At 38.4% G+C, this 59,070-nt stretch overlaps 2 protein-coding genes across 2 annotated transcripts in view; both read left to right on the top strand.

Annotated features, from left to right (window-relative positions):
* Positions 1-275, top strand: part of Fut4 (fucosyltransferase 4) — an 11,664-nt gene extending 11,389 nt beyond the window's left edge. The window contains exon 3 of the mRNA XM_077108315.1: positions 1-275. This exon is cut by the window's left edge and continues 3,749 nt beyond it. The gene's annotated coding sequence lies outside the window, so the exon portion shown is untranslated.
* Positions 276-15,450: 15,175 nt separating this feature from the next.
* Positions 15,451-56,311, top strand: Piwil4 (piwi like RNA-mediated gene silencing 4). Its single transcript, XM_076841980.2, has 20 exons — positions 15,451-15,549; positions 16,663-16,741; positions 19,324-19,455; positions 21,495-21,709; positions 26,092-26,213; positions 27,809-27,889; positions 28,778-28,975; positions 30,358-30,469; positions 35,528-35,651; positions 36,639-36,756; positions 39,656-39,767; positions 42,206-42,390; positions 44,440-44,512; positions 45,854-46,054; positions 47,172-47,275; positions 51,954-52,021; positions 53,351-53,504; positions 55,132-55,257; positions 55,368-55,515; positions 56,195-56,311. Exons 1-20 carry the CDS (start codon positions 15,451-15,453, stop codon positions 56,309-56,311), a joined length of 2,568 nt encoding a protein of 855 aa, XP_076698095.2.
* Positions 56,312-59,070: the final 2,759 nt, after the last annotated feature.

Raw genomic sequence — 59,070 nt, 5'->3', positions numbered from 1 at the left:
GATATTGGCAAGTGATTTTTTTGAAGGTAGTTTGGTTTAGATTTGAATTCTATCTATGTGACATTGGGCAAATTAGTAATAATATTGAGTGTCAGCTTCCTCATCTGTAAAATGAGGGGGAAAAGTATTTCACAGCTCATTATGAGCATTTCAGAAAATAAATGAAGATGCCAACACTTAGTGATTTTAGGATACCCTCAAATACATTTTATGTCTGAAACTGTATCTCAAGGTGTATTGCAGAATAAATATGAAATAAAAAGGAAGATGCTTCATATTGTGTATTTCAAATCAGCCCCTACAGCTAAGCCATATTTCAGGAATCATCACTACCATTTAGATTAAGCCCGAATTTGCAAACTAGCACTAAGCACCTATGCTTTCTTTGAAAAGAAATTTGTGTTTTGGTTAAGTTATATAATTAAATTAGTAGAAATTATTTTATTGACATCCTTTTGGTATTAAGTTGGGTTTTTTTTTAAAAGAGAGAGAGAGAGAGAGAATTTTTTAATATTTATTTTTTAGTTATTGGCAGACACAACATCTTTCTTTGTATGTGGTGCTGAGGATTGAACCCGGGCTGCATGCATGCCAGGCGAGTGTGCTACCGCTTGAGCCACTAACCAGATATTTACTGAATATTTAGCATGAGGAAGAATACATATGAATGCATTATATATTTCAAAAAATACTTCTCTGATTGTCATGCCTTCCTTTAAAAGGCATACACTTTTCTTTTAAATTTATTATGAATTTAATTTTTTAATTTTTTTTATCACTGGGTGTCTCTGCATGAGTGAACCTTGAAAGATAATAATATCATAAAACAGTCTGATTTGCTTGTAATATTCACAGATCTTTTTCATCTTCCAAACCTTCCCCTAACAGCAAGGAGAAGACAGTAGGGAAGACAGGGTGTCTTCATGAAAAGAGCTTGCAGTTTGGAGTCTGAACCTAAATAAAGAACTTAGGAGAGTTTTAGCTTCCTTCTTAATAATGCGTGAATGCCCCTACAAAACCAGGGTTAAACGTGATGATATGTACCAAAGTGCTTTGAACAGTTTAAAGTATTATACCATTACAGGATATTCAAAATTTTCAAGGCTGTAGACCTGGCATCAGTAAACCTTTTCTGTACATGCCAGACAGCAAATATTTCACGCTTCACAGGCTGGTCATGTAGTCTGTTGCCACTACTTTGCTCTGCTGTGGGAACACAAAAGCAGCCACAGACAGTGTGTAAACAAATGGGGTGGCTGGATTTGGCCCACCAGCTATTGTTTGCCAATTCTGCTCTAGACTTCTAGAGATGTAAGGAATTTGGGGAATTAAGTATATAGTTTTAAAATCTATCCTGATGGGCTTTCTTAGAAGGGATTTAAGGAATTGTAATTTAGGAATTCTGGTGGCAGATATTCCTGGATTCCTAGACCAGTTTTTGCAACATTTCCTAGTTGATCTTGGAAAAATTATTTAAGCTTTTTGTGTTTTGGTAGCTTCAGCTCTAATAAAAGTAATCATATTTAATTTATAGTCTTGTTGAGAGTATTAGATAACACACTTAAAGTTCTGAATCTAGTGCCTGGCACATAGGAAGAACCTAGAAAATGCTAGCTGTGATTGCCATCAATCTCTTTTACAGAGGGAGGAGTCAAAGTCCAGACCCACTGAAGGACTTGTCTAAGGTTAGATAGTAGTGACAGAAGCATCCATGCCTGTGCAAATCACAACCCCTTTAAGCCTCTGTCACTTGAACTTCAAAATGAGGGGGTTGCACAAAATAAACTCTTGAGACCTTCCAGTTTCATTTGCTATCATTCTACTAATTAGCACCCTAGGGCTTAGCTACTTCACCTCACAGTGTCCCTTCCTTATAGTTTAGAAATGAGTTCATATATAGGAGCAATAAACTGGCAGAAAACCAGGCACAGGCACCAGAAAGGGAGAGTCTGCTTTAGCTTACACACACACACACACACACACACACACACACCCCTCAGATATGAAGGAGAGGATCAAGTCCATGTTAATTAGTTTGGTAAATAACTATTGCATACATTTCAAGTCACTCTTGGATGTGTCTCAGGGACTTTTATGCTACACATTCTTTTAACAAATCAAGTCTTAATGTTCAGATTATTTTGACAAAACGATTAAAGTAATAAAATGGAAAACGGCTTGTTGTTTTTGATGTGTACCTCCATGCACCTACGTGTTCACCTGTGACCAATGGGATACTTCTTGTTTGGGGCAGTTTTTGTGAATTATATTTTTTTCTAGATTAGTAACTGAATTGCAATGACTTTGCCTCTCCTGAGTTGCACTAGGTCCAATTTACCCAATCCTCTTGTTTCTTCTTGCCTGTTTTTTTTTTTTCCACTTTAATAACTTGGTGACTCATCTCCAAGGGCATAAGATACATCCTCTCTGTCAGTACAGTTTATTTTATTAAGTGCTCTGATGCCCTCTATGCACTGTCTTTATCTCCTAACCATCACATTAAGTAATGTCATCTTAAGAAGAGCTGAAATAAAGCCTGGGAATGTGATGGTGGGCAAAGAGGTGATAGGGCAAGCTGCCTTTTTTATAGCAGATACTGGAACTGTTCAAAGGGGAAAACATGAAGTTGGAATAAACACTGAAGATTCTCTATCTGCCCGCCCCCAACACTTTTGCACACACTTTCTGACATGCTCATTTAAGGACAGACTTTGAAAAATTACCATGGCCAGCTGAGGATAGAAACAATACTGGAAAGAAAAGAAGATGTGATTATGAATTGAGTAAAAAAGAAAAGTGCATTATAAAATGGAGCAGGTGGTACATATGGAAGGGGATTAGGAAAGAAGAAAAAGGAAAGACATTGAGGTCAAGGAATACAAAGTGTTTGAAGAGAAAAAAGATTAGATAAAAGAAGGAAAGATGCGTGAGAAAAGTAGAGCAAAGACTAGGAAGGGTTAAAGGACTACCAAAGAGGTAGGATAAAGGAGGGGCATATGCAAAGACATCAAGGGAAGACTTACAGGGTTTTTATTTCAGTGCTGGGAATGGAACCCAGGAGCCTCCTTTATATTAAGAAACACTCTGTCACTGAGCTACATCCCCATCCCAGAGAGAACAATTTCAAAAGCACCATTCAATGTCACTTTGCTGAGAAGAAACCTTTGTTCCAGTTTAAGACACAGAGTCTGTCAACAGATTGGAGTGAAGTCTAAGAGTATGAGAATTCACTGACAGGGAGAGTCAGGAACTTAGAGAATCAACTAACATTTCAACAGAAATATAAAACTATCTAGCCAGGCACAGTGACGCATGCCTGTAATCCCAGCAGCTCAGGAGATAGAGGCAGGAGGATCAGGAGTTCAAAGCCAGCCTCAAGAACAGCAAGGCACTAAGCAGTTCAGTGAGACCCTGTCTCTAAATAAAATTTACAAATAGGGCTGGAGATGTGGCTGAGTGGTTGAGTGCCCCTGAGTTCAATCCTTGGTATCCACTCCACCTGAAAAAAGAAATATAAAACTATTTCTTGATTCATTACAGCAGATGTTAAAAACTCTTATGAATGCTTTTTTCATCTTGGAAAAAAGTACATTAAGTGCCTTTTATCATTCCTAGTTAGTGTACTTCGTCTATACTCAATATCTGCTTTTAAATAAATCTGTTTTTATATAGTTATAATCACCAATTTATTCTTTTAAAGAGACTAAGAAAAATATGCAAAAGATTCAGTTCATTAATATGCTTATTAGTTTCTTGTAGAATGTTATTACAAAACTATTTCAGGTAAGATTTAAAGAACTGGATTTTTTGGATTCATTTTGAGATGTTTGATTTAATGTTTTTAAAAATTACCGAATCTCTGCTGGAGTTGTAGTTCAGTAGTACAGCATTTGCCTAGAACATGTTAGGCATTGGGTTTGATTCTTAACACCATATATAAATAAATAAATTATATAAAAGTCCATCAACAACTAAAAGAAATATTTTAAAAATTACTAATTCTTACCTAATATCCTAAAAATAATAATACCATATTAGGTCTTGAGTGCTAAACATTTTCTGAATTGTTTTTAAAAGCAGAGAGAAATGGACTATTCAGCATTTAACAAATGTCATTACCATCATCACCTTCATAATGACTAATCTCTGTAGGGATTTTGTTCTCCCAGCAACTAGGAACACCTGTCCTTGCCCTGTGATTTTTTTTTCTGGTTCTTCTAAGGTTAAGTAAACATGTTAGAAGGCTCTATTCCATTATCTGAAACATCCCCACCAACAATTATCTTGGTGTTCTAAAAGTAATGCCTTTCAATAATGTTATGGTTTATCAAACCTTTGTTGGGAGGTAGAAATCTATGATTTTATACAAAGATTTTTTTCCAGAAGTGATAGTTCATTAACATTTTTATGTAATGGAGCTCCTGCTATAAGTAGAATGCTTTATATCCATATTTTAAAAAATATTTTTTTGTAGTTGTAGATAGACAGCATGCCTTTTTTTTATTTGTTTGTTTTTATGTGGTGCTAAGGATCCGACCTTGTGTCTCACACATGCTAGGCAAGCACTCTGCCACTGAACTACAGCCCCAATCCTATCCATATTTTTTTTCTATTTATTACTCTTCTGTTAAAAGCATTATAATCAGTGCCCCCTAGGATGACTCTCATTGGTCCCTGCCTCCTAGTGTCCATGCCTTCATGTAATCGTCCTCCCTGGAGTTTGGTCTGGATTTATTGACTTACTTCTAATGACTAGAGTATTGGAAAAGTGAAGAAACTTCTGAGTTTCGGTTATAAGAAGATTCTTCCTATCCTCCTTCCCTTATTTTTCTTTCTTTTTGTTGCCTCTTGTCTGTCCTTCCTCTCTCCCTTCATTCTTCCCTCTCCCTTCCTTTCTTCTTTTCTCCTCCCCTACCCATGCCCCTTTTAAAGGGAACATAGGAAAAGAAACCACTTGTCAAGGATTTTTAAGCATTATGTTAACTAATTTTTCTGTAAATTCTCAGTTTAATGTTGAAGAGTTATATGAGAAATTAGTGAAACTTATTTGCTCAGCTTTTTTCCCCCCTTTTGTACTGAGGATTGAACCCAGAGGCACTTTACCACTGAGCCAAATGCTCAGCCCTTTAATTTTTTTTTTTTTTTTCTAATTGTGAACCGAGGTCTCACTAAGTTGCTTAGGGCCTTGCTAAGTTGCTGAGGCTGATCTTGAACTCGCAATCCTGCATCAGCCTCTGGAGTCTCTAGAATTGCAAGCTATGCCACCATGCCCACCTAGCTTCTCTTATCTTTTTAATGTCTTAAGGAAATAAGAGGAAATTATTATTTTATTGTTGCCTTTAGTTGCTAATACCCACATTTTTTTTTCTTTGTTGCTTAAAGCCCTGCCAGTTTTATCCTCTTACTGGATGTACTGGATATACTAGGATAATCTTAACCAGGAAGCTGAAATGGTCAACATGCCAACAACTTTTAAGATAGGAATTTTGGAATAAAGGAAAAGATACTAGGTTTCAAAGGAAGTGCCCATAAGCCATTGAAATTCAGGAAGCACCCATGTATCACTGGAATGCAGAAAGCACCAAGGAGGATTTGCAACTCCTGAGTAACATGCCCTTGGCCTGCACCCTTGACCCAAACCCATTTAACATGAGGGTAATGTTCAAGCACCAGGAAAACTGGAACAAAATTGGGGAGCTCCATCCTGCTTCCACCTCTAGTTCAGACCCTAGTGGTCATCCCTTTATAAATATTAACACCCCACACCAGTGAGTTTCTGTCTCTCCCTCTGGAGATAGCCCACATTCTCCCTTGAGGGCATATTTATTGGTCTATCCCAAACAGGTCTCTCTTTCTCTTTCTTTCTCTCCCTGCCCCCTCCCTCTTTGGTACAGGGATTGAGCCCAGGGGTGCTTAACCACTGAGCCACATCCCTAGCCCTTTTTATTTTTTTATTTGGAGACAGGGCCTCGCCGGATTGTTTAGGGCCTCGCTATTCTCCTGCCTCAGCCTCCCAAACCACTGGGATAACAGGCTTGCACCACTGGGCCCAGCTCAAAAGTCGTCTGTCTCTCTTGAGATTGTCCCTATTTTCCCTTGAATGTGTATCTACTTTCTTAACTACACCTCTATCCATGTGCTGAAATTCTTTTCCCTCATGTATGCCAAGAACCCCACTGGTCCTGAGTTCCCCCCTTCTCCTTGGGAACTCCTCAGACCCTTATTTAGAGACATCTCTTCTCTCGTGACACTTTGAAACTCTAGGTCAGTACTCCTCTTTGGGGTCAGCACACTTTGGAAGCCTAGAGTAGACTACCCCACACAAATAAGGAGGTAAATCTCTTTGCATGAAATAATGTCATTCACTTATTGAGGAGGGTTGGTGTGATATTGAAGTGACAACTTTGGAGTAGCACAGCCAGCTTTGCTCTCTGGTTTTCACTCTGAAAAGCAAACTACTGAGACTGAATCTAAATTCCTCTTTATATCCACGTGGCCATGTATGAGTTTGCAGGGCACTAGAAACACTATGCCCGAAGTATATTCTGAGTTACACTTGTAAATGAGCATATGCTATGTTCTGTACACAACTAAACAAAATCATTAGTAATTTGGATGTCAGTTAAAAAAAATTTCTCATAAAAATTCCATTTCCCTCTTCCCCATCTTTTCCTTCTTTCTAGTGCTAAGAATCAAACACAGCACAGCAAGCATGCTGGGTAAAGGCCATACCATCGAGACATAGCCCCAGTACGTTCCTTTCACTTTATACTTTTTTTATATTATATTTATTCTTTCCATGAGTCTCAATAGTTAAACTGCCCTTGAAACTAAAGTAAATGAAGGTCTTCATTCATTACGTATTTCTCACTTTATTTGAAAGCACTTTATTTTGCCATCATTCCTCTAGCATGACTAATGGAGTCCTAAATTTATTTTTTATTGTTTCAGGATAAAATAATCTAAAGTATTACATAGTGCTTTTGGAAATTAGTCATACTCAGTTCCTTCTTCAAAGTTTTATCAAGATCCTTTATTTTCCAGTAACTCTATAAACTTGTATACTATGTACTATAAAACACAGTTATTTAGATGCCAACTTTGGCAACCTTGTCATCCAGCTTGAAATTCTATTTATACTTTCTTGGGATTATGCTATATCATCTCACTTTATTTCCTGAATATAATGGTCTATGACATAGGCCTTAGGCAGTGAGTAGCTGAGCCAAGGATGCAAGATTCAAGCCTATTTCTTTCTCTTTTTTAAAACAATTTTTTTTGTACTTGTAAATGGACAGAATACCTTTGATTATTTTTATGTGGTGATGAGGATTGAACCCAGAGCCTCACACATGCTAGGCAAGCGCTCTGCCACTGAGCTACAGCCCCTACCCTCAAGCCTATTTCTTGCATCATCATTTGTGAGAGTAAACAATTTTGTCTTATTTTAACTGGTATTTTGCTTTCTGTCAAAAATTTTTAATCATTTGGGAAACATGATTAAAGGGTTGGAATAAAAATTTCTTACGAAAATGGGTGAAGACTTGAGAAAACATAAACCAGAAAAGAAAAAGCTGAAGGGGAGTTTTGTTACGGTCTTTAAGCACCTTCCATCATTCAACAAATATTTTATCAAGTGCTGAGCACTATTCTTGTCACCGGGGTAAAGCAGCAAACAGACAGACAAGGCTCAAGCCCTCATGCTGGAAACATGTAGAGGGAAGAGAAAATAAACAAGTTACTAAAGAAATGATTTTCTATAGCACATGAGGTCTTATTGTTCTAAATGATATCCTACATCCTTTATCTTTGCTGGGGCTCAAATAAGAGATGGGATAGAACAAAAATGAGGGAGATAGAATCTCTCTTTGGTAACTACTTTCCTTTATCTTGTCTGTGTAAGTAATCTTAAATCCTTTCTGGGACAAGGACACAGATTATGCCTTGTTACTGTGGTCAAGAAAGCACAGGATACACTTTGGAAAGAGTTCCATCCCAATGGTTAAACAGTTTAACATCTAATCATTTTTTTTTTGAATTTTTATTTTTTAGTTGTAATCAGACACAATCTTTATTTAATTTCTTATGTGGTACTGAGGATTGAACCCAGGGCCTCGCACATGCTAGGCAAGTGCTCCATGGCTGAGCCACAATCCCAATCCCTAACATCTAATCTTAATGGGACGTTTTCTTCCTTTCAACATTTTAATAATAAATTTTTCACAATTTGTTATAAAAAAGAATGTTCACGTTACAGGTTAAAGAAGACTAAAGAGCTATGGCAACTGAAGATGCATTATCCTAACCTAACTGCATTCTGGATCAGAAAATTAACTAATTAATTAATTAATTAATTAATTTTTGCTTTCTAGCATATTTGAAGACAATTGGCCAAAATTTAACTATGGACCATAGATAAGACAGTAGTACTTTATCCATGTTAAATATTCTGACTTGCATAATTGTACTATGGTTATATAAGGGAATGAAAAATCTTTGTTCAGAACAAATAGACACTAAAATATTTAGCAAAGGGAAAGATTTCTACAACTTCTTTATAAATGGATCAGAAAAAATACACATTTAAAAAGAAAATAATAAGGCAAACATGGCACAATGCTAATATCAATCTTGGCAAAGGGTTTATGGAAGTTCATTAAACTCTCCTTGTAACTCTTCAGGAAATGTGATGTATTTCAAATAAAAAGACAAAAAGAATAGGAATGTTTAGGTTAATCCAATAGTATTTTGGAAATAAGGCCCAGTGAAGATAATAGAACCATCTATACCTGGGCCAAGGAAATGAATTTTGTATTAACTAGAACCATGGATACTAAACAAGTAAATTAGCTGATGTAGACATGCATGCCCTTGCAGGTTGTTATTATTTACAGGATTTTCCTGATAAATAAATTAAAAATTAAGTTAGCACCACAGGACTGAATATGTGAAAAACTGAGTTTTACAATTGACTCTCAGGACAAATTTAGGCAAATCTTTGAACTGTGCTTTCCCTCACTGATAAAATTAAAATATGAATACTTAGGCATTATTCCATGCCAGGTATGAAATATGTTTTAGAGTGACTATTGCACTTTATTACCGAACTATGCTAGCTTAGATTCCCCCCAAAATGAACTTAAGATAAGAGCTTGCATGCAGATAGTTTATTTTGGGATGTGATTGCAAGGAGCAGGAGAGAGGAACTGGGAAGAATGAAGTATGGAAGTAGGAAGAATGAAATGTTAGGTCCATACTCCTGTGGCATCTGGTACTTGTTCCCACCAGGGACCTCTGTTGAAGACCTAGGATACACCACAGAATTGCCTGTTCAATGGATGGAAAGGGGAGCATTTAACACAATTGGCCAAGGGTTGACCCATGAAGTGTTAACACCCACATACTCCAAGGCTTGCTTCTACACTAGAATGGCTGAGTAGATTTCAAGGAGTGTCCAGTATCAGCAGAGAAGCCCAGGAACAGTGTGAGAGTTAGAGGCTCAGGTAAGGTGAGGCACCATGAGGTCATACTGTGTGCAGCTGATTGCCACAACAACAGTTGGAGTTAACAGGTAGAATGAGGAAAACATGAAAGCCAGCATGAAGCAATAGGTTCCTATGATCAGAAACATTGGCCAGTGATAAGGCACCTACCTTGGCAGTCTCCTTTTATGTCAGTTGTACTCATGAAGTATTTGACACAGATTCAAAAGGATTACATAGCTATTGTATTGAATTTATTTTTTATAAAATCTGTCCATGACAATTATTATAAAAATAATAATTAGCTATCCAATTTTTTATCGCATGTTCTAAGCATTGTAATTATTTCATTTAATCTTCAAAACAACCCTGAGAGATAAGCCACATCCCAATGGTTCTCACCCAGGTCCTGCAGGGAACATCTAATCATGTCTAGAGATACTTTCAGTTCTTAAAATTAGAATTGAGTGTTCCTGGCACTTAGTGAGTGAAGGCCAAGGATACTGTTAAACATTCTGTTAAATGTAGAGAAAACTGTACCCTGCAATAGTTGTTTGGCCTAAAATGTAAGCAGTGTTCTGGTTGAGAAATCACGGCATGCCTTTATAATTGAGAAAACTGAGGCCAAATGAGATTAAGTACTTTGGTGGTGGGGGGTGTTCAGAAATTAGTGAGTAATGGAGATGGCATATAAACTCTGGTTGACTGACTCAAGCTCATGCATACTTGTGACCATGCTGTAGTGCTTCCCTATGGAGAGCACAATATGACGAAATTGTACGTCGGTTATTATAGTGATTAAAGCAGAAATTGAAAGAAATGCAGACAATGATTGGAAATCATCAGTGTTTCTGATTTTATAACAAATCAGCATTTGGAAAATGGAAAGGATTTGACTATTAGAAGTTATGGTATTAGGGTTCTCCAGAGGTACAGAACCAATAGAATGAATGTATAATTATAACCAGGATTTATTATATTGGCTAACATAAGCAGATGATGGATAGACTGTCTGCTGACTGAGGTTTGGGAAAATCAGTAATGCATCAGTCCAAGAAGCTGGAGGCCTTAGAACAAGAGGGACAAATGATGCAGCCCCAGTTCTGGCCAAAGGAACTCCCTGCAGAGCCCCCAGAGCAACATCATGTTCAAAGGCTGAAGAATCTGTAGTTAGATCTATAGGTGATGACAGTTGTGCAGAAAATTGAGAATGAATGTGTAAGAGCTTCCCCTTCCTTCACTTTTGTTCCATCCAGACCTCTAGCCTATAGGATGGTGCTTCCCACCTGCAGGGTGAGTCTTCTCCCTCAGTTTCCTGACCAATTGCCTTTGAGGTACCCTTGCAGACACACCCAGACGTGTGCTTTACCATTTACTTTTCTTTTGGTGGCGCTGGGGATTGAACCCAGGTCCTTGTGTGTGCTACTCAAGCACTCTACCACTGAGCTATATCTTCAGCCCTTGCTTTACCAATTTTCTAGGTATCTTTCAATCCAGTCAAGCAGACAACAAGTTTCTTCAAGTGTATTCTCAGACAACAGTTTCTTCAGTGTATTCTCAGCTTTCCTTGTCACTCTTTAGACCTATCACATCTGTGTAAGTTACATGCAAAGTAGGGCAGTATTAGGAGGTGGTAAATTTGGAAAACATGGATAAAGATTAATTTCATATTCAGAAATAAAGTGCAGACTTTCTTTTTTTAAAGAGAGAGTGAGAATTTTTAATATATATATATTTTTAGTTATTGGTGGACATAACATCTTTGTTTTTATATGTTGTGCTGAGAATCGAACCCTGGCCGCACGCATGCCAGGTGAGTGCACTACCGCTTGAGCCACATCCCCAGCCCAAAAGTGCAGACTTTCAAAGGTAGATTCATTTTGAGTCTGTTTTCATCTGCCCCTCCTTTTTAATATAGCAGTTTATGATCACACACAACTTTCAGATTCATTTATTTTTTTTTTGTTTTTTGATTGATTTTTTAAAATTAGAGCTTAATGGGTATACATAGTAGTTGGATTCATCCTGACAAACTCATACATGCATAGAAATCTATTTCAGCTTTTCACTTTCAAATAAATATATTATTGTTCATTAGAGTGGCTTCACTGAACCAAACCTAAGACTAGCCATCTGTGCTCAAGGGCATAATAACTTCTTGCGCTTGCCAGCCATCAGGGTTAATGGTTTTCTAAGAGAATCTGACAAAAGGGTATTCTGATGGAAAAAGAAAGCAGAGCATGGTATATAACACAATATTTGGGCTTTTTACTCTACTAAGCAATGTATCTAAAGTAAGACAGATCATCCACTTAGAGGGAAGAGAGCAAGAAATGAGTGGATGTGGTGTGATGAGGGTCACAGATAGACCCTGAGTTGAAGTTTCAGCTCTAACACACGTTATATGGTCTTGCCTTGGGAAAATCATTTAGGTTTCCAAAGTTATCAACTATAAAATAGGGGCAGTAATGTCTTCAACAGAGCTTGGCCCACTGTAATTATTTAATAAACATTACTATTATATTTATTTAATTACATGACCTCAAGTATAGAAAGTTATATTAATTGTATTTTGCAATTCATTGTGCATGACTCTGAAGCATCTGTGCAAATGATGTTAAAAAAAGCTCCGGTGTTAATGCAGGAAAGTTCAGTGGTGAAATGATTGAATTATGAGAGCTATAGCCTAATCAGTCCATCTTAGTTTGAATGGACTGACTGGGTGGTAACTGTAGGCAGGTGGGATGTGGTTGAAGGAGATGGATCCCTGGGAGCATGCCCTGGAAGGGTTCCTCTTCTCTGTGACCATTTCCTCACTCACTCTCTCTGCTTCCCGACCCCACCATGAATGGAAGAGCTTTTTTCCATTGGGCCCTTCTTCAATGATGTGCTGCCTTGCCTCGGACCTAGAGAAATGAAGTTGGCCATGTATGAACAGAGACTCCTGAAACTGAGCTCCAAATAAACTTTTCCTCCTCCAAGCTGTTCTTGTTGAGATTTTTAGTCATATTGATGCAAAAACTGACTGAATCAGCTGTATTGTATTTTGCTTTTCCTTTCACCATCCCGTTCAAACTCCTGTTCTTTTCTCTTACATAGGTACTCAAAGTACTGTAGATATAGTATATTATTGTTATATATTCTTAGATATATGTGTTTACTTGAAAAAATTTATATATATATATCTGTATACATATGTGCCTAAGATTTAAAAAGTTACCGTATAATATTTTGCCATAATATGGATCTCAATTTTTAAAAACTTTTTATTCATTTATCATAATGTGTTAAATATTGCTAAATGTGTCCCATGGAATAATTCAGGTCATTATTTCTGAATTCCAGTGTTCCACTCTTATGTATCTACCCCATTTTACCTGCCCAGTACCACTTTTGATGAGCACACAGGCTGTCTCCAACTACCTGCCACCCCAAATAACTTTTTAATGAACAGCCTATACACATGCCATTATAATCTCAGCACAGTTTTTAAACTGACCCAGAGTAGTATTAAATAAAGTTCTATATGCATACAGGACTAAAATAATCTAAAAACTACAAACAGAGAGAAGCTTCCTTAAAATGATAAAAAGCTATAAACCAGATATTTACAACAAACTTCAAATAAAATGAAGACATTTCAGAGACAGTCCCATTAAAATCAGGGATTGATTTCCAGCTATTACAATAAGCTTCAAAATATCACAGTAACATTTAACATTGTGCAGAATAATTTGACCAATGTGATAAGACAAGAAAAAGACACAAGAAGAATAAAATTAAGGAGACAAAATTGTCATTATTTGTAGATCCGATTATCTACATACAAATTCAATGAAATCAAGACAAGCTATAAGAATCTAGGAGAACAGCAGACTTGATAAACAATTTCAGCTTCACAAAAACAAGAGCCATGTGTCTACACTAACACTTACTAATCACTATAAGTACCAATTACAAAATATTGTTAAAACAAGATACAGATCACAATAAGAAAAAGGATAAAATTTTAAAAAATTAATCTAAACAATACATGAGACTTTTATGACAAAAATTTAAATTTGTTAAGGGAAACAAAGAGAAACTTGAAAGAACCGAAACATTTGACATTGTACAAATGAAAGCTATTTCCAAATTAATTTATTATATTAAATACAATGCTACTGAAATTTAAGCAAGCTTTTTAAAGAAACCACAAACATTTTAAAGTCACTATGGAAGAACAAATTTTGTGAATAAACAAAGTGGGGGGAAAAATCAAAGAACAAAGGTTCATTCTACAAGATTTTATGAATAATACAAGTAAACAAGAAACACATGAGTAGAATAGAAATGAAAGGCATACTGCTTTCCATATTGGCTGCACCAATTTGCAGTCCCACCAGCAATGTATGAGTGTACCTTTTCCCCCTCATCCTCGCCAACACTTATTGTTGTTTGTCTGCATAATAGCTGCCATTCTGACTGGAATGAGAAGATATCTTAGAGTAGTTTTGATTTGCATTTCTCTGATCGCTGGAGATGATGAGCATTTTTTCATATATTTGCTGACTGATTGTATATCCTCATCTGAGATGTGTCTGTTCCGATCCTTGGCCCATTTGTTGATTGGGTTGTTTTTTCAGTGCTTAGCTTTTTAAGTTCTTTATATACCTTTTCTCTGATATAAGGAGGCTGACTCATAGTGGGGTAGGGAGGGGGAACGTGGGAGAAATAGATGAATTATAGATAGGGAAGAGGGATAGGAGGGCAAGGGAGGAGGCAGGGAATTAGCAAGGATGGTGGAATGTGATGGACATCATTATCCAAAGTACATGTATGAAGACACAAATTGTGTGTCAACCTACTTTATATACAGAGATATGAAAAATTGTGATACATATGTGTAATAAGAATTGTAATGTAAAACAAAGTACATGTATAAAGACATGAATTGGCATGAATACACTTTATATACAAAGATGAAAAATTGTGCTTTATATGTGTAATAAGAATTGTAATGCATTCCACTGTCGTGTATTTAAAAAAAAATAAAATCAACTAAATAAAAAAGAAAGAAAGAAAGAGATGAAAGGCATAAATTACTCCTATGAACCCATGCGTCATTTGCAGGAGGTAGCTACACAAACCATTAGAGAAAGCATTAATTGTTTAATTGATGAAGTTAAGGAAAAATGGCCTAGCATATGTAGATAAAGTTGGATCCCTACCTTGCACTATGTAGAATCATATGTGTGTTTGTGCATGTAAACTCTTGAAGGACAGAGGATGTTTAATATGTGTAGTAAATTTACAAGTTTAATATAATGAAATGTCATATAATGATTTTTTGAACCTAGGGCAGGGAAAATTTCTTAAAAAAATACAAAAACCCAAAGACACAAAGCATAACACTTTAAAAGCTGCTGCAAATGCATCAAAATTAAGAATTTTAGTTACATAAAACACTTCATAGTCAAAATTAATAGGTCATAAATACTAGAGTTGCTTGTAATATTGGGAGAAAAAAAGTTTCCTCTAAATCACAAAGAAAAAGATGAAAAACATGACTTTAGAAATGGGCAACTGATCTAAACAGGCAATTCTTACAGTGGAAAACTCCAAAACTATCACACACCTACAGAGGTGCTTACCCCCCTGGAGAGTAGAAAGTCAGACTGAAAAAAAAAAAAAAAAAAAAAAAAAAAGAAGTTTAACGCCATTACCTCACCCACGTTAATACTGGGAAATCCCAGAAAGTTGGACAACGCCTAACTTGCTGTGTGAGGGGCGGGTCAAAGCACAAGCCACGCCTGGGTCGCGCCCGCCAGGCCGCTCACGTGCCAGTGCCCCACCCAGCGACCCCAGCGCTCTCCGCCCACGCCAGCAATCTCGGTTTTTTCCCCAGGCCCTACGCACGTGGCCTGGCCCTCTGTAAACCCAAGTCGGAGCACTGTGGTTGAGACTGCAGTTCCAGAAGCCACTCGGGATGCTGGGGAACCTGAATGGACGGGCCCGCGTGAGGGCTAGAGGCATCACTCAGGGCCAGAGTGCCACCGAGGTGGGGCAGGCACCGGCCTCGCCACTGGTATGTAGGAACCAGGGCTGGCCTCGTTTCTCTCTCTCCTGGCTGACTCTAGCTGGACAGTGCTTTCCTCTGTGTTTATCTTCTCTGGGATACAGCTTTTCCTCTTCACTTTGAGCCTTTCTGTGGTTTCTCACAATTTTTCTTTCAAGGGGTCTTACCTAAGAATGATACTAATGTAGGTTCCTTAGCTATGAAGAGGAGGCAAGAGTGTCAGTGCCATCTACTTTCTAGATCTTAATTACTTGATTTGGTTTTAAATTGCCTGGAAAAAACTGATATACCCTCAGACCATTGCATGGCATATCATCTAATACAATTGCCAATTGGTATATAAAATAAGTAATCTCAAATGCAAGTGTGGTTTAGATTCAGCTACTGTTGCTTGGGTCTTCACTTCTAGTAGGAATCCTTGGCTGAACTTAGACAACTAGATGGAATTGACCTACAGATAAACAACTTTTGAGTGATGTTAATGACTGTGTATTAGTATTAGAAGCAACATTTTTGACTTAGGCCAAAAGTATTCAATTGAGTAATCTGTGGTTATTACACCTTTATTCTCATGAAGTGATCTCCTTGTTACTTTCCTCAGTTTTTAGTAGGCCAAGATCTAGTAACTTCTGGAACAAATAGAAGTAGTTTCTGTGAAAAAGGAAAATGTTAATGTTCTCTCCCTAATTGTTTTGTGAACTAATTTGGGGCCACTTACTTAGAGGGAGTCACCTTCTGGGCTGGTGCATCATGTCCTCTGAGCTCAATTTATTTTCATGCCCATGGACCATGGCAGCTTGCGGCCTGTGCATGTCTGTGCCATGTTCCCTCTGAATAGCTTCCTGAGTGGAAAGATCACATCTCTGCTTCTTTATACCTCCACTGTCTTATGCTCTCCCTTGTATTAAAATAAGTTTGAAGAGCAGGGAAAACTGACACTCATCCTATCCTTTGTCTACAATGGGCACTCTCTTCTCATCTCTCAAGGGATTTGCCTGTTAAGATTTTTTTTTTTCCCTAGATCATGCTAATCTAATGCCTTATGACATGATAACTGTTCTTATTTTGTGAAACCTTTGGTTTGTGACTTAAATCTGAAAAAAAATGTTTTTGCCCATATAGCCCACACTAGCCGATTTTAGAGACAATGAAGTGGCCTCTAGCAGCGGCATCCTGGGATCAAGCAGGATTCCACAGAAAGGTAAGTGCAACTCAGTTTGTTCCACTTAGTTCCAGGCAACTCACATGAAAGAAGACTGACTCCACCAGGCCTCATAGCAGCAGGCTGGCTTCTTTAGCATCCTGTTCTTCTTTTCTTGAGTGATTCCCTTGTGATATTCCTTTGGGACTCCCTAAGGCAGAGTCTGCTGCTAAATTTTCTGAAAGTGCTTGGTAGATGAGAATCCACAGACACAAAGAAGCCAGTTTTCTGATTCTTTCTGTTCATAGAAGAATTTTGAAAAAAATATTATAAAAATTCTTATGGTATATAGAGGCTGAGACTATGTCTCAGTGGTAGAGCACTTGCCTAGAATGTACAAGGCCCTGGGTTCAGTCCCCAGCATGCCCCCGCCCCCCCCTTACACAAAATCCTATGGTTTATAAATGCCAATGCTGTCACCTTACAGAGATGGTAGAAACTCGGTAGTATGCCTCCCATGGTTGGCCTCCTCCCTCCCCACCTGTGTTAGATGTCACTGCTTGGTGGTAGTTGTCTTCTCTGCAAAGTCAGATGTGGTCTCAGTATACTTGTCCACATGCTACTCCAAGTAGCCACACAGTGCCAATTGGTGTGCCTGATGTGTTAGTTTGTTTGGGCTGCTATAACAAAGTCACACAGACTAATTAGCTTTAATAACAGAAACTTATTTTTTCATAATTCTGGAGGTTTGACATTTGAGATAAAGGTGTTGGCACAGTTGGTTTCTTCTCAGGCCTCTCTCCTTGACTTGTAGATGGCCACCTTCCTAGACTCACATGTTTCCTCTCTGCATTTCTGTATCCTAATTCTTTCTCTTATGACATCAGTCATATTGGACCTTAATGACCTCACTTTAATTTGACCCTCTCTTTAAAAATCCTATCCCCAAATACAGTCACATCCTGAAGTACTGGGGATTAGAACTTCAGCTTATAAATCTGGTGGGGGACACAGTTCAGCCCATAACCCAGTGCAACCTGTTAGCCATCTCCTTTGTTCTGACCACAGAGTGAAGTGATAGATTTCTAACAAATGTTTAAGTCTAGGTTCCCCCACACTCTTGAGAGTCTGGTCCCCCATTCATTTTCTGACTGGCTCGATAGCTCTTGGTTGAGTTTTCCAGTGCTGCTCGGTATCCCCTGTGTGATCTGAACTCACACAACTGAATGTGCTGCAGAAGCCCAGAAGGCCTGCCCAGAGTGGCAGCGCAGTAGGTCCAGCACACCACCACTGTTCAAATAGCACGCCAACCTGGGATTTTCTGTCCACATCTGCTGCCCATTGTTCTGAATAGCAAGTCATGAAAACCCTTAATCCTTTGAGAGCATATTGAATTTTCGTTTATTTAAATTGTAGTAAAATACATATAACATTTACCATTTTACCTATTTTTAAATGAACAGTTGAGGATACTGAGTCTGTTGATATTGCTGTGCAGTCATCATCATCATTCATCTCTAGAAATTATTTTTTCATTTTGCAAAATTGAAACTCTGTACACATTAAACAACAAATCCCCAAACCTCTTTTCCCCTAGCCCCTGACAACCACCATTCCATGGTACCTTGATGTTTTAGAAACGGTTCAACATCTTGTGAAACTAAGGTCAATGAATGATACGGACAATCTAGTGAGGGTAATAGATATTTAAAAAAAATTAAATGAACTTTGTGATTCTCCTGAGGGACTCAGACTGCACTGAGGAAGGTGTGGACAGCAGTTTTGAGCTGGTGGCAGTGCCATTTGGGAGAACTGCATACAGTGAGAATATCATAGGGTGGGTCAAGTCAGGGTCCTAAGGACTATCAGTCCTGTTACTTTTCAGTGATAACCTGTATTTTTGATGTTTTATTTATTTTTATATGGTGCTAAGGATTGAATCCACTGCCTCACACCTGCTAGGCAAGTGCTCTGCCACTGAGCTACAGCCCCAGCCTGACAATTTTGATGTTTTAAAGTCATCTCCAGAATTCCCAAGGCACATCCAAAAACATCAGCACCTTTTGTACTCACTTAAACAGTATTCATTTCAAAACAGATTTTAATTTCATATTTTCTAGAAACTGATTATGATAGGCTCCAAGGTAAAACATGGCTTTCATTCTTTTGAGGAATGATCTACAATAAAGACAAATTGCAGTGTTCTGGGAAGTTTCTCTTCTTTTCACTGGGAAAGGTGAGAGGTTCAGCCCTTTCTGTGCAGAAGTTGGTGTGGGCAGTCCTAGCCTGTAGCTCTGCAGGGTGTTACCCAGGAGCTAAAGGAGAGCTGCCATCTGCAAATAAGTGTGGGATAGGGCATAAGGAGATAAAGTTTTCTCCTTAGTCAAAGAGAAAGTCTACAATATTATAAGTGCTAGTACTAACTCAGTGCCTCTTATTTCTAAAAAAATATTTCATGCTTTCTTTTCAGATTGTAACTTTTAGGCTAAAGGCTTCTGTATAGTCATACATGTTTTCAGCAATGTGGGCAAGTTTTGTTAAAAACCACAAACATCTGAGTTTTGAATGTGGATGCATTTTTGATATAGCAAACCTAGTATCATTAGAATGAAATATATTACTGTGTTCTCTACATTTTTTAGATAATAATGGTTTACCTCATGGTGATGTTGAAAGTACCTTTGTGAAAAGAAATGTGAAAATGAGACAGAACTTCATGGATCTGGGCATCTGTACCAGAGAGAAATTGGCACATGTGAAAGATTGTAAAACAGGTACCCAGTCTTTATGAAGCTTACTTGTACAAATATTACCAAATCTTGCTTAAGGAATTTCTATCCCTTGACCTAAAATAAATGAGTTCATATACTCAATAGATACTAACTGAACATTTGCTGTGTTCAAGGCAAGTATAGAGGCTTTATAATATTTAGCCTTAATTTTGTTTAGTTAATAGAAATGATGTTTTCCACAACAACAGATCTCATTTTGGGAAAAGATATTCTCCTGATTCTTGAGTTGTGGCTGAAAATGATGCTTCTTCTTTTTCTTAACCCTTTTCCAGTATGGGGAATAATAGTGTTTTGGACTTAAGCCAATGTGGGCTATTTTTTTTTTTTACCCAGATTCCAGGCTCCCCCTGAAATTGCACACACAATTGTGGGCATATATGCTTTCTGGGAAATAGGTCTGTTATTTTCATTGGATTCTCAGATGGTTTTGTGGCTTCTTCCTTACTTATGCAGATCAATGTTTTTCAAACTTTTGTATAAAACCAAGGCAGCTAATGGAGAAATAAATGTATTATTACCCAGCAAACACACAAAACACACATAGTGGCCCAGCAAACACAAAACACACATAGTGGAAGCAAAACTTTCATGAAATAGTGCTTACCTCTACTTCACACCAGGCACTCTGGTTCATTCTGTTAAATTCTAGTCTTTTTCCTTTTTTCTTTTTCTTTTTTTTTTCTTTTTTTTTTTTTTTGGTATTTTATTTAGAAACAGGATCTCACTGAGTTGCTTAGCACCTCACTTTTGCTGAGGCTGGCATTAAACTTGTGATCCTCCTGCCTCAGCCTCCTGAGCTGCTGGGATTACAGGTGTGTGCCACCATGCCTGGCAAATTTATCTTTTCATTGAACATATTATCCACTTCACGTTTTATAACTGTAGCACTAATAGGGCCGGCTGCTATCTGTAAACACTGGTGTAGATGATCTCAAAGGTCTCCCAGCTCTGACATTCTAGTTTGACTTCTCTTTAGTCCATTTATATGAGCAGCTAAAATATGTTGTCATTTCCTCAGGATCTGGGTGAACAAAAGAAAGTCTTCCTTACCTAGAATAGCATAATGACTCCTTGCTACCACCAGTTACATACTGCAGAATGAGGAAATGCTAAGGCACACATGACAACTTTTCTTCCTCACCACTTTGGGGCTCATGTTTCCACTTTCTCTATGAGAAAGGCAAAATAGTGCCTATTTGATATTGTTCTTTTCTAAAAGACAAACACTGGGTGATTCCCTATAAGGAGCTGAGAAGAAACACCTTAGCATCCTCTTAGATTCTGTCCTGGGGAAATATAAGTCAGCCGGAGCATTAACTGTGCCCTGGCCATCCCTGATTTTGTCCTATAGACATTTCAGATGTGAATAAAAATTCCTATAGGGGAATGACATTCCTGGAAGCACACATGGCTTCCATGTGTCTGCAGAACCCCGCCCCCTTCAGATCCTGTCTGTTTTTGGACAGGAAAGGTACAGTTCCTTCCTCTCTTCCAACACTCCCCTCCCTCTCTAAGGCTCTTCTTTGGAACTTGAACAGCAGTCTAACCATTAATGGAATTTTTCCAGGATTTTTAGGAGTATTGTTAACTTTTGATCATCTGGTTTCCTGGAGGTTGGGGGTTGTAGTCATGCTCAGAACCATACAGTTTCTTTGAAAATGAGAGCAGCATAATTGCAGAGCAGCATATGAGAATATTACTCCAGTCGATTTGAATTGCAGAGAATAAGAGCTGGAAGGAAGGTGGGGTAGTTAAATTCAGATGCTTCTCTTCTCCCAAGTCATGAATATCATTGTCTGCTCCTGACTTCCTCTGAGGCCCGCTTCACACACCATTCACTCTAAATTCCAACACAGTTATTAGGCTGCAAGTTTTAGAGCTTATCTTTTGTCATCAAACAAAAATCATTGCTTTATGCATCTACTGTGCACATGCAAACTAATTTTCAAGTGATGTGATTAATGTTAACAGTGATTTTGTGTGTGTGTGTGTGTGAAAGAATTGTTTTTTGTCTTCCCTAGGTTCCAGTGGAATACCTGTGATGTTGGTTACAAATCTCTTTAATTTAGATTTGCCCCAGGACTGGCAGCTATACCAGTACCATGTGACATATATTCCAGAATTAGAATCTAGAAAGCTCAGGATTGCTTTGCTTTATAGTCAAAGCATACTTTCCAACAAAGCAAAAGCGTTCGATGGTACTGTCCTTTTCCTCTCACAAAAGCTAGAAGAAAAGGTATAGTATGGTTATTTTTGTGGAGATTTATATGTGTTTACACATGCGTATATGTATTTACTTTCCTGTTCCCTTGCTTGAGAGCAAAAAAGACTTACTAGTAAAAATGTCATTGGTAATTGATTTTTTAATTAAGAAGCTGGTGATCTGGCATCTTAAAAAATAAGAACTCTTGGGCTGGGGATGTGGCTCAAGCGGTAACGCACTCGCCTGGCACGCGTGGGGCGCTGAGTTCGATCCTCAGCACCACATAAAATAAAATAAAGATGTTGTGTCCACTGAAAACTAAAAATAAATAAAAAATTCTCTCTCTCTCTCTCTCTCTCTCTCTCTCTCTCTCTCAAAAAAAAAAAAAAAAAAGAAAAAAGAAAAAAAAAGAACTCTAAGTGTCCTTGAAATAGGCATCCTTTTAAGAACTTTTCCCCAAACAAGCAAGACTTTAAGAAACACCAGCTAGCCTGTGGCTTCAGAGCTTTAAATTTATTGTTCTTGTTTTCATTCCTGCACAGTTGTGCCTATGTACCCAAATAATTTCACATCAGTCTCTGAATCTAAAACTATCAGTTATTTTCTGACTTGCTCCATTGTATAAAATGTGAATTATTGCTTTCAATTCTGAGTATTTAAAAAATGTGACCACTGGAAATGGCAGTTGAATATTTCATATTTTTTCTTCATTTTTAACACTTTCAATCCTAAAAGAAAGATATTGACTTTTAATCATATGCTTTGTTCTAAGATGATATTTAAAAATTGCTACCAAAAAACCCAGTTTTTCATGTGAAGAGGTAAAACAGAACCCGGGATTAAAGCTTTATACTGCTGGTCCTAGGGAAGTTTAATCCTTTAGTTCAATTTTTTGAGCATATGGGGCTAATAGCATACATTGAAACTTCTAGCCAATAAGCAAATCTGTGAGTTTCCTTAAGAAATGCATTTCTGAGATTCTTGGGTTCTTTACCCTTTTATGAGATCCTGAGATTTGTAGGAGTTACTTGAGTAATTATTTTGTCTGGAGGTGGGACTTTAAAATTATATCATTCGGTTGCTTTTTTCTTTTTCTTTTTCTTTTTTTTTTGGTAGTGCTGGGGATTGAGCCCAGGCCTTGTGCATGCTAGGCAAGCACTTTACCAGCTGAGCTTTATCCCCAGCCCCCTATATCACACAGTTAAATCTAGTAGTTTAAGAAGTCTGGGTCTGTAAATTTGGAAACATTATTACTCCCCATAAGTCCTTATTGGTTGATTCCTTCAATACTTTGTTCTATGAGCAGATGTTGTTAGCATGCTAATACAGTTTCTCATAATTAAGTTTTATATCTCATGTGTATTATTATTAAAGATCATCTTGCTCTCATAGATTCATTTTAGCAATAGCTTAGAGTTTTAGGTATGTTAACATTATTTTATAGGAACAATGAATGATCTGGCTTGCTTTAATTGTACCTAACCAAAATGGACAAATTTTGCTCTGTAGGTGCTAGAATTAAGTTAGTGCTGCTCATTTTTCATTCAAAATGAGCATGTGATATGAGTCAAACACATTTCTGTCGGTGGGGGCGGAGTCTAAGGAGGAGGCCAGTAGCAAAACAGAAGATTAAATACATAATGTGTGACAAATCAGGCCTGTTTGTTTCATATCCAGACCCAGGTGATGCCAGGTTTAACAGTGTGTCGAGTGTCCTCTTGTTTCTTATCAACATATGACTTGCCATCCAGTTACAGTGAAAAGGGTCCCAACAATGAAGCTGTGACTCTCACTTCTTTTCCTGGTCCTAATATCGATTTAGGCTTAACTCTGCATCTCTGCCAATCCTCACACATTTCCTAGTATATAGTGTCGTTGAAGAGCCCCTCCACAAATTCACTCTCTGCATCCCCAGATGGTGTAGTTCTCAAAGTCCTGCTCAGCTGCCATCTGGCCTTTCTGTGTTCTCCAGACCCACACTGTGCACCTACAGCCACGACTGATGGGGTTGCTATCATGTCATATCTGCTTGCCACTCTCATACACTTATGAAGTGCCTGCTTTGTGTTTTGTAGTATTATCATTGATTTCTCAAAAATTTCTAAGTTATTACTAAAGTCACAAATAAATACAGTGCAAGGAAGAATAAGTTTCTAAGTACTAATTAATATTTTGATTATGCTAACATTTACTAAGTGTTAAGTACTATGCTTGGTTGTTTTTAGATTAGCTCCAGCACTCCTCTCTTGAGATGAGCAGATCTATACCTTATTCCCAATCAACAGCTGCTACCCCACTCCTGCTATTATGCCGACCAGACTTCATTGAAATTGTGGACTGTTCATTCTGCCAGGCTCTTAGTAATATGATTTCATTTAATCCTCTCATCAATTCTGGAGCCTGAGAGGTTCAGTATCTTGCCTCAAGGTTGATGTACAGAGCTTGATGATCCTCCTCGTAGGATACTTTAGTGAGAGTTAGATTCTTAGATAGGGTTTGGATCATTGATGTGGACAACGATGAAGGGCATTCCTAGTGAAAAGGGGCAAAGACGCAGTGATAGGAAGGAAGGGTCGTATTTTAGAATATGATAAGACCTGTGCATTATCCTATTTAGTCTTTACAACCCTGTGGCATAAGTTAGGCTTACTCCTGCTTAAGAGATGAGAAAAGTTCTTAAACAGTTGCTTGCTCCAGGTTCATACAAGCTGTAAGAGGCAGTGAATTATGGTATTTCCGCTTCCACATCATGTGCACTTCAGCTCTGTGGTTAATAGTGGTATTGACACAGCTGAAATAGATTAGAGACTTGCTGGCGTAGATGCACTAAGCCTGGACAATTGATTAGATGGTGGATGGAGGAGGAGGATAAAAGTTCACTCTGAGGTTAGCAGCCTGGGGACTGGAGGGTGTGGGTCCAGTAACAGATGTAGGAAGTGAAGGAGCAGTTGGTGTTTGGTGAGGGAGGGGCCAAGGGGGCTGAGGAGTTTGATCTTAAGTGGCTGCTGGGAATTGCAGTTCCTGAGACCATCTGCTGCCACCTCCCCTTAATTCCTCACCTCCACATCCTTTGTTGTCTCTAATCCTTTGTCCTGAAGTCCCTGCAGTGTTTTGAGAACTGCACACCCCTCCTGCCTACCAGACTTTTCCTGATATTGATGAGCTCTTCCTGCAGCTGTTCTGATCTCTGTACAATTTTATGTGAGGCAAGAAATCATTTCAATGAAATATGCCATCCCCTGGGAAAGGTCCATTTCTTTTTGTTTCCAGACCTTCATTTAACCTAAAAGTGGTTAAACTACACTGTAACTGTAGAAAAAGGCATTTATTTAGAAATATGTAAATATTTGCTAATTAGCTGACTTTTAATTCATTGCCCTTTTCAAAAAATCCCTGAAGGCTGATTGATGTTTATTGACTGATTTGTGAACTCTTTTATTTCATAAGCCTGCACAGAGTCCTGTCTGGTTGAAGTAACTTTCGGTTTAGTTGGGGAGCTATGATAGAAATCTAGTCAGGCATTCATCACATTGCTATAACACTATTTCAGGCTACATAAGATCTCAGGGGATTTCTCCAGACTTGCCACAATTTTCAAAATCAGATTTCCTATCTGTTCTAACTTCCACCACTTTCTCTCCTGCCCTCATCCTTACTTTCCCTATTGTCTTCCCATGTCTGCTTTGCTTTCTTTTGTTTTTTTGCTTTAGGAATAAACTCGTGAGAGACTGTGTTCTGGAATCTGTGCACTTGGGAGAGGCAAGGCAGTCCACTAATAGGCTGCTTCTGGGCATACACGAACCCTCCCAAAGTGGGTGCATTTTGGACTCTTGCATATGTGAAATTTTTTTTTTATTATTGGTTGTTCAAAACATTACAAAGCTCTTGACATATCATATTTCATACATTTGATTCACGTGGGTTATGAACTCCCATTTTTATCCCGTATACACATCCACATTTTTACATAGTGCCATACTAGTGACTGTTGTTTTCTGCTACCTTTCCTATCCTCTGTTAGTTACATTTTCTTGGGAGAATGTAACTAACTTATTTCAGACTCTTTAAGCAATTTGCAACCCATTTCCCCCCCCCCTCCCCACAGTAAAGGTCAAGACCCAATTTTTGTGGAATTCTTTTTGGATCAAATCTTTGAGCCATGAGCCTGACTTTGACTCTCCTTCAAGAATTTGGAGAGCAGAAAGATGTGTTGCTTTCTTAGGATCAGTAAGACACAGGGGGTGGGAAAGAAAAACCCCTTCAAACTTAATGTGATGATTAGATTACTACTCATAGCTAACACCTTCATTTTTCTTTTTGTTAATGCATATTGAATTGTGATGATTTTATCATATCTGCATTCTGCACACTTAGGGATAATCTATAGAGTGCATTTTAAGTACCTCTTTTTCCAGGTCACAGAATTATCAAGTGAAACTCGAAGAGGTGAAACTGTAAAGATGACTGTCACTCTTATGAGGGAGCTGCCATCAAGCTCCCCTGTGTGCATCCAAGTTTTCAATATCATCTTCAAGAAGTAAGGCACTTGAAATGTGAATTTAATCTGGGCTAATGGCACCTTTCAGCATGGAGCCTGGGGTTAAAATGGTCAACCACATGGTAGGCAGTGTGCCCCGACAGTGCTGTATTGAGGGCAGGTCTTCACATACTTTTCAGGTACACAAGCAGCCATGTGCCATACAGTCATCACAGCCTCCCCTTGGCACAGCCACCATTATCCAGGATTGTCCAGGTTGAGATATAGAATTGAAGGGTAACTGCCATCTCATTGGCAGCAGGGAGGGTGCCCTTTGCTTTTATTTCTTGAACCTGTTTCCACTCCTGATCCTCTGACTGAAAAGTTCACTATATTTGACTTACTTAACTAAAGGTCCTATTTTACTCGTCATTGGTTGATGTGGGATCTAAAAAGCTTTCTGCTTTCTGCTTTTGCTCCAGTGTGTACACATGGGGCCAGAAGGAAGGCCACAGTGGGGTTTTTCAGTGTTCTTCAGACTGTTCTAAGGATCAAGTGTTCCAAAGTCATCTTGAGGGTAGAGTGGATTTGTTAAGTATAGATTTCCTGACTCCTCGCTGGACCTGGTAAACAGAATTTCATGAACGGGACCCCCTAAATCCACATTTTCAGCACAATTCCCATAGGACAAGTGGATACTGTAAAGTACACGAGCCACTTCTACATTCTGCTAGTGTGGAATTTTAAAATGAGCCATTCAGAAATCTTAGGTGCCATCCCTTTGTTCAATAGCAGCCTCTGGAAAGGATGAAGATAGGGAAGTTTGGGGTTTTGCTGAGTAGTAGGGTCACGTAAAGGAACTTCCCCCACACAGATGCACTGTTTCCTAATGCTAGTCAGATGTCTTGGGCAGTCTCCTTCGGTCATAGCTGGGCCTTGGTACACTGCTACACAGTAGTTCTTCAGAAGCCCATCTGGCATGTGCCCTCTAGCTGACAAATGGAAGGTTCTTTCCAGTGAGAAAGCTTTTCCCCTTATGCTTTCTATTCCTCCATCCTCACTGGAGGGCCCTGGTGTACCCTCACATCAATTCCCATTTTCAGGTAAGGAGGCCAAGGCTCAGTGATGTTTGGCATCCCAGATCACAGAGTTGGAATACTTGGATTCTGACCCAACACCTTGTACATCTCTCTCACACACTGACAACCTCATATCAGTGATGTCAGGTTCCAGGAATAACATGGCTTGTTGCTGAAGAGGTGTTTGGCGGCACCTGGGGAGTTTGAGCAGCCTCAGCAGAAGCAGCTGCCTCCTCTCAAAATGGGAAACAGGCCAGAAGAGCCTTCAGACATGGCTTGCCTCACTCCTTCCAGCCAGTCTGAATGTTAATGACCAGATGTAGTGGTAAATGACCGCCTAGTCATCATTGCAGTTAAGTCCACACAGATAAAAATGATTTCAGTTATCATTCTCAAATGTGAAGAAGAGTTCTTATATAGACACTTGCGTATATTCAGTATCTAAATGTTCTACAGCTGTAAGAAAAAGACCTCTGTATATTCTGTGTTTTTTATTATGTTCAGCATGAGTACAAACTTGGAATTATACTGTTATTGACTAATATTTACCAAAAACTAAAAAAAATATACTTGCAGGATCTTAAAAAAGTTGTCTATGTACCAAATTGGACGGAACTTCTATAAACCTTCAGAGCAAGTGGAAATTCCCCAACACAAGTAGGTTTATTTATATTTTCTTTTCCCCTAAAATGTTTATAAGGTGAGCAGTATAATTTGCGTTGACCATTATGCCTCCTCTGAGTCTTTCTGTGATATGAAATGTAATGAATTTTTATAATCTTCAAGGGTTTTTTGTTTTTGTTTTTTTAATAGAGTGGTGAATGTGAACCTGGAGCTAGGAGCCCGTTTTCTTCTATTAGTGTACAAGATCATCATCATAAATTCTAGAGGGAATTCAGAAACTGAATTTTCTGTGTCATAAGTAATACTGAAAGCAGAATGAGCTGTATTATGTCATAACATCTGGCTGGTGCTCTGAGCTTCTGTTGAAAGGAACCTAGTGCAGCCAGGGTGATTGGTGTGAAATCATCAGATAAACAGAGGTCAGACAGAGAAGTCAGCTAAACTTCCCTAGAGAAGGGTTGAGCCATCCTGAACACTTGGAGAATGAGTTTTACCCTGAACTGGACATGTAGTGCTTAAGGGAGCATCAGGCCATGGGTTGAACTGGTTGGTACTCACCTCTCCAAAATGTTGTGGTCAGGCTAAAGACAGAAAGGTCACTAGTAGCCCAAATACAGATAATCAAACAAGGGGAGAAGAGCATAAAGGACAGAATCAGGTGGAGTGATTGAAGTGCTGGCAGGTGGAGGCAGCTAAGCATCCTACAATGTCCTAAATATGTGTTTACTCTAAATATGTATTTAAAGACACGTCAGCTAAAAACAACTTAAGTTTTAGTCAGCAACTGGAAGAAATCAGACTAAAGAAAAAATTACCTCTAGAGAATTAGAATGAAAAATCACTTAAAAATCTTTACTGTTTTTCTGTTCTAACATCTTAAATATTAATTTTAAAATTTTTTCTTTTTATCTGTTTTTGCAGATTATCCCTTTGGCCTGGGTTTGCTATTTCTGTATCATACTTTGAAAACAGGCTCCTGCTTAGTGCTGATGTGAGTTATAAAGTCCTCCGGAATGAGACTGTTCTGGAATTCATGACTGATCTCTGCTACAGAACTGGTGTGTCTTGCTTCACCCAGACATGTGAGAAACAACTAATAGGACTCATTGTCCTTACAAGGTAAAAGTCTACGTATAAGTGAATCTTCTCCAGAGAATGAATTATCTATGGAGTTTGGGAACAGGAAGTTCATTGGAGTTTTGGTTGGAGCACAAGTCTGATCAATTTGTTCAGAAGACTTGGCTGTTCTCAAATTGTCTTGAGTTAGACTTCCTTATGTGTCATTCTCAACTTTCCCAACTGACATGATCCCAAATTCTCTTTCTGTTCTCCCCACTCCAAATTCTGCCTTTTAAGTTTCTTCACAAAGTCCAGCTCTGATCTTCCTGACACCTCCACTTGCCCCCTCAGTTGAAACTGTTTATTTCCCTCCCCCGCAGCTTGAATTGAATTGCACTTCCTTAGAGCCACCCCTTATGTCCATTTTATTGAGTTTTATTTTGTGATAGCACAGAATGTGAAGTCCATGCCTCACCTTCTTCAAAAGATTCTGAGGTCTTTTAGGCTGAGACCATATTTTGCTTCTTTGCAGATTTTTCTATGTATAGTTTGCCAACAGTGCATATTGAATTAAACACAGGCAGATTAAATGACTTTCTAAGTACTAAAAAGCTCACCATATACTGATGCCAATCCAAAAAGTTTGTTTTTTTTTTTTTTTTTTTTTTTTAAGGGACATACTAGCCTTCTCCTTTTCTGTCTTGGAATTTCCTCCTAAAGTTGTTTTTCTGGTTGCATAGCAGAGGGGTGGGATGGTTGAATTGTCTTATCCTCCTGTCATGATCTTGATAGATTAGTTTATCCACGATCCTTCAGTCATCTTGTAAGGTGCCCAGAGTTCTGGAGAAACCTGCCTTGGAGGTTTCTGCTCACAGTCTGGGGTATTTGAGAGGACATTCCAGGCCCTTCTCCTGGAGGGGGGAAGAGCTTAGAATGATCCTAGCTGACCTGTTCTGCAGCTTTGCCAAGGACCAGCCCAGATGGGAGGTTAAGCAGGGTGCTACAACTGCTGGTCAGTCGGCCTGCATTGGTGCTTTTTACCAGAAAGACAATCTGGGAACTCAAAAAATCTGAGTGACACCTTAAGCCAACAGGAAAGTTTTGAGCAATGCTTCAGCATTTGAACATTGAAGAATGGTTTACCTGAACGTACAGCGTCTTAACAGTGAGCAAAACAGATTGCAGTCTAATGACTTTCTTGTGGGTTTCATTGGAATTTAGAGATCTTCCTGTGTACTGATAAGTTAATTAATGCTCTTCTCAACTTTTATCTAAGAAGAGCATTAATTAAAACAAGAAATAAGTGACTTTTAAGTGTTTCTGTGTCTTAATTTCTGATATTCTGGAACATATTTTATACTTTGAATTAAAAGTGTGATGGAGTAACTGCTTAGCTGAGATGACTTGGAAAATTTATTAAAAGGATTTTTTCCATTTGCCAGATACAATAACAAAACCTATCGCATTGATGACATTGACTGGTCTGTGAAGCCCACACATACTTTTCAGAGGCGTGATGGCTCTCAGATTACTTATGTGGATTACTACCAGCAGGTAGGTATTTTCTTTTCCTCTTAGCTTGAAGAGGTCTCCCTATTCCTTTGCAGTCTGTCAACTCCCCTGAATTATTAGGGGGAGTCTGCCTCATACATAATTCTCTGTTTTCTCCTGTCCCTTATCCTCCATTCCCACCATCCTGGGTTGACTGAGATACTTATCATATCTCCTTCTGTCCTTATTTTGGTAGTCTGAGGCCAGGTTTTATGAGGCATACCTGTAATCCCAACTACTCTGGGGGCTGAGACAGGAGGATTGCAAGTTCAAGGCCATCCTGGGCAACTCAGCAAGTCTTGTCTCAGGGGCAAAAAAATATTGAGCTGGGGATGTAGGTTAGTGGTAGAGCCCCCCAGGTTCAATCCCCAGTACCAAAAATAAAATAAATAAAAAATATATATATCTGATGATGTCACTTCCGAGCTCAAAACATTTCCATGGCTCTTTATTGCCTTAGGAACCAAATGTCAGCTCTTTTGTGGAATTTCCCAAGTCCTTAATGACCTGGGCTATTCCCTGCATTTCCAGCCACATCTCTTACTTCTTCCCATCCTTCCCTGTGCTCTTCTGTACCAGTAGTTTGTGTGTACTTAACTCAGTTTATCCCCTGTGCATTTTCACACGTCTTCCTGGGTACCTCTTCACAGCCCAGATGAACACTAAACACCTTTTAGTACTCAGCGTGGCCATCAACTCTCACGGAGGCCCCAGGGCACCCTTCCCAGGACTCCCTTCCATGACTTAGCTACATTGGGTCATCTGAGTCAGGATGTGAGTGGTCTGACCTCCCTCCTGGACCTTGGGCTCTCCCAGGGTTAGCCTAGTTCCTTGCATGTGTCACACACTCGAGAAATATTTACTGATGGAATCTTATGCTGCCTGTGGAGGCTGTGTTCTCAGTGATCCCCATTAGGAAGCCCCCACCCCCATCTTCCATGTTTTTGAATGTATAGTCATTCAGGTCTCTAAAATCTCACAGATGTATTAAAAGACAAACAGATGACCACAACTACAAAAAAACCAGAAACCCTTCCTCGATCTTCTTCACCTTCAGGGAAAGCTAAGGTTACCTTCATTGTTAGCTAACTCTGGAAACTTGTCTACACTAGCTCCAAGCCCCCCTTCAGTTCTTCCTTCCAGAAATGTCAGCAGTCTGGTATCTGACTCTGTTACTGTGGAAATAGCTTGACAAAGGTCAAAATCAGTTACCCTTCTTATCCTACGCAGCTCTCAGTGGCTTTTGTTTTTCTTTTCTCACCAGTAATTACTTTGCTGTATTACTTTGCTTTGTTCAATTGACAGAGAGTTACACATTTTTATGAGGTGTAGAGTGTGATGTCTTGATACATTCATACATGTGTCCTGGAGATCATTCTTCTAAGTGAAATAAGGCACAGAAATACAGAAACTGCATGCTTTCACTCATCTGTGGAATCTTGAATAGTGGAGCTCGTTGAGCTTATAGAGAGTGGAATAGCGTGTACCAGAGGCTGCAGAGGGCAGAGGACAGCTGGGTGGGAGGTAAGGGGAGAGACGGTGGCACAGTGTCCCAGTCACAAGGAGTAAGTTCTGGTATTCTACACAGAAGGTGATCATAGTTAAAATATTGTATAATTTCAGAAGCCTTTGATGCCTGCCTTCTTTCACTTCCTGGGTCCCATCCTTCTGGTTCTCTGTTTAGGGTTCAGGTTGTTCTCTTGTCTTGCTTTGATGATTTTCTCCCTTCTTCTCCCTCAAAAAGAAGCATCATTCACCATGATTCTCTCACACAGGATCTTTTTTTTTTTTTTTTTTTTTTTTTGTATTTTGAGACTGCTCAAATATAGTATTTTTGCCCTGTCTTCATTCCCAGGTTTCATATTCATCTCCATTTCCAGAACATGTTTGCATGAATATCCTGCAGCCTTCCTAGACTCACATAATTCACACTGAATTGATTTTCTTTCCCATTCCTGTTTCTCTTTGGGAATTCTGCATCTCAGAAATCATTTTGCTTTCTTCCTCATTTTCACTTTTACCTCCTTTTTACTTGTCTCCAGAATGAGTTCTGCCTCTTTTCTCCTTGAACTCTCTCTGGAACCATCCCTGCCTCCTCAGCCTGTCCTCACTACAGTAGTGCAGGACCCCTCATGGATTCCCCTCTGGGGTAGGTATTGCAGTCACCCTTGGTAGTTTCCACCTCAGCTCTCTCCTCACCACAATCCAGCATTCTCACTAGCACGAGAGAGATCTTTCTGAGGCACTGCCCAGAAACGTGGTTAAGAGCATAAACTTAGATAAGAAAGTGTTGGCTCTAGCTATATAATTTTGGGCAAATCACTAAACTTGAAGGTTAGTTTGGGGAACTGACTAAACTCATTGTTAAGGGACTTGGTCTACTTTCATTGCATAGTGTAGTGTTCAGTAGGATTATGGTGTGTGAAGCCTGCACACTGTGAGCCTGGGTGGACACCCCACCCCCACTTGCCACTTACCCCTTCTTCACTCTAGTATCATGGAGTCTGGCCTCATCCCACCTTTTAGCTCAGTTCTCTCAGCGCCCCCACCAGGCATCCTGCTGTTACTACCCCATTGGACACTGAATGGATGTCAGTCTTGGTGCAAGCTCACTAGACACCTGCACAAAGCCATCCAGTCCCTTCTCCCTCCACCACTGCATCAGGATCAAGTGTCATCTCATGGATGTTGCTTTCTGCCACACAGGAGAGCTGGCTCTTCTCTCTCTAAGCTCCTGCACTATGCCTCACAATGTTTTTAGAACACGTTTTTCTAGTAAGACAGGGATGGCCTTTGGAATCCTGGATACGTAGTACTGGCAAAGCATCTTGGGCCAAAAATGTGCTGTTTTTGTTTATTTAACCCATGGTTTATTAAATATTTAGGTTTTTTCCCTGCATCATTAAATTTGTTCTTACTTGAACAGATGTATTTTGTGATTTTCTGAAGAAGGAATCTTGGTAAAAATCTCTTTCTTCTTCTTTTTTTTTTTTTTTTGTAGTGAGTTGTGCTCTATTGCATATATATTGTAACTAGGGAGAGAAGAAACAAAATCGTGTCTTCCTCTCTGTCCCGAGAAAGGAACATTAAATTATTAGCTTGCTTCTTTCCTTCCTTCCTTCCCTCCTTCCTTTCTTTCTTTCTCTCTTTCTTTCTGTTTTTTTTTTTTTTTTTTTTTTTGTAGAGGGGGCTGAACCCAGGGATGCTTTACCACTGAGCTACATCCCCAACCCTTTTCATTTTTTATTTTGAGACAGAATCTTTCTAAATTGCTAAGGCCAGCCTTGAACTTGTGATCCTCCTTCTTGGCCACCTGAGTTTTTGGGATTATAGGCCAGCACCATTGCACACAGCATGTAGTCAGTTTTCAAAGTGGAAGACATTATTATATCACGAAAAGAATATTTTTAAAAGCTAAGAAACTGGGCAAGGAAAAGGATAAAATCTGCCTTAGGCAGCAACTTTGGGGGTGGAGTTCTTTTCTGTGCTCCATCTAAATATAACTTTTTTTGTGTGTGTGTGTGTGTGTGTGTGTGGTGCTGGGGATTGAATCCAGGGGCTTTGTGCATGCAAGGCAGGCCTAAATATAACTTTTTGCTGTACATTGCCCAGCTTTTCATGAGGTATTTCCAGGGACTGTCCCACTTCCACATATTCTTCATGGCCTTTCCTTGGCACTTCCTTTCTCCTGAAGCCTTCCCTGGTATGCTGGCCCAGGGACACAGTTCTAAGAGGTATATCAAGCAGAGTGAAGGAATAAATCTCAGGCTGGGCTAACTTCCAGTTATGATGCTTGGGAAAGTTGTTTAATCTCTCACAGCGTTTCCTCATCCATGGAGGAGATGATGATAGCATGTAACTGCCAGCTTTGTTGTCAAGATTAAATGAGGAAAATCATGTGCTTAGCGTATCATTACTTGTGCTTCTCCATTTACAGATAATGTGGTGATGAGTAAAGGTGAGGACTCTGCCTCTTTTGTCTTTGTATTGCCTGCAGTTTCTGGAACATAGGAAGCATGCCATGTGCACTGAATCAGTGAGGTCATGCATAAAGACTCTTGATAAAGGCTTCTCCAAGCTTTTTATCCACATCGTTAGTTGTACTCACCACTTTAAAATATGATTTCTGAGTTGTTTTTTAAATTTATTTTGATGACTAAAATTTCTTATCAAAATATAAAAATGCATCTTACATCCTTAATTATAATGCCCAGGCATTTTATAAATTATAATTCTAGTTCTGTCATTAGTGTCCAGTAAATTGTACAGAAAATGGGTGTTAATTGGAACCTTTGCCATTGAAAACAAACTTTTGGGATGATGAGAATGTTTGAAATTCAAGTTTAGGAAGGGAATGGAGTAGGGTATGCATTGACAGTTGGCAAGCCAGACACCGTGCTAGAGGTTTACCTAGCTTACCTCTCACCTGCTGTTATCCTCATTCCATAGAAGAGGGAAGGTGAGTAACTTCTCCAGTGTCACAGGGCAGGTACATGGAGGAGCTGGGGATCAGATTCCCATTTGTAGGATTTCTGGGCTGATTCCTTATAACATCATACCAGCCTGAATGTTAAAGATGGGCTTGCTTTTTTGAGAAATCTGAGGTCTACTCAGTAAAACGCTTGCCCTCATCTTGTGTATAGACATTTTCAGATTGAACACAGAAGTTTAGAAGCAGTTGTTTAATCATGGGGCAGCGAGCCTCAGTCACAGATAATGGAAATGCTTATTTTCAGTCAGCCCCAGGGGATCACTTAATTATGTATAGAACCAGCTGGAGGCAATTCTGAATCTGGAAGAAACCCAGAGAAAGTAGGATAATGACTTTTAAAAAATAGTGTTGCATTTTAAGAGATAATTAAAGGAATCAAACTGACCCTCAGATGTAAAAGACAAGTTCTAGTAATAAGCTGTGAAGAGCAGAAAGCCTTGGGGTTTTTTTTTCCCCCTCCACTGAAAAGATATGCTTATATATTCATCTGGGGATTTCTTTGTTGCTTATGAGTAAGGATGCACTGTTTCTACATTAACCTTTTTTCTCATTAATTTTGCATTTTATAGCAATATAATATTACTATATCTGACCTAAATCAGCCAGTGCTTGTTAGTCTGTTGAAAAGCAAGAAAAATCACAACACTGAGGCTCCAATTGTCCACTTGATGCCTGAACTCTGCTTTTTAACAGGTAACATTTATGTTTTATAACTGTCAGGCTCCTAATCACAGTCTTCTGAGCCTTAGCAATGGGCAGAACCGTGCCAAAGCACTAATTTAACTCATGGAGGATGGGTCTTTTAAGGAATTTATCCAGTAGTAAAATGTGAGGATGGAGAGTCTTTGGAATCTATTTCCTTTATCTCATGTATTTCACTTGTTACTTTGTTGCAAAGTAGGCCTCTCTATATTTTCTTACAGCAAACATGCTCTTTTCTGTTTTTTAAATTCAGTAGTATAGGAAGCAGTATGACTTTGATTTTTGTCATATGTTGTTAGCATGATGCCAAAATGATCCTTAGTTTCTTCTTGCATTAGCTTCGACAAGGTAATCCTCACCATATACTAGAATCTGAATAATTATCTCCAGTACTTCTAGTAATGTTTATCTAACTAATACAGTACAGCTAAGAAAGGAGGACTTTCTACTTTTTATGTATTTGTATTGGCTTAAATCAGTTATTTTATACACACACACACACACACACACACATTTTGCAGTTAGAAAAATAGGACTTAATCTTGGAATGGAAGGATGCTCATTCCTGGTTGTAGTGTCATATTGTAGCCCACCTTGTTGTTCATGAGCCACATGAGTTTATTGAACACTTGAAATGTGATGAGCTACATGGAGAGACTAAAGAAGGTTGTGCTGCAAATGCAAAATACAAAGAAAGAGGAAACTACTTGAGTAATGAATTTTGTATGCATGTAGAAATGATAATATATTGAATATACTGGGTTAAGTAATTCATATTACTTGAAATAATTTCATCTATTTCTTTTGGGCTTTTTAAGCACAGCTAACAGAACAACTTTAGTGACATGTAGCTTGCATGGGGGACAGTATTATCCTAGTGAATCTAGTTTAAATGGAAGAGCTTCAGGTGTGTTTGAGATAAATTGGGGCCGCAGCGTCTGCTCATGTTCCCACACTGTATTTGTTGACACTTCGTAGGCTTGACTGACCAGGCAACCTCTGATTTCCAGCTGATGAAGGCCGTGGCTGAAGAGACGCGGCTCAGTCCTTTGGGCCGGCAGCAGCGCTTGGCCAGGCTTGCTGATGACATCCAGAGGTACTGGATCACCTTACTGAGGCTGCATGTGTCCTGCCTAAGCCAAGTGTGTAGAATTGGATAATGTAAATGATGCTTCATTCTTTAGGCAAACATTTCATTTGTTGATTCAAAGAAAGTCTTTGAAATGTGTTATTTGGAGCCCAGAGATTTCATGCAAAATGCTCAGGAGTAGTGAGTTGAAGGGAAGAGGTGGGAGGCCGAGCTGGAGAGGCAGCACCACTGCAGTTAGACAGCTGTGCTTGCACATGTTTAATGAATTGAGGTCTGGGGAATTTTTTATGTAAAGAGCTATAATCTGAAATAAACAAACAAAAAACCTAAAACAAAAACAGAAGACAGCCAAAAACCATGACAGGCTTCCAGTATTCAGGGTCAGGAGTGCTCGGAGTGGCCTCAGGAGCTGGAACTGTAAGCTTTTACTACATAGACTTTAAATTTCAAGTGTCTTTGTCCATTTGTTCAGTCCATCTGATTCTCAGACTGTGCTCCTGCCCTTATTTACAACCATGTGGTGCAATGTGTGATGAGAGAATTGTGCTCCTTCCTGGGTCGCCTTTCTGATATCCTAAAATTGTGCTATCTCATATTATGGTCCTGTGTGGCTCTAGGGCACTTGAAATGTTGCAAGTAAACACATCCTCAATTAATAATATTTTGGATATACTAAGTTACATGTTGTATGTTAACAAATGATTTCCTTTGTTACTTTTTAACCTTTTAAATGTGGTTCCTAGAAAAATTAAAATTGTATTTCTATTGGGCCACATTGTTGTAAAATGGTCATTTTCCTTCATTATTTATTTATTTATTTACAGAATCGGGGATGAAACCAGGGCCTCACACATGCTAGGCAAATGCCCTACCACTGAGCTATATACCCAGCCCTTTATAAATTTTTTTTTTTTTTTAATTTTGAGATAGAGTCTTACTCAAGTGAGACCCTGGCAGGTCTTGAACTTGGGTTCCCCCTGCCTCAGCCCCCTGAGTAGCTGAGATTACAGGTACACCACTGCCCCTGGCCAAACAATTAATTTTCTTTAAAATTAAAAAAAATAATAACTTACAAAATAATTTGGATACGAATATAAGCAAATTGAGAGAAATAACTCAGTAATTATTTGTTAACAAATGAATCATATTTAGTGAATGGTGTGTATTTTTAAAAATATTTGCAAATGCACATGATACTATTCTTTTTCAGAAAATATTATAGTATCATAAATCATGTTTTATAATGTTTTCATTCAAAGGTTTTCTGGAATGTTTCCATCTGATAAATGTGCATCTCTGTTATCAGGCTAGTAGCTTTGTAGTGTCCATTTTATGACATACTTTTTAAATTTATTCTGGACATGCCCTGACTTAGGTCTACTGGAGAAATTCCCCTCTATCCCTTATTCTGGGCTGCGGATTATTTCTCCTGATATATCCTCCTGCCACCTTTGAGTAATGCCACTTACCTTATCCTATTTCTTGCCCAGTTATAGCCTTGTCCTCCCACTTTGGGAAGACAGTATATGAAGCAAAAATAATTAATTCAAAGGATTCAGTGTGACCAGATAAGACATAACCTTAATAGATGGATCTAATGAGCTGTCACAGAATGACAGTGGTTCCAACCTCTCTAAAGAATGAGGTGGAGCGGGACACAGCAGTACATTCCTATAATCCCAGTTGCTTGGGAGATTGAAGCCTGAGGCAGGAGGATCACGAGATCAAAGACAGCCACAGCAATTTAGCGAGATGCTGTCTCAAGATAAAAAGGAGATCGGGTCTCAAAATAAAATAAAATAAAAAGGATGTGGATGTGGCTCAGTGGTTAAGAGCCCCTGGGTTCAATGCCTGGTACCAAAAAAAAAAAAAAAAAAAAAAAAAAAATTGAGATGGAGGCTTAATAGTGATACAGAGGTGTGGATCTCATAATATCCTGTGAGTACCTGGCTTAGTGTATGCTGGATACTGTGTCAGAGACTGAAGACAAAGTCAGGAGCTTAAAGCACAGTAGAAATTACCCCGTATCACAGCGTCATCAGATTAAAGCATAACCTATGATTAAAGCTTATTAAGTTACAAGCCAATGTCTAATCAAGCATGAAAGACTGTCATTGTTAGTAATATTAATATTCTCCTCATAGCTAACCTGTTTGCCTGTCTATCCTACAGGTTTTCTGAAGCTTAAATCCTTATGTCCCCTTTATCATCTTCCATCCACTCCCAACCTACTGAATCAGATATTCCTAGAAGACCTCTGCATGTCCAGAGGCCCCCAAATGACTTCTTATTAACACATTAGTTATTGGAAATAATATCTGCATTGACTGAGCATATAACATGTGAAAGTCATTTTCCATATATTGTCATATTTAATCTATTATGTCAGCTCTCTGAAGTAGCTATTTTTGCCAGTAAAGTAACTAATACTTTGAAAGATTTAAAAATTTGCTAGAGATCACATATAAAGGTTAGACCTAGGATCTGGGGTTGTGACTCAGTGGTAGAGCACTCGCCTAGCATAAGTAAGGCACTGGCTTCAGTTCTCAGCACCACATAAAAATAAGTAAATGAGATAAAGATATTGTGTTCACCTACAACTAAAAAAAAGTTAGAAAAAGAAAAAAAGGTTCAACCTAAACCCAGGCTGGCCTGGCTTGAGAGCTCATTTTTCTAACCAGTGTGCCCCTCTGGAAGCCCTTTCCCACCCCTGCATCTCTCAGATGGGTATGCTTGTCCTTTAATTCTTTAGCGGGGAGCGGGAGAGGAGTCGAAATAGAAGCCAGGAATCCTAAAGACAGAAAATCAGTTCCCGATGAATTCAGTGAGTTATAGTTTTATCTCTAATGATTAAGAACCTTTAGAGAATCATTGCTCTTTTGACTTAAAACACTTCTTTCAACAGAGACAAGAATGCTCGTTTTGAGCTGGAGACCTGGGGACTGCATTTTGGAAGCCAGTTGTCTCTGACTGGCCGGGTTGTGCCTTCAGAGAAAATATTGATGCAAGACTATGTAGTGAGTACAATGGTTTTATTTTCATTTGAAATTGTTTACTTGAACATTTGTAAGTTTGATCCTTTGCCAGAGTAACTGGGTACTTACAGATATGTGTTGGGTTTCTTGGTGACTATGTCCCTGCCCTCCCTTTGTCCTAAGGCTCAGGTCCCCTCCAATTTCCATTTCAGTACAAATTTACTTTCATAGACTTAGTGGCACCCAGTGGACACGATATAGGTCTGTTAGTAATTAGTATTTCAGACAGGTGTGGTGGTACACTCCTGCATTCCCAGCAACTCAGGAGGCCGAGGCAGGAGGATCATGAGTTCAAAGCCAGACTCAGCAAAAGCGAGGTGTTAAGCAACTCAGTGACACCCTGTTGCTAATAGGGTTGGGGATGTAGCTGAGTGGTTGAGTGCCCCTGAGTACAATCTCCAGTGGCTCCTGCCCCTAAAAACCAGTATTATGCAATTCAACCATACCCACCTATTATTGGCTATTATACTACATGACTTAAAAATAAAAAAGCCATAGTTATTTAAGAAAATTCTGCTAACTGGCGAAGATTAATTTTACTAGACTGAGTTCCTTATACCAAAGTTAGTTTCTTAGTTGCTGTATTCATTGTGTCTGTTAATCTTTCAAAGTAAAGAGCTGTTCAGTTGACAAAAAAGTGAAGAAATTCTCACGGAGCCTATTCCCAAACATAGCCTCAAGAGACAAATCGGGGCTGGGGATGTGGCTCAAGCGGTAGCACGCTCTCCTGGCATGCGTGCGGCCTGGGTTTGATCCTCAGCACCACATACAAACAAAGATGTTGTGTCCGCCGAAAACTGAAAAATAAATATTAAAAAATTCTCTCTCTCTTTAAAAAAAATTTATTAAGAGACAAATCATTGCTCCTTCTAGGCTTTAATTGAGTAACAAACCTATTTTATGCAAAAATTGCACGTTATCCTACTTTTCCCCTTTGTTTTGCCCGTTTTTTAGGCCAGTTACATTTCATTTAGTTTAAAAGGCATTCTTGTCCTTATTTGGTACAATAAAATACATGTCTGAACTAATGTAACTGGTATTGAAAAAATGGGCATATTTTTCATCCTTTCTGTTGAATAATCTATCCAAATTAACAAAAAAAATTGATTGGAGACATTGAGAGAAAAAAACCTTTTCAAAACAAAGCAAATAAAACAGTAAACTATTACCCTACTAGGTCAGGGATCAGTAAAGAGAAGTGCAGTTTCAGATCCATATGTGAAGCAGGACTCCAGATATTAAATGATTCATTTTATCATCTCTGTGAGTAAAATCATATTTAACAGAACTTTTATTTCTTTTTCATTTTTGTATTTTTTGATGTGGAAATAGGTCACCTAGGGAGAATGGGCATTAAAATGGAAGAACCTGAACCCTAGAGGTAGGGGCTTGCTAGAAGTGACTATGTCATCAACTTTTTGGCCAATCATCATCATCATCATCATCATTATTAATATTATTTTGCAGTGCTGGGGATTGAACCCAGGGCCTATGTATGCCAGGCAAGTGCTCTACTGCTGAACCACAGCTCCAGCCATTGGCCAACTCTTTTCTAAAAGTCATAAAAGAAAGATTCATAGGCACATTGTTCTGGGTCTCCTTCCAGTGTCCAGGGGATGGCAGCAGGGTTGTAGGCAAGAAGACTGTGACTCTCTTCCCACTGTATGTAATGAACCTTAGTTCTGATGGAACTCTCTGTGGAGGGCGACCTGTTCCCTTTTGTTCTCATGTTAAGGTCACTTCCTGGTGCCGAGCCCCAGCCTGGCCACTTAAAGGCAAGGCATGTTGAAGATGCCTGGTGGCTGGAAATGAGTACTTGGTAGAAAGTGCCCTGGCTGGAACATCAGGACACTAGCATTCTCAATCTGTCACTGCTGCCAGCTGGCTCTACAGTTTCTCTCCACCGCAGCTTTTGAGTCTGTAGAACAAAGGAATTATGTTACATACATTAATGTATCCTGTTTGTTCCTAAATGTAGCTTTCCTGCCATAAGGTACAGTGTTAACTTCCCTGTAGGGCTTGACCATTTTGGTATGATGAGAAGAGTATCAATAATCATCATTTTCTATTTGAGATATTAGAATGCATAAAGGAAACCAAACTGTACAGCCTGTTTGCTACGTCACTCAAAATAGAGGTCATAGGTTCTTAGAAATGGAAGGGAACCTTTGAGATCTTTGGATCAGACATAGCAGAGACCCATGAGGAGGTCTTACCCAAGGTTCTGCATTCAGGGCCTGGCAGACCTGGGATGATTCCCAGATGCCCGCACTCCCAAGAAGCATCTCTGTGTTAAGACTGTGACAATAGTTCTATTCTGTGACAATAGTTCTATTGTGGCAAATATTGGCCATGTTTACACTGTATTTAATTGGTCTCTGAATAAATTTGTACAATCCTTTCATGATCATTTTCCTCAGTGTCAACCCGTGTCTGCTGCTGATTGGTCCAAGGATATACGATCTTGCAAGATTTTAAGTGCACAGCCTTTGAATAAGTGGTTGCTTTTATGTGGTAACAGAGCAGAAAATGTGATTGAGAACTTTCTGAACTGCTTGAGAAGAGTTGGAAGCCCCATGGGATTTAATGTGGCCTACCCCAAAATGTGAGAATATACTGAATTTTTCTTTCATGCATTGATTTGATTTGGTTAGAAGGTGGGAAGTAACGGCTGACGCATCTACAAAAGCTTATCTCAATAATGTTCCCTGACATAAAGTGCAACAAAATAGTCATAAGTGGATAGATTTTTGTAATGATTACATCTTTATTAAGCTAAAACGTATTTGAGGTTGATCTGTGTGAAATTTTGTTTTCACATTTCTTCTTAGGCAAGTCTCATGACCTCAAAATCTTTTCAGTAATAGAATAAATCCTTAATAAGTCCATATATTCTCTTCTCAACTTTTTTCTTCTTTCATACCAATTATTTAAAACTTAAGAACAAATAGGATATTTAAAAATAAAGTTGCATTTCCTGATTTACTTGATAAATTTTATGCTTTAACTTTTAATATAGAAATAGACCTAAAATAAGCATTTCTGATTCTGTTGCTATAACAAGATTAGTCATTTTTATAATATTCTGGTAACACTAAGTTCATTCATTTTTTTTGAACATTTGTTTTGTATCTACTGTGTGCTAAATACTAAACTTGTTTCAGGGGATGAGAAAGATGAAGAAAATTGCTTTAATTGAGTAAACACCTATGCAGTCATACTCAAAGTTTAACATTGTCTTGCTTTAAAAAAGCCATAAAGTCTGTTAGGCCACACTTTGTTGAACCCGATATGCTTAGAAAGAACAATGGTTACTTCTTTTTCTTTGTTGTAGTGGAGGTACCAGTGTCCTAACTGGCAGGTTGAGAAGTTAGTCTTTAAACACATAGTTACTAATTAATTACATCAGCAGCACAAGTATTGTTGAAAACTATAGCTATGCCCAAAGTCTCATTTTACACTGTAGTTTAGAATTCTCCTCTTATCAAATCTGTTAACAAATCGCCTGGTTTGAGTTTCCCCTGCTCTAGTTTCCCTTAACCAATGAGCTAATAGAGCAGGAGAAGATTATGAATGAAGCCACAGTATGAAGACCCCGAGCTTATATCACAGGATCTTTCTTACATGAATTCAGTGAACAAGCCCAGGTCATGTTCTTCCCTGGCCTTTTTTGTTTCAAAGCCCATATTTTATTTCCCCTCTTTTTCCCTCCAGTGAGGTATCCATTTACGTGTTTAGATTTTTATGCATAGCTTCTCTCAACTAAAACATTTGCCTAATGATTTTAGAAGGCATGGGCAAGAATAGTGGCTGAGCTGCAGTGCAGGAGTTTGAATTGAAAAAGTCAGGACCATCTAGTTGTTGAAATACTGCTTGAGGCCATTCTTGTCCATCTTAGAATCAGCAGTCAGGTTGGTGGTCCTGCCACCTGCTGGAGAAATTTTAAAAGGGCACTATTGAGCATTGGGAGAGTCCAATCATGCATATAAAAGAAACTGATTCTTCATAAAGAAACTGGACTTATAAATCCTGTGTGTGGGAGTTATTTCTGTAGCCTGTGGCCCCCCAACATACTGCTATCTAATTGATAAATAATTGCTGACTGATGGATTGATTAAGGCTAGATATTCCAGGCTCCAAACAAGCTTCCGGTAATGAGAAGTTCACCTCCCTTCCCCATTATGCAGATTAGTTGAATAATAAGGTCTCATTGACCTGATGATTCATGAAAATTTTATATTAACATTCTCACATGAACCTTATCTCGGACACTTGATATTATGTGCTTGTGATTTTAAAAGTTCACTTTCAACCCCATTTTGAACAACAGAAATATTAATTGAAAGATTCTTTACAATTGAGAAAATTCCATTTCCACCAAATTATTTTTTTGTGCTAATAAAAGTGATTACTAAATATTTTTTGGCATATCTTGTGGGAAAAACAATTTTAGACTCAAGGTTGTCATTTTTATTTAGTTTTTGTTTCCCCTAACATTACTAGTTTGCTATGAAAATTCATTTGTGGATAATGATGATACTTCATTGTTATTTTGAAACATTTTCATTTGTTTCAATAGCAAATTCATTCTATTAATAACATCATAATGCTTATGTTCCAAGAAGGGAATTAAATAGTTCATCTTTTTGTGTAGCATAAAAGTACAAGAAAATCCATCTGCGTTCCTTAGAGCTATCCAGCAACATGTGGACCCTGATGTTCAGTTGGTAAGTATAGGATACATTTTGGTTTTTGATAAATATTTTTTTTATTTTTTCTTTATATCTATGGTGTTGAAGGAACCTGAACATACTGTCCCAAATTGTGTTGCAAATCACTGCATTTCCCCCAAAGCACTAAAAAAAAAAAAAATTCATCTCAATATTTTATTCAATAGTTAATTTTCCTATTTTTAACAATTTAAAAATACATGTTTTTACCCCCATTTCAGCTTCTGTTGGGTGCCCCAGCATTTCTCCAGTATTTCAGGGGATTCTTTGAGGTTTGGGTCTTTCTTCCTTGCTCATGGTCTCAAGTTCGGGCTTCCTTTGAGTCCTTGCCACCTACTGGGTGTTTCATCTTTCATAAGTGCCATTTCTTCCTGCACCACACCACACAGTGGGACATCTGCTGTTGCCTCATTTCCCTAAGTTGTGCTGGAATGTGTGCCTGCATGTAGAGCTGACTTTGTAGGCTATTGGAAGCCAAGACATGATTAGATCATGCTCTAGCATTCCAGACAAGTTAAAATTGGCAGAATTTCTCAGCCTTTCGTATTTCCTGAAAATTCTACTCTTCTGTTATGCTTCTGCCTGCTCCATATTGCAGTGCTTTTCCTATTCACCCTGTTTCCTCTTCTCACCTTGCTAGTTCGCTCAGCCCAGCCCCCACCACTCCTCTTCATACCTCATGCAAACTAGTGCAGCCATCTCTGCTTCTCCTGTAATCGCAAAAGAAAATCCAAAGGATATTATATTAAGTAAAGAGATTTCTTACCCTACTTAAATAAAATCAAATTTACAGAAAAGTTGCAACATGTATTTAAAAGAAGCCTTTCATGCACCTTTCCAAATCCCTAATTATTGAGATTTTGCCATATTTGCTTTATCATTTCCGTTCTCTTTTTCTTGAAACATTGGAGGGTATAGTGCCCTTTACTCTTGAATACTTTATTGCATTTAGTGCATTTCCTATAAACAAGGTCAGTCTCCTATACTACCATGAGTCAACACAATTGTAAGAGGAAGAACTATCGAGAAGGGGATTTTAGGGCATTAATAGAATCAGATCAGGAGAGAAAATGAAGAGGAAGGGAAACCAAGGGAAATGGGCTAAATTGGAGTGTAACTCTGCAGAGCCAATAGCTGGTGAAAAGGCTTTTCAAGTGGTATTGATGCATTTGCCAGTGGCTTAAAGGTCATTTAAGGGAACTGTAGCTATGATAGTCTTATTTCTGAGGAACTTGGGGGCAGAGGGTATTAAGACAATCCATGTAGTCATTTCTTTAAAAACTTTTCCCAAACATAATGAAATTGATTTTATCTTCTGCTATTTTTTTTCTCTTTTAGGTGATGTGTATTCTGCCTTCTAATCAGAAGAATTGTTATGATTCCATTAAAAAATATTTGAGCTTGGACTGCCCTGTCCCGAGCCAGTGTGTGCTTACTCGGACTTTGAATAAACAGGGAATGATGATGAGTGTTGCCACCAAGATTGCCATGCAGATGACCTGTAAACTCGGAGGCGAGCTGTGGGCTGTAGAGATACCTGTGAGGACTGTCACAGTTTTCCTTTTAATGATCAATCGATCAATTAATCCTTAAATTAAAGTAGGAAATATTATCACATAATCCCAGAATTACAATTGTCCCTGGACATCCTTGGGGAGTTGAATCCAGGACCCCCTGAACATGCCCAAATCTGAAAATGCTCAAGTATTGGATATAAGATGGTGGTATTTGCATATAACTTTCACACACTTCCTCCCATATGCTTTAAATCTTCTCTAGATTACTTCTGATAGCTAATATAGTGTACATGCAAAACCTATGGTTACAGACGGCTGAGCATATTTGGTTTGTTCATTGAGCTGTACCCTGGGTTCTGTTATTCCCTGAGCCGAGATTCCCTGAGAAGGTGAGGCATGGTGCTCTTCTCAAGGAACTTCAGTTTAAACTTCTAACTTAACAATGTTCATTCCATGAGTGAGAATTTAGTTTGTCATAGACTTGGGGCAGGGCTTGATTTGGATCATTCCAGCTGCTATTTTAAAATCTATTCCCTGGCCTCCATCTTTACCTGATTTCACCAGAGTGCTGTCTCTCAGAGTAGCCTGGCACCCTGGGGGGGGGGGGGGGGCTTTCCCAGAGTTTGGTGCAGTGGCATAGTCCAGGTTCTAAAGCTCCTAAGTGTGTTGGGAACGGAGAAATTCCTTTTCTGTTTCCTGAACTGTAAACACCACAGGAGGAAGTGAGGGGAATGCTTCCCATTGCCGCCCACTTCCATACCCAGGTGCATAGTCAAGTGAGGATTCCTTAGCAATCTGCAGAACAGGAATGGAATTCCTCTCCAGATTCCTTTAGAACAGAATGGATTGACCACGTTCTTGAAATCTCTTTAGCCATTGGTGCCTCTTGCTCACCGCCATAGAGGATGATGGCTGTTTTGGACTACAGCAACTCTCTTAAACACAATATGTATCATGTTCTTCCTTCTTTATCTTTAACTCTGGTTTGCAGTTTAAAAATATGCCTCATCTGCATCTTGTTCTCTCTGACACAAAGTTTAATTAAATAATTTAGTAACTAGTCTTTTTTTAATGTCATATTAATCATTGTTGGGGGGAAATACTTACCCTATTAAATCTTAACAAATTTAATTTTGTAGTTAAAGTCCCTGATGGTGGTTGGTATTGATATCTGCAAAGACACATTCAACAGGGAAGTGGCTGTGGTTGGATTTGTGGCCAGCCTTAATCCTAGAATCACCAGGTACTTTTAAAACTACACTGACATATTCTTCAGTTAAATTGTTAATGTAGTTTAACTATAGAACATATCAGCCCACTTCCATATTTTATATACCAAAACTTATGGTCATAAATTATATATAAAATTATATATAAAAATGTGGTTGATAATATTGGAGTAATATGTAACCTCATTTAAATATATTTACACATTTATTAGGACAAGCTGATGCTTGTATTCTGGTCATTTTCTCAAAATTATGGATGTGTTGATATTCTTGTGCATGTTTTATTTTCTAAGCATCTGCACTATACCAGGCAGTGTAACAGGTACTCACCAAATATTATGGCAAGCATTTGAGCTTTGAAATCAGATTGCCTAAAGTTATATCCTGTTCTGCCACACATTGTCACTGAGACATAGTTTAACTTCGCTGTTCTTTCCTATTATCTGTAAAATAGGGGTAATAATAGTGCCAATTTTGTAAGATATTTGTGGGAATTATGTAAGACAAAGTGCTCAGAACACTACCACCCAAAGTAAGTGCTCAATGCATGCTTGATATCAATAACACTTGAAGACACTTGATGGGGCTATGGTGTTAAAATTAGAGGCAACATTAAGGATTATGACTTAAGCAGTGGCTAAAGAACTCATTAAACCATAGTTCCTGGAATTCCTTCAACATTTGTAACTAAACAATATATATTTTGAGGTAGTAGCTGCTGATTGCTGTTTTCTTCCCAGCTTAATAGGTTTGATTGGCTCCATTAAATTTGTGGTCAGGTATCTATTTGGGACTGTGGGAAAGAGGAAATGTAACACCGTGCTTCTGTGTCACATAAGATCCCTGACGTACATGTCACTTCATCCATCAAGTTAATAAAGGACTTGTATTTTTTTTCTTTATACATTTAAGATTTACATTTGTGAGGAATGAAGTAGGGAGCCACCTTAGTGTTTTTCCTTAAGTAGTCACCATTTGTGAGAAAATTTCCTTTCAGGTTTCCCTTAGATCTATTGAAGTATCATTGGCAAGCAAAAATTGTATATATTTAAGGTGTACATCATGATATGTCGATAAATGAATCAAATCAACAAATCCATCACCTCACATGTGTGAGTGGGGGTGGTGAGAATACTTAAGATTTACTCTTAGCAAATTTGTTTCTGTTTATTTGTGTGTGGATATCCAGTTTTCCTCATATCACTTATTCAAGATAATTTCTTTCCCCATTTTGTGTTCCTGATGCTTTTGTTAAAAGATTAGTTGACCTTATGTGCGTGAGTTTACTTATGGACTTTCTATTCTGTTTCATTGGTCTTTCTATTATGGACTTTCTATTCTGTTCCAAGTATAAAATACCTTGTTGTTGTTAAATATAGTCAGCATGCCTTAGGTGTACAGAATTTACTCATCTCACAGATGGGAGGCTTGTATTTTTGACAAGTGTCTCCTCATTTTCTCTATCCCCAGCACCAAGAAACGCCCTCTACTCTCTGTGTCTGTAAATTGATTTTTTTGATTCCACATGTAAATGAGATCACGCAGTATTTATCTTTCTGTGTCTGGCTTATTTTTACTTAGCACAATGACTTCTAGGTATATCTGTGTTGTTGTAAGTGGCATGATTTCTTTCTTCTTTGAAGACTGAATAATATTCTTTGGAATGTTCATATTACAGTTTCTTTATTTGCTCCTCAACAGACACTCAAGTTGATTATACATCTTAATGAACATGGAGTGTAGCTATTCCTTTGAAATACAGATTCATTTTATTTGGCTAGATGTCCAGAAGTGTGATTGCTGGATTGTATGGTAGTTTTATTTTAATTTTTGGAAAAGCTTCCAAACTGATTTCTATAGAGGCTGTACCAATTTTCATTCCCACAACAATGTATGAGAGTCCCCTTTTGTCTACATCCTTCCCAACATTTCCTCTCTTTTGAATTTCTGATAATAGCCATCCTAACTGGTGTGAGATGTTATCTCACTGTGGTTTTGATTTGCATTTCCCTGATGATTCATGATGTCACATAGGTAAATAGAAAATGTGAACATACCAATAAGAGAAAGAAAACTGAATCCAAAATAATAATGAAAAATCTCTCAGCAAAGAGGAGCCACAAACCTGATGGCTTTATTGGTGAATCTACAAAACACTTAAGGAAGAATCTTTCTCAAACTCTTCCAAAAATATGAACAAAAGAGAACATTTCTAAACCTATAAGGCCAACATTACCTGATATCAAGATCAGACAAGAATGTTTTAAAGTATATATCAATATTCCTGAAGATATAGATACAAAAATCCTCAAGAAATTGTCCAACTAAATATGACAGCACATTAAAAGGATCAGATACCTGGGATACAAGGATGGTTCAACATAAACAAATCAATAAACATGGTACACCACACTAACAGAATAAAGGAAAGAAGTGATCATCACAATATATGCAGAAAATGAAAAGATTTGCTATAGGTAATAAGGGTTTTGATTTATGGTTACTATGAGACTTAGACAAAACATTTTATAGTTTTTAAAGCTGATAGCAACTCAACTTCCATATATAACATACAAAAACATTTTACTTCCTCTCTACACATTTTTAGTTTTTAATATCACAATTTACATTTTTTATGTTGGGTATTTATTGATATTATTGTAGCTATAGCTATTTTTTTTAACCTTTAACCTTATTCTTGGGTTAAAAGTGATTTATATATGTCCATATTAGAGTACTCTGAATTTGACTATATATTTACCTTTACCTTTGAGTTTTATACTTTCATTTTTATGTTACTTAATTAACAACTTTCATTTTAGCTAGAACTTTTTATTTCTTATTAGGCACTTCCAGTGGTCATAAACTCCCTTAACTTTTGTTTGTTTGGAAAAGATTTTATTTTTGAAGGATAGCTTTGCTGGGCAAATATTTCTAGGTCACCCCTGCCTAGCACTTTGAGTATATCATCTCATTCTCTCCTGGCCTATAAAGTTTCTCTTGAGTTTGTTGATAGGGGTTTCTTTGTATGTGATAAGCCCATTTTTTTCACTTTCAAATTCTCTTTGATTTTTGACAGTTTGATTATAATGTGTCTTGGTGTTGTCTTTTTTGGATTAAGCTGATCTGAGGACTTTTGACCTTTATGTGGCAGGATGTCCCTTTTTCTCACCAGATCTGGGAGTTTTCAGCCATTATTTTCTTAATAAACTTTGTCACTTCTTTCTTCTCTTTTTGAAACTCTCATATCGAGAATATTTGCCCTCTGGATGATTTTCTGTAAATTCCATAAGCTTTCTTCATTTCTTATGTTTTAAAGTTTTTCTCCTATGAATTTTCTTTTTTCATCTAAAATTTCTTTTTCTTCCTCTGAGAAAACACCCTTTTACTAGAGCAGTTCTGCTATCTATTGCATTCTTTATTTCATTTGTTGGATTAATCAGTTCTAGGACAGCAGTTTGGTTCTTTTTGACAATTTTTCTCTTTTTGAAGTTAGTATTTTGTTTATGTATTATTTTTCTGATATCAAGTGGCCTGTGTTCTCTTGTAGCTCACTGGGCTCCCTTAAAACAACTATTTTGCATTTCTTGTCAGGCAGTTTTTAGATCATTTCTTTGGAATTGGTTATTGGAATATTATTTTAATCCTTCAGTGTGTCATGTTTCCTTGATTTTTTTCATCTTCCTTGAAGTCTTACATTGCTGTCTTCACATTTGAAGAATTGGTCATCCACCCTAGACTTTACTGACATGCTTTGAGAGAAATGACTTCACTAGTGATTGTGAGGATCTCTTCCATCTTTTCTATTGGTGTGCCTGTCCTACACTTCTTGTTCCTTCTTAGGGAAGTTCTTAAAGATTTTATACCTTCTCTCAATCCCAGAAAGCCATACCAAGTGCTGAGAGCTTCCCAATTGTCTTCCATAGCTGGTGCTCAGAAATTCTCATATTTGTGTGTATCTTCTTCCAATCCTATAGAGTTAAGCCAGCTGGGAAGATGTCAGCCTTTATTGTATTTTCTCCCATTCCTGTAGACTTAAGGCACTTATTCTTACTATCTTGTAGGATGTGCTCAAGGGGCCAGACTTGGAGTAGAAGTGGCAAGGTGTATGGAGCATTTGGGTGCTTCTAGGCCAGTTGAAGGTGGGGTATAGCAAGGTATCCCAAACATCTCATGGGTGGGCTTCCTGATGCATCTAATGGAGCAATTACTATGGTCTGAAGTCTCCTTTACCTGCCCCCAGACACTCTCAATCTCTCAATTCAGTGTTCTGGGTAAAGCAAGAAAGAAGAGGGACTTTTTGCAGCACCCCACAAGGATCGGGGCACAGGTGTACTATGCTATATTATCTACTGGAAATTTTACTACAAACCTATAAAGTAGTAACTACCTTACTGCCTTGTAAATCTCCTTGTCACAGATAAGGAAACTAAGGTTTAGGTTCACATAACTAGTGAATATACAAGGATTAGAATCTGAATGCTAACACTGTGCTTTAATTTCACTTAATAAAAAACATATTCTGGGGAGAGGTTTTTTTTTTTTTTTTTAATATAATCGTGACCACATAGCACATATAAAATTAGGGTCATTGATTTTTACTCAAAGTGTCTATTTGTTTGTTTAATATTAAGGCATGTTTAGAGCAAAATTTTGAAATTAAGCTTTACTTTTTTCTTTTGCTCACTGTAGGTGGTTTTCACGCTGCATCCTTCAGAAAACAACTGATATTGCAGATTGCTTAAAAGTCTTCATGACTGGTACTAAAAAGGTTGCAATGTGGGTGGGCTTCAAGGACTGCTTGCTCAGACCCAAAGTAGATTCCTTCCACATATTTTCATCAGAGCAGATAGGTAGAAGCAAACTCCCTAAGCCTGTCAGATTTCATGGAGTCAGAGCTTTCCCAAAGCTGTATGCTGACTCATACAGGCGAACAGTCAGACTGTGCAGCATTTATATTTGTATGTGTGTGATAAACAAAAGCTGAGAGGGAGGAAAGTTTGTGGCTACTGGTGGTCCTGGTAAGCAGTGTGAAGGCCAAAAGAAACCTACCCTGCAGAGACTTTGGGCCTGGGGTAGAGATGCTAACAGATAAAGTGTGGCATAGCTGGAGAAGAAGGGGGAGGTGACAGATGAGGAAAGGTGTCCTCTTCACAGTGGAATGCAATGGAAAGACAAATCTAGGGTTTTGTTTCCTCACTGGCCATGGCCCAGGTCTGGCTCGGCTGTTCCACAACAATGTGACATGTACAAATCTTTGTTCCAGACTGCATTTTCCAATTGGTAAATTTGGGGGAGGTTGTAATTTTTTTTTTTCCTAAAAAGGTAAATTTGATGATCCATGTTGATAATGGTCTTAGATATGTGATTATCTTCTAAAAAAATAAAATTGAATTTTCTGGACAATAAACTCTTCTAAAAACAAATTGTGCAATATATACATGAAAAGAATTACTGCATCCTGTTACTTTCTCTACACTAGAAAATTTCTTTTAGCAGATGTCATTAGATGTTTCTTTTGCATGTGAGTTACTGTGATTTCTATTCTAAGGCAAATTCTAGTTAGTGTGGGTGGGAATGTTTTCAGAAATCCTATCATCAGTTAGAATTGGAATTGAATTGGTTGAGTCAGTTGAAGAAGTGTTTTTAGCAGAAGAGCCAAGTCCTTATGTTTTCATGTTTATTCTCATTAGGGAAGAAAATGATATAAACTCATCTAGCCTGTGTCTATTGAGAGGATTTAAAGACTTGAAGAAACTAATTAGCATTAATTTGGTTTTAGTAATATCTGTGTATTATGAATTGAATGTTGATTTGTTGCACAAATATTGAAATTTAGTTAAAGAAATATGGTAAATTTAAGAATGTATTATGCCATAGAAACTATTAAGATGTTTCAGAGAGCAGAGATGAAGGAAGGTCTCTGAGGTTATTCATTTTTACATTATTGCAAATGCAACCCAAATTAGGTATGACCCTTTTTTACAATGGTCTGAAATAGCCAAGTTATTTAAACAGTAAATTACATGTAAATATATGTGTTGACACTGGACATGTCATTCTTTTCTTACTTACACCAAATTCTGCAGGAGCACTCAACAAGTGGTACAAGCACAACCACAGCTTGCCCGCGCGCATAATTGTGTATCGTGATGGTGTAGGGGACGGTCAGCTGAAAACCATTGTTGAATATGAAGTTCCGCAGCTGCTAAGCAGTGTAACAGAATCCAGCTCAAATATCAGGTATTAAATGGTTGTTCTTTTCTCTAACACTCCCAATAATAGCACTTTCAGCTGCAGCTATTTGACATGAGGTATGCAAACATAACTTTAACTTTTTTTTTTTCCTGTGTTTCTGCATCATGTCAGTATGGCTGATGAATCTTCCCTTGATTGGAGGGTAGTCATGGTGGGTCTAACATACATAGCCAGGTGGTGTAAGCTTTGGGGTCCCAGGTGGGTCACTTGGAGGAAGGCAGGTATCCTTTAGAGTAGCTGGCACGAACTCAGTAGGAAGCCCACAGGACTGATGGCCAGTGAAGATATTATACATATTAATATACCATGGAAAAAAATAACTCTTGGTTTTAAATTTGAGGCCCAGATCAACACACAGAGCTGATACGTCTGAATTACAGGCACTAATGTGCAGTTGAGGTAGTGAGAGGGATGTGAGTATCATGAAAACTGAACCACATATGGAAATCAGACCATCTTGGACATGAAGCATCTTGCTGCTTGTTGCTTTTCTAGATTTGGTGTTTTGGTACGAAATTTCCTTCAGTGATTATGTGAAGTGGCAACTCAATAAAAATATTAGAAATGGAAAATGAGGGAGGACAGTAATCTCAAGTTGGCATCTTAGACTATTTGGAAAGCATCTTATTTCAGTGAAGCACGTAGAACTCCATATAATTTCACCATCATTCCCATCAACCAGAGCTTCTTGGCCTCAAATCACAAAGGAGCTACTGAGTCTTGACCTCAGTGAGTTAGTATTTAGAAAGAATGGAGAACCTCATAGGTTGGTGGGCAATGTCACTTGCAGCCAAACTCTTAGAGTCAAAATCTCTCTTCCCATTGACCACAGGTGAATGTATCTCAGGCAGATGATTAGAAATTAAAGAAAATATGTAATCGAGAGAGACGGGTAAATTTAGCAATCGATGAGGGGTTACTTTTCTTTCTCTATAGTATCAACTTTTTCAAAGTCCAATACTGAAAACATTCATCATAATTTTTAAAATAATTAAAATGCTTAAAATAAAACTTCCAAGTGATCTTTGCATCCCAGAGTTTCTTCCATAATGGTGAATATTTGGTTTTGGCTTTGACATTAACATTTGGCCATTCAGCATTTCCAGAATATAAATTTGATCTGTCCATCCATCTACCTAGTGGGTGTTACAGAATTCAGAACAGATGATTTGAGAAGCAAACTAAGTGACTCTTCTTTTGCTGCTCAGATAAATTTGAGAGAAAGAGTGAAGAGTGAAAATAGAGTGGTGCTTGCTAATGAAAAAAAAAAAAAACTTGTCTCCTTGGGTAATACTGGAACATCTTCTCTCAAAATGCAATTCAAGTTCGTTGTGAATCATTCCTCCCATTGTCTTAAGTGATATAAATGAAGCAGATGACTTGGCATGGTGCACTTTTGCAACATAGAAGGACAATCCCTAGCTTAAAGATTGTATGTCTCTCTAAGGAACGGATTATGGGTGATTTTACTTTCTCTGTTTTGCAGTGTTTTTTCTAGTGAAATTCTTTATTTCAATTTAAAAGATAAAACTACAACAAAAACCGAAACTGCAAAGTTGCATGGATTGGTTTTAGTTGACTTCTTCTTATTTTTTTCCTCTGTGGTTCCAAGCTGCAGACTATCAGTGATTGTGGTGAGAAAGAAATGCATGCCACGATTCTTCACAGAAATGAACCATACAGTCCAGAATCCCCCCTTGGGCACTGTTGTGGATGCAGAAGCAACACGTCCAAAGTGGTGAGTGCTACTGGAGATCAGTTTTTAACCAGCGTTTGCTGCATCTTGTTTAGGTTTGGCCTTAACCCAAGTGACTTCTTTCCCATACCCATTTCCACATTCCTTTCCAGGTATGACTTTTATTTGATCAGCCAGACTGCCTGTCGGGGAACTGTCAGTCCCACCTACTACAATGTCATCTACGATGACAATTGCTTGAAGCCTGACCACATGCAGAGACTAACATTCAAACTATGCCATCTGTACTACAATTGGCAGGTGAGTGGAAGCTGCTTACTGATGTAAATATGATACTCAAGATGCCCACCTGGGAATTGTACCCAGTTCTCCTGTATATTCCTAGGCAAAAAAAAAAAATCTGACTTTTCACAAGATGAGATGAATGTGTGGCTCTTTAAGTCCACAGTGGGAGGAACCCAGTGAGTCATAGAAGCAAAATAGTAATAACTATTAATAGATACAATAAATTAGAGGACTTTATTATATACATCATCTTAGGCAGGCTTAGGAGGAAATCAAGGTTTTCTTAATTCAGAGTTATATATGAGGAAGTTGATACCAGCACATATGTCCCTGGTGGGCAAGTGCTAACAGGCATGTCTGTCCTGTGTACTGAGCATTAGTCCAGGAGCTGCTCTCAAAGTCCAAAGCCAAGGTTTGCTCTAAGCCCCTTGAGATAAGAGGTCAAAGGAAACTCAGATCAGGCCTGGGTGTAGTGTCTCCCAGTACCCAACACCGTGAAGCCTTCACCCTACCTTGCCAGGAAGCTTCAGTTCTGCGTGAGTGAGGCTGCCTATTGTCAGTTAAAAGTGATTATTGTTTATCTAGAGACACATTCTTTTGTCTGTATAACCAATAGTTGGAAAAACTCAGAAGAAAAGTCATGATGAAGAGCAAATCATCCTCTTAATTATGATCACTACGTTTTTCTCCTCAGGGCTTAATCAGTATCCCAGCACCATGTCAGTATGCACACAAGCTGACCTTTCTGGTGGCACAAAGCATCCATAAGGAACCAAACTTGGAATTAGCCAATTCTCTCTTCTACCTGTGATGACACTAACCTTGGTGTCACTACCCGAAGAATCCAAGAAATTGTTGGTATACTTTGTACAGATCTGCCAAAGCTGGAGACTGTCACTGAGGAAAGGAATCAAGCTTAGTTACTTCTGGGAGAACCCATAAAATATCTTAATCTAAAACAGTCAAAAAGAAATGTGTGTTATTTAATGTTTAAAAAGTTATATGCTACAGAAAGTTCTCATCATGGTCCATGGAACTAAAGTACACCATTTCCTAATAGAATCCGACAAAGTTAAAGATCTTTTCAGAAAATCTGTGTGCATGATATTTTGATGGTAGAAAAATAGTGTCTAATCCCCTTCCAAAGTTCATAGAGGTTTCCTTAAATAATGTTGTAGAGTGTTTTGTAGAGTGTTTTTTAAATAATTATGAGAAAATAAAGTTCAGAGCATCACACATGCATTTGTTATTTGAATCTTAAGTTGGCATTACATGTGAACCTCATTATTTAGTATTTTTAGCAAAGGCTCTTACCCACTAGACCACAGCTCCATCAGCTTTGAGTTGTATTTATGAAATTGAACTTACCTCTTGCTCTTATGACAGGACAGTATTTAACTTACTAGCAAGCCACTCTCACTGATGACCTTGCTTCTAATCAGAGAAAGCAGGCGACCTTCCCTCTCCTTTCTGCATCATCAGTTTTTCCCCCACTAACACTTCTCCATTGGCATTATGAATTTATTTCTCCTATCTCAAAAAGGAAACCATTTCTCTCTCCAGATATCACTCCATTTTTGTCCATGTTTACAGAAAACCATCTTAAAAGAGAATAGTCTGTGCTTGATGTATCCAATTCCTTACTCCAATTAGAATGTCACTCTTTAGAATATCACTGCTATATAAACATTGCTTTGGTCAAGATTACTAATGGCCTCTGCTTTGCTAAATAAGATGGTCACTCTCAGTCCTTGTAGTACCTATTGTGGCATTGGGCCCCAAAGATCATTTCCCCATCTGAAACACTCTTCCCCAGCCTCCTGGTGTAATACCCTTCCTGGTTCCTCTCCTGCATTCCCAGCCTCCTTTGCTTGTCTCTCCTCACCTTCTCACCCTTTCCAGGTTGAAATGAGAATGTGGCTACATGCAAAAGATATTTTAATAAAGGAAAGATGAGAGTTGCAGATTCTGCTTATCAAGGAAAGGTTCTGTGGAAAGCTGCAGGGAGGGGCAGGAGGGAGATGACAGGTTGGGTTGAGGGACAAGGAGGAGCTGATCCCTGGAGAAGCTGATGCCTGGAGCGGCACAAGCACAGAGGTCATATCATATTGCACTGCAAACATTCTTTCCTGGTTTGAGAGTTTTGTCCAGACCTGGTAGAAATGCACCCAGTATGGGTCCACTCCAGTAATAGTAATGACAACCTTTGGGGGGCATGAGGCTGGGGGAGCTTGATAGGTTCCAGGCACAGTGCCAACCACTTTACATACACATTTAATATTACTTCAACTATAAGAAATAGGCTATAATGACCATTTCACTGATGATAAAATTAGGGATTAAAGATACCACCAAAAACTCACCAAAGCTTATGAGAGTAATAAATTGTGGATCCAGAATTTGTTGTCATATTCGTTTGGCAGTAAAAACCTGTGAGATCAACCACAATACTCTACTGCCTTAATAAAAGGTACTGTAAAATTTTAGATGTTTCTCCCAGGATTCTTTTATAAGGCAGGGCCTTAGATGCGGAAACTGGCATTTATAGCCAGTTTTTTGGAGGCAAGTCACTGCACCCATCCCTGGTGGTGGTTTTTGCTTTTGTGCTCATATTGTTTAATCCTTCAAAGTATAGGGCTGATGTGGGGCCCCACTGCCTAGCAGCTGGCTTGTATAAACTTACATGAAGCATGTTGACTGGGCAATGCAAAGGTCTGCCGAGCTCCCTTCTCTCTACCTATCAAGTACTACCCAAGATAATGACTCCTTACCAAGTTGTCCCACTAGGGGGCACTCTAGGACTGTCCTAGGAGCAAAGTCCTTCACCTTCACTATATGATGCAACAAATGTTAGAAAAATAAGTCACCTTTAAGTACACTGCCAAAGGACAACATGGGGCTAAGATATCTTCATTTGAGCTCAGGTTGCAAAGCATTTACTGTTGAATGTGACAACTTTCCTCCGGGACTCAGTTACCCAGTCTGTAATATGAGCAGGGGTTGCACTAAACCAGAGGTGCTCAAACTTGAGCACTTTAGAAAGCTTTTTTAAAAATTACATGCTTGGGCCCACCCCAGAAACAGTAATTGAGTTGATCTGGGATGAAGCCTGATCATCTGAATGCTTTTGAGATTTTCCAGATGGTTCTGATATGAGTTGAAGACTGTGGGTCAAGATGGTATCTAAGATCCATTTCAGCTTTCAAGTGATTGCCGCCTATCACCTACATTACCTAGTTTTCTTTTTAAAGTTACTAAGGACAAAGAGAAGAGGAAGCATGTGCCAAACTTCAAGGCAGTGTAGACTCCGAATCCTAAAATTACCACCTAGTAACCATGAGATCCTGGGCAAGTTACTTAACCACACTGAGCTTTAGTGTGTCTACTTATAAAAAGTTATAACAATTCCACATTGTAGTGTTGTTGTAAGGACTAGAATGTCAGACCTAAAGTATCCAGCTTTAATAAAGGTGCCATAGTATTATACCTGAGGAGAAGGGAAAAAAATGACATGATTTAGTCAACAAATACAAATGCCTGCACATTATATGCTGGGCGCTGTACTAGATT

The sequence above is a fragment of the Callospermophilus lateralis genome, chromosome 2 (genome assembly GCF_048772815.1).
Source record: "Callospermophilus lateralis isolate mCalLat2 chromosome 2, mCalLat2.hap1, whole genome shotgun sequence".
Classification (NCBI taxonomy): Eukaryota; Metazoa; Chordata; class Mammalia; order Rodentia; family Sciuridae; genus Callospermophilus; species Callospermophilus lateralis.
This window is presented reverse-complemented; position numbering and strand designations above follow the sequence as displayed.

Coding starts and splice junctions, on each gene's coding strand:
- Piwil4 (XM_076841980.2), top strand. CDS start 15,451: ATGCTGGGGAACCTGAATGGACGGGCCCGCGTGAGGGCTAGAGGCATC. Junction 15,550..16,662: donor AGGCACCGGCCTCGCCACTG/GTATGTAGGAAC, acceptor TTGCCCATATAG/CCCACACTAGCCGATTTTAG. Junction 52,022..53,350: donor CTTAAAAGTCTTCATGACTG/GTACTAAAAAGG, acceptor CAAATTCTGCAG/GAGCACTCAACAAGTGGTAC.